General features: G+C 38.9%; 1 protein-coding gene across 1 annotated transcript; it reads left to right on the top strand.

The window, feature by feature from the left end:
* Positions 1-21,226: 21,226 nt before the first annotated feature.
* Positions 21,227-51,085, top strand: C13H2orf73 (chromosome 13 C2orf73 homolog). Its single transcript, XM_025354544.1, has 5 exons — positions 21,227-21,252; positions 25,053-25,260; positions 33,899-34,052; positions 49,339-49,454; positions 50,558-51,085. Exons 1-5 carry the CDS (start codon positions 21,227-21,229, stop codon positions 50,876-50,878), a joined length of 825 nt encoding a protein of 274 aa, XP_025210329.1. The 3' UTR covers positions 50,879-51,085.
* The last annotated feature ends 21,004 nt before the right edge of the window (positions 51,086-72,089 follow it).

Consider the following 72,089-nt stretch of genomic DNA (forward strand, 5'->3'; position numbering starts at 1 on the left):
TGTTTTATAAGCATGTCTTGGAGATCTTAACCTAACATTTAGAATCATACGTAAGAACTACTTTTCCTTTTCTTAACTAGTTCAAATGGTTTTGAATAAAACTGACATCTGAAAAAATTTTTAATTTTAGAATTAAAAATTCTAGTCACTGTGTGATCTCTTTAGCTGGTTTTTCTATAGAAATAGGGTGTTTTTTATTTGCCTTTTAGAGAGCCTGACTTATGCTTTATTCTCTGCTGGAAATATCAGTATACATTTTTGGTTGGATGTTCAAGGTACTTCTTTCATCCTCAAACCACATATTTCTTTTATTAGTTTTATTTTCCATGTTGGCAAAATGGACTTTGCAAGTAGCAGTGAATACAAGCCTGTAGTACAGCTTTTTCTCTCATTCCCATTTTTTACAAAAATTAGAAGACCTATAGAGAAAATGAGAAGAGGCAGGAGATTCATTGTACTGAAAATTTAGTTTTATTTCAAAACCATTATAAAGAGCAAGAGTCATAGTCCTTTCATCATTTGTAAACATCAAGGCAGAATTTCTACCAAATTCAGTGCAGATTAATCTGCATTAAAAATATGCCTGCAATGGTTAACCAGGAAATTGACAAAGTGAGCAGATATTGTGTAATATTACATCAACCAGAAAAAAAAAATGGAGCAGAAATCATTCTACTTATCAGGGATGATTTTCTGAGGCAGCAAAAGAAGAATCAACCATCCTCTCTCTTCCCACATCCCAACTACCCCTGCTTCTCCACTGAGTGGGCTGACATGACTCGTAAGTCACAGCACATAGGAATGAGGTCACAGGTAGTGGGATAGTGTATAGTGCCTTTTCTCAAAGCACGGAACTGGAGGCACAGAAAAGAGCCTCAGTGGCAGAGCATGCTAGAAATTGCATTGAGAGATGCTAACAGCAATAACAGAACTATAAACAAAAGCAAAGGGGTGATTATCACAAAACAAGGATAATGGTTATTCTGGGTTAGAGGAAAGGTATTGTGTTCCAGGACAGGTACATGACGGCTTCTCAACTAGCTGGTGGTCTTACGTTTCTCCACTTGAATGGTAGCTCCATAGGTGTTCACTTTATAATTATTTAAACTCTACAAAATATTTTACACATCCTTTCATATGTACATTTCATAGTTTTTAAAAAAAAATGTTAAGGCTCCTAGAAATCTCATAGCAAAAAACCTCTAAAATACTGGATTACAGTAGATAGACCATTCTAAGGTTTTAGACCTGAGGAATACTCTCTATTGGCAAATGTCAGTATATTATCAGTCTCCTCATTAAAAGATGAAGAAACAGCAAACAAAAACCAGCCTTGTAATTCACAAAAAGCACTATACAGCCCAAGGTAAAGGGTACATTTTCCTTTAAAATCAGAGGAAGTACATACCTCTAAAAATTACTACACAAAAAATATTTCAGGAAACATCTGCTGATGTCCATTGTATATCCTGAAATGCATACAATAAAAGTTGATCTCTGTGAAACAAGAGAAGGAAGACATTAGGAAGAAAACATGCAGATTAAAATATATAGATGAAGGAATATTAGTTGAGATGTGAAGAGCATAGTCTGAAGAACAGGCAACACACACATACACACACACTTAAAGACAAACTGTAGGAAATACTAAAGAGAATAGAATTACAACCCATTCTGGAATTAGCAGCTGATAAATTGAATTAGTGTACATAGAGCTCTGGCTGCCAAACCCAGTTGGTTTCAGAATTACCTGGGGAGCATTTTAAATATGCGTCTTACCAAACCCCACCCTAGACCTAATGAATAAGGATCCTCCATTGTTTTTGTCTCTAAATCCCAATGCTTAAAAAAAAAAAAAAAAAAAAAAAAAAGCCCCAAATAACTGACAATCAGGCAGGCTTAGAAAACAATGGTGTAGAGAATAAATTTTAAAAGTTCATCAGGAGAGTAGAAGGAACAAGAAATAAAAGTGTGAGAGGAAATAATTTGGAAGAGAGAGTACATATCTAAAGCACCAATAAATCAGTGATAGAAGCTCCTGGGGGAAAAGTCAGGATAATTGAAACAGAAGGAGAAACTAGCTGTGATAGAAGAGAAATTTCCTTGAGTTAAAGTATATGGCCTTGACAAGGCTGGGCACAGTGGCTCATGCCTGAATCCCAACACTCTGGGAGACTGAGATGTATGGATCACCTGAGGTCAGGAGTTCAAGACCAGCCTGGCCAACATGGTGAAACCCCGTCTCTACTAAAAATATAAAAATTAGCTGGGCATGGTGGTGGGCACCTTTAGTAGTCCCAGCTACCCAAGAAGCCAAGTCAGGAGAACTGCTTGAACCTGGGAGGCAGAGGTTGCAGTGAGCTGAGATCGTGCCACTGCACTCCAACTCGGGCAACAGAACAATACTTCGTCTCAAAAAACAAAACAAAAGAAAAATAAAGTATATAGCCATAAAGTAAACAGTACAGTATTAAATTACACAGTATAAACAAAAATGCTTTAGGCATTCCCTCAAGAGGAACCTAACTTCTACCCAGGAACTGCTGTTTCTCTAATCCATTCACTCCCCGCCCTTTTAGACTGCCATTTCATGCTTTCTCCTCACTCCTCAAATCTCCACACCCTCTCCTTGACGGGACGTGACCTTACTTCCTACTTCCATCAGAAAGAACTTCCATGAGCACCTTGCATTGCATCTGCCCACCTACCTCCATCTGTGCCTCAGTTCTTGCTCTATCATCCTATTACCATAGATGAATTATTTATGATCCTAATTAAGGCAACGCCTGGATCCCATATCCTCAAAGACTCTGCTCCAGCAGTCTCCCCATCGCTCCTCCATCATCAGTTTTTGTTTCTTACTGAATGCCTCTCTCCCCTCATACATGCTATTATTTCTCCCTGTCTTGGCCCATCTGGCTATGGCCACATATTTCTTCCTTTTACAGATGAAATCCTCAAAAAAGCTGTCTACACTTGCTGAGGTCTAACTCCTCCATTCTCCTTGAACCTGTTCCCATCATGCTTTTGCTCTCCCACACCCACCAGTCTACCAGCCTCCTCTTCCATCATGATTTCATTTCAAGGCTGCTAACTCCACTGACCAATTGTCTTGTCTTCCTCTTACTTAAACTTATCAGCACTTTTTTCACTTGGCTTCTTGGACATCACACTTTCTTGGGGTTCTGCTTTCCTCAGTATTCGCATCTTTTCAGTCTTTTCTGGTGATTTCTCCTCATCTCTCTAACTTCATAATGTTGGAGGGCCACAGAGCTCAGGCTCTGGACACCCTCTCTCCTTCACCTATACTCATGCCTTTGGCAATATTATCCACCTCATAACTTTAAATACTACGTGCATGTTGACAACCCTAAACTTTACATCTACCACTTAAGCTTATTCTCTCAACTCCAGATTCAGATAAACAACAGCCTACTCAACATTTCCAATTGAACATCTAATAGGCATCTCAAATTTCAATGTTCTAAATTGTGCCACACTTACCTCCTTAGCTGATGGCCCCTCCCACAGACCTCACACCTCAGCTGATGGTCCCTCCCACAATCTTCCCACCTCAGCTAACGGCCCCTCCCGCAGACCTCCCACCTCAGCTGACTGCCCCTCCCACAATCTTCCACCCTCAGCTGATGGCCCCTGCCACAGACTTCTCCACTTCAGTTTATTGTAAACACCCCAACTTTTGAGATGTTCAAGGCAAAAATTTTGAAGGTATCTTTACCTTTCTCTTGCTTTCATGCCCCTGTTGTCTCTATCTTCAAATGTCCATAATTTACTTAAAAGTAATCCAGTGGGGTAGAGGGAAGAGGTAGGAGGAGAACGGGACAGAAAATAGACAGAGGTATAGATGAAACAAGATTGAACATGAGTTGAGAACTCATGTTCTAAAATGGGTACATGGGGATTCATTAGACTATTCCCTATTCTTTTATGTTAATATTTTTTATAATACAAAGTTATGCTGACTCTAACCATTTCTGATTACCTCTAAGGCGGCAGCACTGACCCCATCACCATCATCACTGTCATAGCCTTCATTATAATTAAACCCCTTGCCTCTGCCCTTCTTCTGTCTATTCAACACAGCACACATGTGATGCTGTTAAAACAGAAACCAGATCATGCCACACCCCAGCTCAAAACCTCATTGCAATCTATTTTACTCTCAGTAAAAGCCAAAATCATTACAATTGCCTACCAGGCCATGCACGATCTGGCCTCCCCTTATGTCTTTGGCCCCATCTCCTTCTACTCACTCTCTCTTGCTCACTCTGCTCCAGCCACATGGAACTCCTTACGCTTCCTTGACCATACCAGGCAAACTCTGCTCTTAGGCCTTTCCACGTATTATTTTTCTGTCACTTAAATGCTCTTCTCCTAGATACCCACAGTTATCACTCCCCCACTTCCTTCTTGTCTTTGGGTGAATGTCACTTTATCAGCAAGTCCTGCCCTGATCACCCTATTTAAATTGTCAAATATTTACTCCCCAAACTCCCTATCTACTTTTCTCCTTTACTTTCCCCATGGTGCATATCACCATCTAATGAATATGTTTTACTTATTTGTCTTTCATTCCAACGTAAGCTACACTGGGGCAGGAATTTTTATAAGAATGTACCTTGCTACATCCGTAACACTGAGAACAGTGCATGAACATAGGGAATGATCACTAGTGTCTGTTGAATTAAATAACAGAAATACTCCTCCAAGAGCTTAAGCTGACAGAAGTCAGAACCCATATTCATGATAAATTTAAAATGGTTAAAATTATACTATAATAATTCCTCACATAATCCAAGCATATGCTGATTACAAGAGACAGACTTAAAAGTGACAAAAATGACGATCATTCATAATATAGTGACAAACCCTGGACTGAATCTTCTATGGTAAATAACTAAAATGTTGAACAAAATACATGGAACAATTGTTTTCGGACACAGGGCAACAGCTAGCACAAGACTGTGGTCCCTGAGAAAAGGGAAACAAAATAAAGAGCCCTACAAATGCCCTAGTTTTCTGGATAGAGGCAGTTTCCACATGGCAGGAGCAGGACAGGAGAATTAAAACAGTGCCTCCAAACTGCAGGAGGAAGAAAGGAGAATCAAAACAGTGCCTGGAGATGTTGCTGAAGAGATAGAGAATGGTGCTAAAAGAGACTGAAATCCCACAAAGTTGTGCAAAGAATGCCTGGAGAACTGTAAAAAGAAGAAAATCTCACAGCTAACAGGGAGCTAAGAGAAGTTCAAGCCAGAAGTAGATAGTTGTCCGTGACCATTCTAGATCCACCCTAGGGAAGATGAAAAATAGCACTTTAAGGGATCAAACTGATTAACCAGTAACTGCTGGCCAAAACAAAGCACAACATTCCTTACAGAAAGATTTTTTTAAAAATCTGGATTCTAAAGAATATTGAAAGTATCTAGCGTTAAATTTCTGAATGAAAAAACTGAAAACTGGCAATGTAGAATTCTATATCCACTGAGATATGAAAAGGAAGACAAAATTTAAACTTGAGCAGATAAACCAAATCTGGAAAAAATTGTCAGACCTGCACTACAAGAAATGTTATATGAAGTTCTTTCAGTAGATGGAAAATGACACCAGATGGAAACTCAGATTTACATAAAGAAATAAAGAGTACTAGAAAGGGTACATATGGGAATAAATTAAGAAGACATTTTCTTCTCATTAAAGAAAATTGAAGACAGTAGACTACTCACAACAAAAATAACAGCTATTTATTGATGGGCTTATAATACATACAAAAGCAATATGTATGACAATAATAGTGTAAATGATAGGAAGGAGAAATGTAAGTATTCTGTGGTAAGGGTCTTGCACTGTACATAAAGTAGTATAATTTGAAGGTAGACTATAAGTTAAATTTCTACATTGTAAGCCTTAGAGCAATGACTTTATAAAAAGGTACAGCTATATGTTCTATATCTGGATTGAGGTGAAGTTTACACAGGTAGGTGTGTGAGTTTGTGTGGACTAAATACTTGTCAAAATTCATTAACTTATAATCATAAACTAGGTACATTTTATTGTATGTGAATTCTACCTCAATAATGTTTGATTTTTTTTTTTTGAAGTGGTCAGGCAGATTTGAAAACCAAATAAAATTTTTTAAATGTTTCAAAAAACATAAATGCTAAAGTTATAAAATTAGACATCATGTTAAACAGATTAGATACAGCCAAAGAGAATATTAGTGAGCTGAAAACAAATTTATGAAAATTGCCAAAATACTATATAGAGAGACATTGAAAAATTGAAATAAAGTAAAGACACAAAAGATAGAAGAAAAAGTCTTAAAAATGTCTTATCAAATTCTAAGAATAAAAGGGAAGAAACAGGATAAGTAATCAAGGTGATAACAGATAATTCTGCAAAACTGACCCAAAAAAACTAGAATCTGCACAGAAAGCACAACATATTCCAAGATAACACTTTTAAAATTCATAAACATGTTATAATAAAATTGTAGAGCTTAAATAACAAAGGCAAAATATTTAAAAGCAGCCAGAGAGAAAAGATAGATTACCAAACAGCAATTGGTTTTATAGCTGATTGTTCAACAGCAACAATAGAAGCCAGAAAAAAGTGGAATAATATCTTCAAGGTCTTACTATAGAGTAACTATCAACCAAAACTATCTTTTTAAAATGAGAGAGAAAAAAAGAATGAAGACGTTTTTGGCAAACCAAATTGTGTGTATGAGAGTCTTCATGGAAACTATAGTTTTACTCTCTGCAGCTTTTTGCATATAGTTTTGTGCATCTAGTTTTGTGTGTACTTGTAGTGTTACATATATGCATAAAATGTTTATTACATAAGATACAGAATATATAGAAAGAATTGCATATATGTACATAGAATTATGTTTCATATGTATATATAGTCTAGGTATAAGTATACCTCTAAATAGCTCTACCAATAGAACTTTCTGTAATAATAAAAAATGTTTTATATTTGGGCTGACACCATTGCCACTAGCCACGTGTGGCTATTGAGCCCTTGAAATGTGACCTAAATTTTTAGTTTTATTTAATTTTAATTAATTTAAACATAAATAGTTACATGTGGCTAGTGACTACAATACAAGAAAGCACAGCTATAGACTGATGGTGGGAAATGGAAGCAAATCCACTGAAACTGGACAGTGATTGTTTCCAGCTGGTAGAATTTTGCTTTATATCTGTATTTATGCATTCCTTTTATAATATGAAAAAACTTATTTAAAATTATGCATTACATTTCTAATACCTAATTTGAAATAAGTAGTGATTTTACCAGAAAATTTTAGAATTAAACTTTAATAGGGTAGAAACTGAATTAGCACTTAATCCTTATAGTGTTTATCTCTGGATATTTTCATGCCAACAAGGAGTCTTGCAACGGAAACTTCATTTTTTTACATTCTTTTTTCTTTTTTTGGTAGAAAAGAGACATGTTGTCCAGGCTAATCTCAAACTCCTGGCTTCAAGCCATCCTCCTGCCTCAGCCTCCCAAGGCATGAACCACCACACCCAGCCAGAAACCTCATTTTAATTTAAGTAAATCAGCTTTGAGTTTTCACATTACAATAAAATCAGTAGTTTCTTTACAACGATATTTCTTTTGCACTATGATGGATCTAGATAGGATTATTTGTGAATAATGCAAGAAAAGATATTCTATCTCAGAGACATAATGGATTTATACTCTGAAAATATAAGTTAAAATGATGAAACTTTCACTCATTCATCTAATTGTATATCATCATTTTAAAAAAGAAAGATCTTTGGGTTTGTGGTTGCATACAATCTAACAAATATTTTAATAAAGTCAAAAATAAAATTAGTTTAACAGTTAAGATGAAGAAAGGATTTAATATTAGATTTTTAGGAATTGGGAGGACACACTCTAAATTCTTCCAATTTGCCTATGACCTCCTTACCATCCCTCTCCCACACCAATTTGCTTGAATTTAGCAAGAGTAAGAATTATCTTAATGGGTCCCATTAGTGCCTACAATATGCAGTCTGCATAATACATTTGAGACATCAGCATTCTGGTATTTAGGCTGTAGCTTAACTCTGATTTTAAAAAGAATGCCAATGTTCCATTCATTGTTTCACCCATTGTTTGAAAACAGAGTGGGGAAAAAAAATGAGCTATTTTCAAATGTCAGCAAACCCGGGTAACTGTAAATGTTTAGAGCTGTCAATCCACGGCACATCACAGAGGTTTAATTCAGCAGTACGTGTATAAGCAAGATCACTGCCAGCCATGAGTTCAGACTACTAATGCAAGTTTAATTTCTACTTTGCATATCCTTTAGTACTACAAGTTTCACTACATTTAAAAAATTAACCATATGCAAGGAAAAAACTTGGGTATGTTAAAGGCTGTCTTCATTCGATCACATTTGAAAGTATCACTTTGAGATATTACAAAACAGATCATTTTCATGATAATCATGTTTTTCCAAACCATAATGTGCATTATTTTTTAAGTGGAAGACTTAAATGCTAGCTGTCCTTAAGTAGCCCACAATTTGACTGGGACACAAGATAGTCACAAACACACATCTAGAGTAAAATCCTGAGGTAATAAACAAATGATGCTATGATACTATAATCTGTGTGGTGTAAATCCTAAAATTGAGGGTCAATATTGTGTGTTGCCTTGACATCTGGTGTAATTGGGAGGGCCTCAAATGGTTTTCCTGAAGTTCCCTAGCCCCCAACTCTGTTCCCATGAAAAAGGTTCCCTACCCAAACAACCCTCCCTGCTTATCACTAAATTCAGTTCCTTACCAGCCTGCAGAATTATTTAAAGAAGCCAATCACATCCTTGGGCGGAAACTGCAGGTCATCCCATTTTCTTGATACCACACAGCCTGCTTCCCACAGCCTCTGGTTCCTCATTCTGTTTTCAAATGCAATCCCCATGTGGCCCTGCATGGCGTCCTCTTCCCCTTGGCTATTAGTATGTGTGACAAATAAACTGCTGCCAATCACATCTGCTCAGTGTCAGGTGTCGTGAGTTTAACCATTTCCCCTAACACTAGGGCAGGAATCTCTCCCTCATCAGCAGGGTGGATAGGAGGTGATTAAAACAGAATATACCTCATAATTCTGTAAGAGGTGTAGTTTTAGAAAAAGACCCTTATAATGGCTGTCTGAAAAGGTTTTGTGAAAGAGGTTGGTCTGGATGGAGATTAGTATTAGGATCTTACCCCTGGGATTCTCTGCTGAAGGAGCATACAGGCAAGAAATGATGACAAAATAGTCAACAAAACACTGATTTCATTAACTAGACAAAGACCCATTGCAATACTAAAAACTTGAGTAAAAACTAACTACAGAAATTGATTTAGGGTAGGAGGTCAAGACGAACTCTCTTATTTCTTATACTCTCTGCCTTGAAGTCTATACCCTCTCTCCAAATAGTTGTGTGATTATGGATGACTGGTCCATCAGCTCCCCCAAGGTGCAGGTAGGACAGAGAGAGTTCAGATGAGGAGGCCAGCTAAGACAGGCCCTGCCTGCTTCATCCAATCACTGGACACAGGAAGTGAGAAAGGGCAAGATTGTGTACCATCCCTAAGCACAGACCTTTAATACAATGAAAATGGTCCCAGTCAAAATCTGCTTCTTAATATCTGATTAGCAAGTTCGTTCTCCAGTGGAATGAAAGTGGGTAAAGAGAGGGATGCCAGAAATGAAGTGACAGTTTCCTTCTAATCCATGAACTAAGGCAAAAATAAGTCCATTCCCCACAAATAGGATAGAACATACCCCAGAAAAGTTAATTAGATCAATAAACAGAGTAAAGCAGAAATGAGGATTGTTTGTGGAAAACCAAAGTACAGTTTGGAGCAAGGAATCCAAATTGTGGAGGTGTGGAACCAATGGAACCAGTGTTAAGATATTCGTATCTTTTTGACTGTGTGAAATCCAAAGCCAGAAGAGAGCTAAAAAACCACCCAAGAAAAAAACATGAAGTCTCATCATAAAGATGAAATCTTTTTTGCCTATCACCAACGTCTCAGTATACCCTTGGTAAGTCCAGTCTCTGGCACTCACAACTTCAAGTGAACAATTCCAGAAGCAGGGGGATACCAGTGGGCTGGAGAGGAAGAGAGGGGTCTGTATAAAACCTAACGAGATGCTTTTGCCATTCATTCAGGAAATATCTACTGAGAATATGCCAGGTACCAGGTACTCTGCATGGCGCTAGGCACAACAGAGAGGAGTAAAGACAATCTCAACTTTTAAAACACTTATATTCTGTGAAAATACTGATGGATAACAAGTCAATGAGCACTTGCTTTGTGCCAGGCAGTATACTATGGACCACCTTATTTTTATCCTCATGAAAACTCTATGAGGAAGGCAGGGGCTATAATTATTATCATTTTATAGATAAGGAAGTATCAGAAACATACAACTTGCTCAAGGTCATGCAGCCAAGAAGTGGCTCCAACTCCAGAGCCCAGCTTGTAACTATTATGCTATAGTCCTTCAAATACTGAATGAGAAGCAAAGAGAATATTAAAAATAGGAAGTAAAATTCAGTTCTAGCTATATCCAGTTCAGAAAAAAAGACTAAGAATCTAGGTTTAAAAATGTTCATAGAGAAGGTAAAAATAAAAAGTTTCAAGAGTAGTAGCCATAAGAAGTAACATAAGCTCATGTTACTATATATGAATAGAAAGTGATAGACGATAATAAGTTTGGAATATGACCCTATGAAATATGTGCAAGATAAAATTAAGTAACTTAAGTTTCCACTACTTACATAACTGCAAGCATTCATTAGGAAAATAACATACTTACAATCATTATATTTTACTCTTGTGAGGTTTTCTGCTCTCATCCAAATTAACCAAACCACAATCAAGTTAAAACAAAAGTCTAAAATTAGTTCTTTGGTCCTATATTCTATATTATTCAGGCTCATGTTTAAAGAGACAGATATGAGTTTGGAATAGCTGAACTCATGAGGGGGCTCCTCAGCCTGATATTCTTACAGAAATGAAATGTGGTTTAAAACAAGGATTAATAGCAGGCTCAGCAAACAAACAGAATCTAAAATATAAACAAAAGAGCAAGGGCAAGCAACAGTTTTGCAGGGGAGGCTGTTACCAAAGTGCATGCTGATGGCAACATAGTTTACACACCGGAAGTTGTCTCCTCCTGGGAAACTAATCCCAAGAGGGTGAGGTTAGGACATTAGCATAGCCAACTACTGGATTTCATAATGATGACGTCTCCCACTTCTTAAGCAAGGGCAGTTTAACAAAGTTCTTTCGTATGTAACTGTTCCTTCAAGCTTGCTATGTAGGTAGGGTAAATGGTAGCATCCCAGTCTACAGATAAAGACAGAGGCTCAGAGAGTTCAGACTTGCCAACTGTCTCAGGGATGATAAACAAAAAGCCAGCCCCAAATCTGGATTTCCAACAGGAGAATCTCCTGCCTTTGGTCACTGTGGTGGCTTAGACAACAATGGCTTGCAAGGCTTAGACCTGAGGTAACAATAGCCCCCCAGGCTTTCCTGTAGTCCCCATAAGGTTGACTAGCCATGACCTAGGTGAAGCAAGGTCTGTGATGCTTTCCATATCTATTCTCTACATGACAAAAAATTGTAGAGATGCTGCATTTCTTTCTAATGGTCATTTCTTTTATAAATAGAAAAGGTTTTCTAAGATTTCTTTTCCTGAATCTTACAACTCATTATTGAAGTCTTAGAGGTTGGCAGAGAAAGCAAGAAAAAGAGAAGCTCATATCAGCTAAACAGTTTGCTCCCAGGCTTACTATAAGAGGATAAAAAATATGGCTAAGTTTCCAAACTCTTGAAAAGCTTATAAATGCTGCAGTAATTACCTATAACTTAATGCCATTATAATTAAATGCCATCATAATTAAATAAGGGGAAAAGTGTAGGCTAGAATAATAGTTTAAAAGAAATGACTTGCAAAACCTTTATTTGCCACACCATTTTGAAAAGAATGGCATAGGTCTAGGAGATACTTGAGGTAAACTAAACTAACACTTATTAGTGTTATACTTTTCTTTTTAAAAGTTATAATTGACAAATATTCATGGGGTACATAGTGATGTCTCAATACATATAATATATAGTATGCACTTTTCTACTTAAAACCTCAACTGTGATTTCTTTTTAGGCATATTCTTTTAGGTCAAAACCCTCATTGTCCTTTAAATGAAATCTTACCTCCTTACTTCACTTTTTCTACAGAAGGAAAGAATTTTTAAATTTATCATAAAGTCCACCCATCCATATCAATATCACTACCATTGTTTACCAGTTCAGTGGCATAGTCTCAAAATTGTGGCACCATAAAAAGTCATGAGTCAGATTCATGGTGATTTGTGATTATGTGCTTATTCTTGGCTTGTTATTGTCTGTTTTACAAACCATGCAACCTAAGCTGCTGCATGTGTGTCAGAATGCACTGTGTATGACATTTTACAAGCAGATGGAGGACACTCACTCCTCCCAACAACCCCATCATTGAATGACTATCATATTCTCCTCCCCTATTACAACCTTCCTATCTCAAAGCCTTCCACCTATCATCCATGGACTCCTATAACATTGCTGACTTCACTTTATCTACTTATTTTTACCCAATTTCATACCATAGTGTTCCTAACCTTTTCTAGTGTACAGTAAAAAGACTCTATTTAGGATTTTATGTTAATTTTTTTTTTTTTTTTTTTTTGAGACGGAGTCTCGCTCTGTCACCCAGGCTGGAGTGCAGTGGCACAATCTCGCTAACTGCAACCTCCATCTCCTGGGTTCAAGCAATTCTCCTACCTCAGCCTCCTGAGTGGCTAAGACTACAGGCACCTGCCACCACACCCAGCTAATTTTTGTATTTTTAGTAGAGATGGGGTTTCACCATATTGGCCAGGCTGGTCTCAGACTCCTGACCTGCCTCAGCCTCCCAAAGTGCTGGGATTACCTGCGTGAGTCACCACGCCCAGCAAATTTTTATTTTTATGCTTTACAGCAAGAGGTAGAAAAACTAGATATAGAGGCAATGAGGTATAAATATATAGAGAGACTGGTCTAAAAACAAATCTGGCTGTATTGCTTTCTAGCTGCCCTTAGACAAGGGGAAAGGGTGGGGAAAAATAATTACTGGGTACCTATTTTGTACCATGGGACTTACGTATATTATCTTATTTGATATAATAACCCTACAAGATAACTTTTTCTATCCCTACTCTGTTAGGGTCTTCTTTTTTTATGTTTCAAAGATTAACAAGAGAAATATTGAATATCTAAAGCTCAAATAATTTAAGTAACTTGCCTAGAATCACAGAGCTAGGCTTTAAACTCAGGTTTTACCCCTAAGTTCAATAAATATTAGTTATCCTCCCCCAGGAAAAGTACAGAGAATGGCAATTTGTATTAATCAAAGGGATCAAAAATAGATTTTCTGGGCAGAAGTTTAAGAACTTACGTTTTCTTTTAGCTTAAAAGGAAGTTCTAATTGCCATTTTAAAAATGAGATTCTCTAAGTATATTGAACAGTTACTATCCATTTCCACAAAAAAACACTTAGAAATTAAAAGTAGTACATATTTCGTGGGATATAAAGGATTTTCTGTGTCTGTCTTATTCACAGGACCTATTTGGAGGATTTTTTTTTTTTTTTTTGAGACGGACTCTCACTCTGTCACCCAGGCTGGAGTGCAGTAGTGTAATCTCAGCTCACTGCAACCTCCACCTCCCAGGTTCAAGCAATTCTCCTGCCTCAGCCTCCCAAGCAGCTGGGATTACAGGTACCTGGCACTACGCCCAGCTAATTTTTTGCATTTTTAGTAGAGACAGGGTTTCACCATGTTGGCCAGGCTGGTCTTGAACTCCTGACCTCATGATTCACCCCCGCCTCAGCCTCCCAAAGTGCTGGGATTACCGGTGTAAGCTACCATACCTGGCCCATTTGTAAGATAATTTTTTAGGTGCCAGGAATTTCAAAGAACAAACTAAAATTTCATGTTCCAATGAGAATAGGCCAGAATACAGAAGGTACTCCAATACAGAAGGTATATACTGGCTTGGCTATATGTTAGCTAATAAGATACAGTGATGACCTACAAGGAAGATGATCACATCTCTGGACTTCTTCAAATAGAACGAGGAAAATCACTTTTAACAGAAGCTAGGAGACATAGAAAACCTTCAAAACTAAAGAATTTAGGCTAATGATATGGTTTGGCTCTGTGTCCCCACCAAAATCACATCTTGAATTGAAATCCCCATGTTTCAGGGGAGGGTCCTGGTGGGAGGTGACTGGATCATGGGCGCGGTTTCCCAAATGATGTTCTCATGATAGTGAGTTCTCATGAGATCCGATGGCTTTAAAGTGTGGCACTTCCCGTCTGCCTTCTCCTGATGCCATGTAAGACATGCCTTGCTTCCCCTTCGCTTTCCACCATGATTGTAAGTTTCCTGAGGCCCCCCAGCCATGCAGAACTGTGAGTCATATTAAGTTCCTTTTCTTTATAAATTACCCAGTCTCAGGTAGTTCTTTATAGCAGTGTAAACACAAACTAATACAGAAAATTGGTACCAAGAGAAGTGGGGCACTGTTATAAAGATACCTGAAAACATGGAAGCAACTTTGGAACTGGGTAAAAGTCATAGGTTGGAACATTTTGGAGGGCTCAAAGAACACAGGAAAATGTGGGAAAGTTTGGAACTTCCTAGAGACTTGTTGAATGGTTTTAATCAAAATGCTGACAGTAAAATGTACAACGATGTCCAGGCTGAGGTGGTCTCGGATGGAGACAAGGGAGGAATTTATTGGGAACTGGAGCAAAGGTCACTCTTGCTGTGCTTTAGCAAAAAGACTGGCTGCATTTTGCCCCTGCCCTAGAGATCTGTGGAACTTTGAACTTGACATTATTTATGGTATCTGGAAAGAGATTTCTAAGTAGCAAAGCATTCAAGACGTGACCTGGCTTTTTCTGAAGTGTACAGTCATATGAGCTCACAAAGAGATAGTCTGAAATTGGAACTTATGTTTAAAAAGGAAGCAGGGCATAAAATTTTGGAAAATTTGCAGCCTGACCACATGGTAGAAAACAAAAACCCATTTTCTGGGGAGAAATTCAAACCCAAGCCAGCTGCAGACATTTGCATGTAATGCAATGTAGTAATGTAAGTAATGAAGAGCCAAATGTTAAGACAATAGGGAAAATGTCTCCAGAGCATTTCAGAGATCTTCATGGCAGCTCCTTCCATCACAGGCCCAGAGGCTTAGGAGGGAAAAATGGTTTTATGGGCCAGGCCCAGGGCCCAGCTGCTCTGTACAGCCTTAGGACACAGCACCCTGCATCCCAGCTGCTCCAGCTACAGCCGTGGCTAAAAGGGGCCAAGGTACAGCTCGGGTCATTGCTTTGTAGGGCACAAGCCCCAAGCCTTGGCACGTTCTATGTGGTGTTGGGCCTGTAGGTGCACACAAGACAAGAGTTGAGCTTTGAGAGTCTCTGCCTAGATTTCAGAGTATGTATGGAAATGCCTGAATGTCCAGGCAAAAGTCTGCTGCAGGGGTGGAGAACTCATGGAGAACCTCTCCTAGGGCAATGCAGAGTAGAAATGTGGGGTTGGAGCCCCCATAAAAAGTCCCCCACTGGGGGACTGTCTAGTGGAGCTGTGAGAGGAGGACCACCATCCTCCAGACCCAGAATGGTAGATCCACTGACAGCCTGTACCGTGCACTTTCAAAAGCCACAGGCACTCAACACCAGCCCAAGAAAGCAGCCGCAGGGGTTGGACCCTGCAGAGCCACAAGGACATAGATGCCCAAGGCCTTGGGAGGACAGCTGTTATAGCAGCTTGTCCTGGATGTCAGACATGGTGTCAAAGGAGATTATTTTGGACCACTAAGATTTAATGAATGCCCTGTTGGGTTTTGGATGTGCATGGGGCCTGCAGCCCCTTTGTTCTGGTCAATTTCTCCCTTTTGCAATGGGAGCATTTACCCAATGCCCATACCCCCAATGTATCTAGGAAGTACATAACTTGCTTTTGATTTTACAGGCTCATAGGCAGAAGGGCCTTGTCTCAGATGAGACTTTGGACTTGGACTTTTGAGTTAATGCTGGAGTAAGACTTTGAGGAACTGTTGAGAAGGCATAATTGTTTTTGAAATGTGAGAAGGACATGATATTTGGGAGAGGCCAGGGGTGGAATGATATGGTTTGGCTCTGTGTCCCCACCCAAATCTCATCTCGAATTGTAATTCCCACATTATCAGAGAAGGGACCTAATGGGAGGTGATTGGATCATGGGGGCAGTTTCCTTCATGATGTTCTCACGATAGTGAGTTCTCATGAGATCTTGTGGTTTAAAAGTATGGCACATCCCCGCCTTGCTCTCTCTCTCTCGCCACCATGTCAGACATGCCTTGCTTCTCCTTCACCTTCCACCATGATTTTAACTTTTTTGAGACCTCCTCAGTCATGTGAGACTGTGAGTCAATTAAATCTCTTTATAAATTAAATTATCCAGTCTCAAGTAATTCTTTATAGTAGTATGAAAATGGACTAACACAACTAGTGATTCCTAACCTTTTGAGAATGGTATCACCCCAGCCATGTTTCATTTTCCAGTGTTCCTTCTTCAAGAAGCTAAATATCCATAGCCATTCATTCAACCCATCTTCACCCCATGACTACTCTATTTAAAATATCACTGCAGTATGGAAATGGCCCTTCACTATTTTCTCCACCTAAGACAGGCTTTTTCATTCATCCTTTCTTTGGTCACGCAAGATCTATACAGGCAACCATATTTGGGATTATTTAAAAATAAACCTTAAGTCATGAAATCATAGAGGGGCCGGATTAATAAAATATAAGCCCTCCAAATTCATAAAATACAAATTTCTTCATTCAATCAGGTAAACTTGCAAACTAGTGAGTTCTGATAATTTTGTAGTAACTCAGGTTGTTTTAATTCTTTCAAGAGATCTCATGGAATTAAGATTTTAATTTATACATCTATATGAATGTAAACATACCCATGCATATATCCAGGATTTGTTTTGTTTTTTTTTTTGTTTGAGATGGAGTTTCGCTCTTGTTGCCCAGGCTGGAGTGCAGTGGCGCAATCTTGGCTCACCGCAACCTCTCCCTCCCGGGTTCAAGCAATTCTCCTGTCTCAGTCTCCAGAGTAGATGGGATTACAGGGACCTGCCACTAGGCCCAGCTAATTTTTTGTATTTTTAGTAGAGACGGGCTTTCACCATGTTGGTCAGGCTGGTCTCAAACTCCCGACCTCAGGTGATCTGCCTGCCTCAGCCTCCAAAAGTGCTGGGATTACAGGTGTGAACCACCGTGCCCAGAATATTCAGGATTATTTATATCAGAACTGATCTATATGATTTCAACTAGAGATTTTTACCCTTTAGGAACTGTAACAACTTATACTTATTTATTTCGTAATATGTCTCTCTTAAAAGCATGCTACAAATCAATTAGCTTTGAACCTAGACCAGAGGAAAACACAGGGTCCCTTTCATTTCTGTGATTTATTTGAACCCATCCATCCTCAAAGATGGGCAGACCTAACACTACCATTTTTCATTCCCATTATCCTCAAATTCATGTCTATTCTGGTTTGATAAAATTTTTATAGTATAAGATAATGAAACAAAGACAACATAATGCATGCACTTAATGAATCTTCTACTCTACTAGTTATAAAAACAGGAAGACTAACAGCTAACTCTTAATGAGTGCTATGTGCCAGGATAAGTTCTCTGAACATATTTTCTCATTTAATCCTTACAATACATGTATACGAGGCAAATAAATTGTCTTTTAAAAATAGAACTACGACTAGCTTTTGTTTGTCGTATTTTTGAGATTCTCACCTGTATCACACGCACATCACTGAAAAAAGAACTGAGAGGAAGCTGGATCTCCCTAAGCCTCAGCTTTCCTATCAGGTTATACAACTGTGTCATTCTTTATTTCTAGAATTTTCCTATGGTTGCAAAAAAATGTTGAAAATTTTCTACATCTATAACATTTTGGATGTGCAATTTTCATCTTATTGTGTTCCCTCACATATGGTGTTCTTGCTCAAAGAGCATCAGTATTTTTAACTTGCACAATATTAGTAACCACTTTGAATTATTCTTCGTTGACAAGTATCCAAATATCTATCACAAATTAGAAAATTACATGTATTATTTAGGCTAGTGTTTTCATTGATCTTTCAGACAAATTTTCCAATAGAATCACTGTATTTTACATTTGGAAGACATCATGAAGACAATTTAATATGAAGTTATCTTTGTACAAGTGAAAATCTATAGCGCAGAGAGGTTTAAGTGTCTCCCCTAGGTCAATGCTTAGTTAGTAGTAAAAACCACTAATGGCAGCCCCGTGCTTTTTCTGTATAAAAACATTAAAAGTTATTATAAAATTCCTATTTTTATGCAGCACCCTGTAGAGGATGCACCAGGAATAAATAACTGGCACATTATTATACTATCAGTACTGCAATGTAATACTTTATCGGTTGTATAATGCGTTCATATATCATTGATGTTTTGGTCACAGTTTTTTTTTTACTGTATGTCTTATATCCTTAACTAGATTGTGACTTCCTTGTGGTTGGCACTTTTTTTTTTTTTTTTTTTTTTTTTTGAGACTGAGTCTTGCTCTGTCACCCAGGCTACAGTGCAATGGTGCAATCTTGGCTCACTGCAACCTCTGCCTCTTGGGTTCAGTGATTCTCCTGCCTCAACCTCCCGAGTAGCTAGGACTACAGGCACGTGCCACCAAGCCTGGCTAATTTTTGTATTTTTAGTAGTGACGGGGTTTCACCGTGTTAGCCAGGATGGTCTTGATCTCCTGACCTCGTGATCTGCCTGCCTCAGCCTCCCAAAGTGCTGGGATTACAGGCGTGAGCCACGGTGCCCAGCCCACAATTTCTTTTCTAAATGTTTCTCATAGCTTTTTTTTTTTTTTTTTTTGAGACGGAGTCTTGCTCTGTAGCCCGGGCTGGAGTGCAGTGGCCGGATCTCAGCTCACTGCAAGCTCCACCTCCCGGGTTTACGCCATTCTCCTGGCTCAGCCTCCGGAGTAGCTGGGACTACAGGCGCCCGCCACCTCGCCCGGCTAGTTTTTTTTGTATTTTTAGTAGAGACGGGGTTTCACCATGTTAGCCAGGATGGTCTCGATCTCCTGACCTCGTGATCCGCCCGTCTCGGCCTCCCAAAGTGCTGGGATTACAGGCTTGAGCCACCGCGCCCGGCCTCTCATAGCTTTTAATAAGTCCTAGACATATGCAAACTACTTAACAGAGACTGACATAAATGTATTTAAAACTAACACCATAATGCTCATTAAGAGAGGTAAATGACTCTAATCCTGTATGGATGCAGGTGAACTTGTCAGTCTGAAAGGAGCAAGTTGAGAAAATGCCCTCATTTCTTATCAAGCCTGAGACATTTCCTGGGTAAGTGGTTTTAGGATTTGAAGCGATTGGTGAAGGTTGAAACAGAAATTAGAAGGAATGATAAGGGAGTTGTCTAACCCTCAAGGACATGTGGCAGCATAGCAGATCAAATTGATCAATAAAAATAATGACAAAGCACTTACTAAGCATCGGGCCCTGCTCTCAGTACTCTGCCTGTATTAAATCATCACCTCACAACAACCCTAGGTATTTTCCCCATTTTGTGGATGAAAAAAATTGAGGCTCAGAGAGGTTAGGTGATTTGCCCAAGTGAACTAGCTAGTAAGTGGTAGAGCCAGGTTTTAAACACTGACTGCTCCCAGGCCCTAAGCTCCTAATCACAGTGTGATGGTTAGGATAAGACCAGGTAAGCAGGTGGTGGTTAATACAATGCCTAACAAATGCATGGTCCCCTAGTAGAAGCTCAACTGATATTAGTTTCCTCTGCTTTCTGGTTTTCAACCCTCTCACCCCATATTTATTTACTCATCCACTCCTTACTCACCAAACACACACACACAATGACACATTCACACACAGTCCAGTCTTTAACAACAAAGTCCACACTCAGGTATCTAGGTCACTAGGTGTCAAATTTATACATATATCCTTCTTCCTGATAGGATTTCAGGTCACATACATAAAATGAGTCCTAGGACCAACCTCCGCTCTCCCCATCACTCTCCAAGATGAACGTAAATACACACACGAACACTGACTCTGGATTCCAAACATATGCATATGCATAGCCTAGTATAAGGCAGAATTCAACTCCGCACTTTTCGTTTTCCGTTATCCAGGGAAATGCATGAGTTACCATGACAGATGCCAAAGACTTTTGGCTCTGGTAGTGGAAACTGGGAGGCAATGGTGAAATGAAGTAAGAAATTCCAGGGCCAGAAGGTGGATGCAAGTCAGCAACGGCTTTTCCCAGGAGCTTGCTCTTTTGGGGTAAGTGCTACACGTACAAGCCCCAACCCGCTGCATAAGCCACCCTATTCCGAACCCCGCTCAGGCTGCAACAGATGCACACACTGCAGGAAGCCTCATTTGCTGGAGATGAGTGTTCCCTTGCTCTATTTTAATCCTGGCAGCCCAGCCGGGGAAGGTTTTGTCAGAAATGGTGGAAAACAGTGACAACCAAGCTTTCTGGAGTAAAGGCTAGGCAACTCAGGAGGAACGAATCACGACTCGCACAGTATTTAATAATTCAAGGGAAAACAAGTATCCTTCCCGCAGGCCCGCACTTTTGCAACCAGCTTGGGCAGCCGTGGTAGCGCCTGGGCCACGACCTTCCGGGCGCGGCGGAGACGCGAGCAGCGCTGCCCCGCGGCTCCGGAAACACCCCTTCCCCTATCCTCAAGGACCAAATCCGTCCTGATAAACACCCCTCCTGGCCCTACAGTGGGAAGGGCAAGTTCAAACGCAGGGCGTCAAGCCCACACGCCTAGAGACCCGGCCAGGCATCCCCCGCCCTCTTCGCCGCGCAGTCGCGCATGATGAGCAACAGTCCCCACCAACCCCACTTACTGCGCCTGCGCACTCCAGGGGTGCCCCCACGCCCCTTTCTGAGGCCTAGCGCCTGTCACTTAGCAACGCGCGAGTCATAGTCGCCGCGCTTTGCGCGCGCTTTTCCTGGCAGGGCTGCGTCCCTGTTCTTCCCGGGAGGCTTCTCGCTGCCTGGTCCCGTAGAGGCCCATGGAGGGAAAGGAAGATAAGCATCAGTAAGTGCTGGGGTTTCGTGTCTTATTTCCCCTTCCAAAAACTATTTTCCTCCTTCAGGGGGAGGCCGGGGTCCAGCACGGACAGTCCAGGCCAAGCTCAGACAGTCCTCTTGCTTCTCTAATTTCCACTTGGCTGAGCGCTTACAACAATAATTTTTAAAACACACCGTTTTACTGAGCACATACTGTGTGTCAGGGACTTGACTTGCATTACTAGGTCTAAAATTCTTGAAGTCATCCACAATTCTCACAATTATTAGCAGATTTTGTAGGCTTTACCTTTAAAATTATCCAGCATCTACCACTGTTCATCACTTTCAGTACTGTCCCCACCCAGTCCCAAATACCAGCTTCTCTTGCCTGGATGCTGCAACAGCCCTCCAGTTGGTGGCTTTGGTTTTCCCTTTCCCCTCTGCAGCCTCCTCAACACAGCAGTCAGAGCGGTCCTTTTACAGCCCAGGTTAGATCGCTGTTCTCCATCCGACATCGTAGAGTAAAAGCCAAGGCTCCTCCAATGGCCTATGGAGTCTACACAACGCGCCCTTTCCCGTTTCTTGCCTCCCTCTGACAGGACTCTGCTACAGCAAACAGCCCTTTCAGCTATCATCTGCAGTGATAAAGACCAACATCAGCAGCACCTGGTTGTTAGGAATGCAAATTTTGGGGACTTCCCACCCCCGAGACACACTGAATCAGAAACTCTATGGCTAGGGCTCAATAATCTGGCTTCCACCAAGGCATCCAGGTGATTCTGATGTACCTTAAATTGAGACTATTAATCAAGGTAGTACATGCAGCTAGTCAGGAATGATGTGGAGCCAGTGATAACTTCTTCCAAAGCCTGTATTTTTGACCCTAGAACAATGGTTCTCACACTCGAACGTGCATAAGAATCAGCTAAACAGCTGGTTAAAACACGTTCCTGGGAACCAGCCCCAGAGATTCTGAGTTTGTAGTACTCACTAAAAACAAGTAAACAAAAAACTAGGTACGTAAAAGAAATGGGGCTCATAAATTTGTATTTCTAACAAGGTCACAGTTGATGCCAGTGCTGCTACTCCAGTGCCCATACTTTTAGAAGCAGTGCGCTAAGGATGGTTACACTTCTGCTAGGAAGCTTTGGCAGTTACAGTTCACTCTGCTGGAATGCTTTTCCCACAAATATCCACTTAGCTCTCTCCTCCCCCCTTTTTTCAATTGCCACCTTCACAGTGCAGCCTCCACCCTACCTAAAAATGCAAACCTACCTCCCACATACATGCACTCCCTTTTCCCACTCCCTATTTTATTATTGTCCTTAGCACTTAACAGACTATGTAATTTACTTTTTCATCTGCCTTTCCCCCATTAGAATGTAAGCTCTATGAGGGCAGGAATTTTTTGTTTTGTCACTGCTTTATCGTCAGTGCCTCCAACAGCACCTGGCATGCAACTCAATAAATATCTGTTGAAACAATGAATTATTCAATGTTATTCTCCTATCTCTTACAATAGGTATTGTTCCTATCATGCAAATGAGACAAAGGCTCAGATATGGCAGAACTGGGCTTCCAGTCCCTGTCTGACTCACTTCAGAGCCCATCAGTGTTTTTATCTGTGCTTTTCTTCTGGCAAGAGATTGCTAGAATCATGTATTTCACGCTTACTTATCAACCCATAGGCATTCACACCACAAGTGCTTAATCAAATGAATTTAACTATATAAGCAAATAGCCCCAGTCCTTTTCTTCAAGGACTTGATCACTACAAGTGTATATTGTTGGGTGATAACTATGAGAAACAGGTGGAAAAAACTGATGCCAGAAGCCTACAATAAATTGACCCCAAAGACTCTACCTTTAAATAAATAATTATATCTCTGGAAAGGTAATAGAAAAAGGTTTAGAAGTTTTTTACACTTTACCAGTAATCAGTTTTTCCAAATCCTTTGCAGAAAGTAATTTTTGGGAAGAAGGAACTAGAATCCAAGGATTCTGAATATTGTTTTTATGTGTACTGGAGGGGTGGTTGAGGGTATTCAAACAAAGCCAGAGTAAACAACTCCAGCAGATTCACCAGAAATATGTAAATATTATAATGGCGGTCCATTTACCTTGGATGAACAGGACGCTTTCCCTGATGTTGGGCACGTGAATTCAACAATCTACACCTTCATGGAACTTATTGACTAGTAAAGGATATTTGTAGTGCTTACTAAAAACAAGTAAACAAAAAACTAGGTACATAAAAAATTGTGGTGTTAATAAAAGAAATGAACAAAGTATTAAAATAGAGAATACATGTGGTAGGGGAAGGAAATCTAGGAAAAGCTGCTGAGGAGATGGTTTTAAGCTGAGACCTAAATATCCTGAGCCAGCTGTGCTGGGAGCTGGGAAAGAGCTGTCCAGGCAGAGGGAAGAGCATGTGCAGGTGCTGTGAGGGAAAGAGATTGATGTATCCCTGTAACTGACAGAAGGCAGTCTGGTTGGAGGGTCTTGAGTGAGGTTGAAGAGATTCACTGGGGCAACTCACACAGGACCTTAGAAATATAATTAGGAGGCAGTATTTTATTGCAAATGAATGGAAAACTACTTGAGGATTTTAATTGAAAAGTGACGTGGGCCAGGCACGGTGGCTCATGCCTGTAATCCCACCACTTAGGGAGGCCGAGGCTGGCAGATCACCTGAGGTCAGAAGTTCAAGACCACCCTGGCCAACGTGGCGAAACCCTGTCTCTACTAAAAATAAAAAATACAAAAGTTAGTCGGGTGAGGTGGTACGCACCTGTAGCCCCAGCTACTCAGGAGGCTGAGGCAGGAGAATCACTTGAACCTGGGAGGCAGAAGTTGCAGTGAGCGGAGATAGTGCCACTCCTGCCTGAGACAGAGTAAGACTCCGTCTCAAAAAGGGAAAAAAAGGAAAACGATGCGATAGAAGAGATGGACCTGGCATTCATTTGAAGGAAGGCAGGTGTTATACTTTAACGGCTGTGTGTAAGGTTAAACAGTGCTACCTGCTTTCTCTGTGAATTTAGGATTTCATTGACTCACCTGCTGTGGGATCACGGCTTTGATTTTAAAAGCTATGTAAAAAGTATTCAAATTCATATATTTCATTCTTTATTTTTCAAGTAGGTGAATTTTAAAAATACTGCCTTTTATAATTTCAGTTTCTCCTTATTTGAAAGGAGAAAAATCTGATAAGCTGTTTCTTCTTGTACATTTTAAAAATATTTTAGTAATTTTCATATTTGTACCAGTGTCCTTATTAGTGGCAAAAAATGAAGAGATTTATTTTGACTGCCATGTAGTGTTCTTTTCTTGAAAAGATAATAATGGTGCTCCTTTGGTAGCTTTAAGTTTGCCAGACAAGCTTTTGAAAATTAACTGGTGTATCCTTGTCCAGATAGCTGTTTACTAGGTCAAGGGGGGAATAAAGCCATTCTCTTGGTAATAAAACTTTTAAAGAAGATGAGTTAAGTATAGGATGTAACTTGTCCACACACGTAAGTACTGCAAACATGATTTGGAAGCATAATCCAATCACTACTCTTTCTTTACTCCAAGCAAATGAGAGGTGGTGCACTGCACTGGTATATTATAATGAGTAATCATTATTAACACAAATCCCTTTATCGCTTATATGATTTAGAATTAGAAAATGGCCGCCTACATTTTAATAGCACAAACCCTTTTAACTATTAATACAGCCTAAATTGTCTTGACTGATGTTTGTAATATATTTAAATCTTATTTTATGTAATTTTGACTCAATATTTTAATGGTTACTTGGGTAAATGATTTACTATTTGTGTTTTTCAGACAGCATAAAATAGAGGATGCTGCTATAGCATATGTAACTGAAAATGAAGAAATTAAATATGAAAAAAAACCTGGAAAAAGCATGCAACATTCAAAACCACATGTCGGAAGAGGACGTATATATTATGCTAAATTCATTAACACAAATGCAAGAACATACAATGAACCAGTTCCCTACATAGATCCCAAAAAAGGGCCAGAAATACAGGTTGGACAGATGTTCATTGTATACAAATAGAGATTTAGATTCAGACGCTGTTTTGCAGAATAATTTGGTCACACTATAAAGGATCAGACATATCTCAGAGTAGTACCTATCATAATGCAATAGTTAAAAGCAGTAACCTGGAACTATTTTGGCACATGACTTTTACATATAAACAATACAGATACAGGGAGGGAATCTAAGTAATTGTTTCCCTAGATTGGCTCAGATTATTGCCACGAAGTAGTGCTTTGGGGTTACTAAAGAAATTTCATGTATATATTGTATTTACAATATATATTCTAATATAAAAATGTCCCATGATACTCAGTAATTCACATACCTTCTGTAAAATAATAATCATTTATTGAAAGCATATGAAGTTCTAAGAATGAGCTAAGTGTTTTATATAAATTATATTCTTTAATCTCTACAACAATTTTTACGAAGTCTTATTGGAAATAGTTTACAGATAACACATATTCCGATGAGGTTAATTAACATATCTGAGATTAAGTAATAAGCAAATGTCACAGTCATATTTCTGACCCAGGGCTATTGGTTTAGCCAAACCACACTTCATTGACTGTACCATGCTAAAAATATTCCCTTATCTTTTTTATAAAGTCAGGTTTGTTGCAGTACAATTTATTGTATTAGTTTCCTATTGCTCATCTTACACATTTTCACAAACTTAAAAGATGGTTGAAAGCAGCACATATTTATTCTCTAGCTTAGAACTCCAAAATCCATCTCACTGGCTGTTGCCAGGCCTAGTTCTTTCTGTAGGCTCTAAGGGTGTATCAGTTTCCTTGCCTTTCCCAGCTTCTAGTGGCTGCCCACGTTCCTTAGTTTATGGCACCTTTCTGTTCGAAGTCAGCAACACAGCATCTTCAAATCTTTCTCTGACCCACTCTCCTGACTCTGTCTTATAAGGACCCTTGTGATTAGATTGCATCCACCCAGATAATTCAGGATAATCTCCCCATCTCAAGATCCTTAATCACATCTGCAAAGTCCCTTTGCCATGCAAGGTAGCATTCACAGATTTGGGGATTAAAACATGAACAATCTTTAGGGACAGAGGGAGGGAACATTATTATACCTACCCTTTCACAGTAAATTAGTTACCCTTGTAGTGTATAATTCTCTGAATTTTGGTAAAAGTGTAGTCGTGTTACTCCATCACAGTCAAGCCATGAATCATTTCCATCACCCTCAAAGGATCCCCTATGCCCTTTTGTGGTCATCCCCTTCCTCTACTCAAACAGCCACTGATCTGTTTTCCATAGTTTTGCCCTTTCCAGAAAGTCACGTTAATGGAATTATACAGTATGTAGCTTATTGAACCAGTCTTTCAGAATAAAGCACTTGGGATTTGTCCATGTTGCTGCAGCATGTCACTAGTTCATTCCATTTTGTTGCTGCAACACACTTGCCATGTGACTTTGGGCAAGTCATGCTAAGCTTCAGTTTCCTAATTTATATAATAAGGATAGTAGTTGTCCCTCATGGGATTTTTGTGAGAATTGAAATATTTTTGTCAGTTATTGTTCTAGACACTAGAGATACAGCAGTGAACAAAGTAAATGGGGAAAAACTCCTGTCCTTACATAGCTTACATTTTAGTGAGGGAATAGATAAAACAAGTAAGCTGTATTCGAATGTTATATGGTAGTAAGGGCAGCATGCAAGGCAGGATAAGGAAGGCTGCAGGCAGAGATGCAATTTTAAATTGGTGGTCAGAGAAGGCTTCACTGAGCGACATTTGAGTGAAGACCTGAGGGAGAGTGAGGGAGTAAGCATGTAGGAACCTGGCAGAAGAGCATTCATAATGCACAAAGGAAGCACTCACTAGACATTAGCTCTTAGTAGCAGCAGAATCCTAGTCTACTGCTCTTTGCAGTGATGGGGACTCATTTGCAGCTGAGAGCAGGATTCTATGAGAGAAGACCTAGTACAGTGCTGGGCCAGGCAAGTGTTCAACAGATGGGATTCAAAATATGTCACAGCAAAGGTAATAATTTCTCATGTAGGTTTTTTCCAACATATTTGGAAAAGGAAATGTGTACCATCTAAATGGTCTCAGATCACTGTGCCAATGTCCGCCTCCTCCTACTCCACTTCTTTCCTCATCTCTCTGTGTGTTAGGTATAGTGATTTAACATTTAGATGGAGATTGCTTTTTGTGAGCTCTCTTCATACTGATAACATCTGTTCTTGTCATAGACAGCACACCATGGTGTGAATGTGAGATCTTCTTGGGGCAGGAATTCCTGTGGTTAAATGTACTTTAATGTCATGAACTAAACCCTTTTAAGGGCCATATTGAGAGTACTTCATTTTGTACACTTGCTTATGCTCTCGTACCAATTATTTCAGATTTTAAAGAAATCAATTGTTATTGTTAGACCAGACCTACACCGGGGAAATTAATTTGGTACCAAAATCCAACCTGAACCAAAATCTAGTTCAGGGTTGAATTTAAAACTGTTCACTGAACTCATCCTTACATTGGCAGTACTAAGAAAAAGAAGCTGGTTTGAGAATAGAAATATGAAACATAAAAGTTTAAAGACTTTATCCCAACTAATTTTCTCTTACTTCTTACTCTATCGGTATGTTGGAAAAAAAATGAACAAAGGTGTTAAAAGCTACTATCCGCAAGACTAGGTGACAGAGCAGTAGTAGAATCATTATTAGTGCTGGACCTTTAAGAGATGGTGAAAGTGAGTTTGAGATGAAGAGCTCAAAGGGAAGCTCTTTGAGGAGAGTTACAGAGAAAGACTGAAGATATCACTGAGTTACAAGCATGTCTGATTTGGGTGTGGCAGGAAGGGAAAGTTTATATTTTAAAAACATAGCCTGGGCAACATGGTGACTGCATTTATACAAAAAAAATTTTTTTTAAATAGCTGGGTGTAATGGTGTATGCCTGTGGTCCCAGCTACTTGAGAGGCTGAGGCAGGAAGATTGCTTCCACCTGGGAGGTCAAGGCTGCAGTGAGCTGTGTTCACGCCATTGCACTCCAGCCTGAGTGACCAAGTGAGACCCTGTCTCAAAAAGAAAGAAAATAGGCTGGGCACGGTGGCTCACACCTGTGATCCCAACACTTTGGAAAGCCAACGCAGGAGGATAACTTGTGCCCAGGGGTTTGAAATCTGCCTGGGCAACATAGTGAGACCCATCTCTACAAAAATAAATAAATAAATAGCCAGGTGTGGTAGCAAGCCTCCGTAGTCCCCGCTACTTAGGAGGCTGAGGCAGGAGGATGGCTTGAGCTCAGGAGTTCAAGGCTGCAGTGAGCAATGATCGTGCCACTGCACTCCAGCCTGAGCAACAAAGCAAGACCCTGTCTCTAAAAACAAATTTTAAAATAATAAAATAAAAAACAAAAACAACAATGAACCTTAAATCTATTCATTTCTAAGTATCCAAGGATTAATAAAGAACATATATTTCACATATTTGTAAACTGTTCCTTTAGGATGACAGGTTTCTTTTTGAAGGTCAGCTTGGTTAAGAAAAAAACTGGTTGACGGTAATGCTGTCTTTATAAGAGTAAAGAATATAAACTTGCCTAAATATTTTAAATGACACCTGTTGTTTTATGTGTTTTGCTAAGAGACTATCTTTAGGATGCAACACGAGATTTGTTGGTTTTATTTATTTACAAGATTTTTAAGATTTTGTACATTTCTACCTAGGAACATAAAGTTGGGGATGCTAGAAAAAGAAAGAAGTTGTTTTAGCTCAGTCACTTCCAAAGAAAACTGGTTTGATTGTCTTGTATTTTTGGCTGGGTGCGGTGGCTCATGCCTGCTATCCCAGCACTTTGGGAGGCCGAGGTGGGTGGATCACGAGGTCAGGAGTTCGAGAGCAGCCTGGCAGGCATGGTGAAACCCCATCTCTACTAAAAATACAAAAAATCAGCTGGGCACGGTGGTGCATGCCTGTAGTCCCAGCTATTTGTGAGGCTGAGGCAGGAGAATTGCTTGAACCTGGCAGGCAGAGGTTGCAGTGAGCCAAGATCATGCCACTGGACTCCAGCCGGGGCAACAGAACGAGACTCCGTCTCAAGAAAAAAATAAAATAAAATAAAATAAAAATGTTTTTAAATATTGGTACTTTAAAAGAGATTATACTAGGTTGGTATTTTCAAAAGTTTATTTTTCAGAGCACTGATCCTTGTCTACGTGCTTGACAAAATAAATTTGCAAAGTCATATACGTTTTGGAAAAGCTGTATTTTTATAAATCTTTCTCAGAGCTTCACAGTTCACACTGGTGTATAAAGGTTCTGAGAAATCTTGTGATAAACTTATTTAACTTTGTTTTTCTCACTATTTCCCAAAGTTACTTAACTGTGGACACCTCTTTTGTATAACACCTATTAATATGCTGGAGAACTAGTGTTCCACAGAACACAATTTTTGAATTTTTTTATGGGGGGGTACATCATGAACTGCTTAGAAACATTTTTTTTAAGCACTCATAACATCTATAGCAAAATAGAAGTGAATTTAGGTACAGTGTAACCAATGTGACCTTAGCTGCCCTAGTGTCTGTGATGGTACTTCAATTTTTTAAAGCCACTGAGCTCTACCAACAAAATGTGATTGTTTATGTGTAGGTTTTGTCAAAAGCCCACATTTCCTTGGGAATCCACGAAGTATGATTTTATGTTCCACAGATGACCACCACCAGCCAGCTTGGCTAGGCCACTGTGGCTGTGGAGCTTGGCTTATGACCTCTTACATTCGCTTAACTGGTTTCTCTAGGATACTTCACTTGCTTTTACTACTTCTCCTCTGAGGATTCTCCCTTAATTTCCCAAAGAATGGAAAATAGGTAATCTTTACTAGAACGTCTCTGAAAGCTTAGGGGTACTAGGAGTATAACATAGAGACTGCCTTGCACTGGCTTCCAAATGTGACTAAGGGACCCACAGTGCAACAGCTACTGGCCTTCCCAGAGCTGCAGGTTAGAAGAAGCCCCGTCATCAGGAATCTCCAGGCACCTCCTGACCATGGAGCCCAGTGACTATCATCCTGGGGAAGAAAGAAGACAGGCCTTAGACTGGGAGGGATAACTCCTCTCTGGGTCCAAAGTTTGAGTTAGGCAAAACGCCCTCAACCATCAGCAAGATACGGTCTGTTGCTCAGCGCCTAGACAGAGCCATCACGCTAGGTATCTTCCCAGCTTCTTTTGTCATAAGTAACTGTGTTAACCCCCCACAATCCAATATAAGTGATGGTACACAGAGCAGTAAATTTTGTGTTAGTCTTTCCTTTCAGTATGAGATAAAGATAAAAACGAGCCTCCATCTATCTCTTTCCTTAATCTCATAATCTTTTATGAGTAAATGCTTGGACCAAAAAGGCACGCACATGTTACATGGGCACATACGCACTCTTACTCTTCCAGGAATAAACCCAACTTTTTAGGCATAAGGAAGACTATCCAGAAACATGAAAGATAACCTTTTTTTTGGACTGTAAGATTTCACTCAGCTAAAGTGAAGATGCATCCAATTTATAACACCCATCAGAACACTTTCACAAACTGCAGAGTCTTAAAGTCACCAGTCACATTTTAGGAAAAACTGTTCTCTATTTCCTTTATATTTGTGAAACAAAGACCATTTTGGCAAAATTCTCAGTTTAAAAGAAGTTTGCTCAAAAGATGAAATTATCTCTCTGCCTTAAGGGTAACTTTGCATTACACTTTTAAGAAAAAATTATAGCCAGGCATGGTGGCTTATGTCTATAGTCCCTGCTACTCAGGAGGCTAAGGTGGGAGGATCACCGGAGTCTGGGAGTTTGAGGCTGCAGTGAGTTGTAATTGCACCACTACACTCCAGCTTGGGTGATGGAGGGAGACCCTGTCTCAAAAAAAAACAACAACAAATAATAATAATTAAAGCCCATCAGCCATTTCCTAGTGGTTTGCTCCTCCCAGAGTCATTTTTCCAGTAACTTGAATATTAGCAAAATAAGTTTTTGATCAACAAAAGTAGATGATATAAAGTGTTTGTGCATGCTTTACAATCTTATCATAGAAGAACTTTCTCAGGATACTTGCTGCTATGGTTTGAATGTTTGTCCCCTCCAAACTCATGTTGAAATGTAATTTCCATTGTAACTGTATTAAGAGGTGGGACTCTTTAAGAGGCGATTAGGTCATGAAAGCTCCACCCTCACAAGTGAAATGAATGCCATGATAAAAGGGCAAGTTTGGTCCCCTCTTGCCCTCTTTTTGCCCTTCTGCCTTCCACCATGTGAGGATGCAGTGTTCAAGGTGCCATCCTAGAATCATAATAACCAAACCTGCCAGTGGCTTGATGTTAGACTTCCTAGCCTCCAGAACTGTGAGCCAGTAAATTTCTGATCCTTGTAAATTACCCAGTCTAAGGTATTCTGTTATAGCAGCACAAAACAGACTAAGACATGCACTTTGAGCCTCTATTTTCACTTCTTCAATAATTTAATGTGGTTTGTGCTTACCTGGTTTTGCATTCCACAGCCGGTTTGATACAGCAGTGCAGCACAGAAATTAGAGGTGTGCACAAAGAGTTGGGGGTTTGAATTGTGGCAGTGCAGCAGTCTGCTAGTGATATACCTTGGGGAAGTTACTTAATCTCCTGGCAGTTTTCTCATCTGTAAAGTGGGTGTGCCTGCCTCATAGAATTGTTATGAGCATTAGACAAGACCTATAAATCCTAGACCTTGGGGCATAATAAGCACTATTATAACTGTGAAGTGGAGTAGAGAAGAGCTGCCAGAAGCAGGCGCTCTGACAACAGTAGGATGTGACTATTTTCAGCCAGATAGTGAGAAGACACCATCTGTTTAGTAATCTGTTCTAGAATTTTCCTAGGATCTACATCAAGTAGTCTTAATTTTTAAAATTCACCTTTTAGCCCATTCTGAAAAATGAAGCATTAGCCAATCTATTCTCCAAAATGCACTAGTTCCTAAATTTCTGTGATCTCTGCAGAAATTCCCCTAGTTACAATTACCAGTTATTCCATTACTCCTGCTTACAATTTGTCATTGGCCTAAAAACTGGCACTCCTATAAACTGACAAAGTGAAGTCCAACTCTCTCATCAGCTCTTCAGGGCTTAGTTCTTTGGTACATGTTCATCCCATCTTTTACAAGTTAACCATAATTTTCCTTAACAACCTCAAGTTGAGTAGTTCTGACTTTCCTGAACAAGATTCTTCTCTCCAAATGGTTAGCTGGAACACAAAAGATAACCTTTTTGGGGGCTGTAGGATTTCACTCAGCTATGAACAATTTTTCTAGAAAACCTTATTTTTGCTGCCTTTGACAATTGTATAAATTATAAATTTATACAACTGTACAAATTTATAAATTTCTTCCAAGTTTCTTGACAATCTTCTGACAAGCTGACTCCATTAATTATTTTTTAAATCGAATGCTGTATGTGTCTTTTATACGTGCCTGTCTTTTTAGAAACTAAGCTCATTTGAGAGCTGACTCCCTATGCAGCCACACAGGCTTTTTTTTTTTTTTTTTTAAGAAACATCTCCCTTTTTGCATCATGTAGCCCCAATTGTATTGTCAGAATTTTACCTATTAGAATTGCATATTCATCCCCCTTGAATCATAGTTTAGAAGTCTTTGGCTATGGAATCATAGTTGATTTTTTAAAAGGCAGACTTGCTTCCTTATAGCCCATGGTAGGTGTTTGATTATGCCGAAAGTTACTTTCATACCCTAATTGTATTCCGGGAACTCCTAAGTGTCATGGGTTTCTCAAGGGTTTTCTTACTACCACCTAACAACCAGTTTTAAAATTTTGGTCAGAATTAAGTTGACTAATAGTTCCCCTCTGTACTCTCTGAACTTCCAAGAAATCAAATTGTCATACAGGCTAATGAAGAATCTTTCAGTTTTCCCTTTCTTGTATACTTAGGTTTTAGTACTAAAATTCAGTAACATTGGAGAGATTTCCCCTTAAAACAAAGTTTATCAAACTGAGTCATTAGTGAACCATAAATCATTGAGTTGCAGTCAGCAATGTGAAATGAAATAGGAAAGCAATAAAATAGAAGAGAAAAACAGCTGAGCACACTGCATATATTAAGAATAAGTATTTTGTGAAACTTTTGTTTCAGTTTTATGTATGTGTAGCATTGTGTGCTCTTGTATGACATAAAATGTATTTCATGGTACAGGTTAGGGACTAAAAACTCTAAAAACCACCATTTTTAGATGATAATACATTATTTGTATTGTCATAATGAAAAGTTTAGAACATAATTTTTTAGAATATTTAAATATATACATACATGTGTACATATATAACAAAATTGTAGTACAAAACAAATACAGCTATTTTGTTGACTTTTACCATTTTATTTGTTGATGGAAGGTAGCTTAAGAATTTAGCAGCTGTATTTTAGCTAAAAATACATGACAACTCATTTTTCAGTGCCTTCAAAGAAATACATTTTTTTGTGAAAAGATACTTCTAGATTTCAGAATTCCACATTAGTACCAGGATATCCACTAACTTGTTAAAGTGAATTACTGAATATCCATAGACATCAAGCAATAAATGAAAATGCCCTACAGTATCCAATATTGTGTTTCCAATTATTTTCTATGAAGGGTGACTGGTGGTCACATGGTAAAGCACTGGAACCTGTCTTCCTACCACCTTATGACTCTAAGAGTACCCAGAGGAGTGACTTCCAAAAACCAGCATGTCCACTGGTTTTGCCAGTCAAACACAGCAAGATGCAAAAGCCTTCTTGTGGAATAGGTAAGGTTTTGCAGTGGCAAAAACCTTTTTTGTTATCTCAAATTATTGCTGTCAAAACTAAGATGTATTAGATGTCCTGACACCTCCTGAAAAAGTTACTTCTTTACAGAAGTTGAAAATATACACACAGCAAGTGCAGCCCTTGGGAAGTTTGTTATTTCTTCCTAGTGGACAGTTCCGTCTCCAAACAGTTAATATGACAGAATGAAAATTGTACTGATCATTAATAACATCAGCCTCAAAGTCAGAAACTTAGTAGCATTCTGCTGGTTGTTGCCACCACATTTTAATAGTTATAACTATTGTCACTTCAAAGAAGGTAGTTGATGAAGGGGGCTATTAGATAATCTGTAACAGTGACCTGTCATTTAGAAATATAATAAAGTTTCCACTTCTGGTTCAGGATAGTAGACTGAGCACACATACCTAAGTTCCCTGCCTTCCAAGACCCTATTACTATAAATAGTAGCAAAGCAATAAACTCCTAAGGGTGAAGATAATAGAAGGAAGAACTTCCTGGAATGTAGAAAAGACTGGAAGCCTACTGACAGATAAAAGAGAATAAAGAAGCAATAGCTAGAAGGAGATGCGCAAAGAAGAGACAATCTGCCTGGCCAAAGCCCTGACTGAGCTACATGCCGAGCCAGCAGGCATAGTGGAAAGCAAAAATGAAAAGCGAGTAGGAGACAGAGAGTTACTTCAAAGCCTGTCCCTTAAATAAAGGTTCCAGTCATGAGCACTCCATCCTATCCCAATATTAAGACTACTAGAGCGCAGTGTCTTAGCCAGATGTCAACTACCACACCAGTTATTTCAGTAAATCAAGCTGATCCCCCATCCCCTTCTTATGAGTGGACAACCAAAGATTAGAATTATGCCAATTAAAAAAAAAAGATTTGGAGGATAAAGGCAGGGAAATATCACAGAGCATGAAACAACAAAACAGAGGCTTCGAAAATGAGAAGGAAAGCAAAACAGAGGATCTGTTTGGGAAATCCAACTTTTCTGGAGCTCCAGAAGATAGAGGAGTAAAAATGAAGGTAGATAATTAGCAAAACATAACATTTCTTGAGCACATACTATTTGCCAGGCACTTTATGGAGCTTTCTGAATAGTAACTCATTTAATTCCCACATGAACTCTATGCAACATAATAGTGTAGTAATACTGTTAATATTCTTATTTTTCAGATAAGAAAGTGTAGGGAGGCAAAATTTTACCTCTACCCTCTTAGTGATTTTGGCTGGGCTTGAGAATTAAATTGACACAAAGATCAACAGGAGAAAAGCATACAAATTTATTTAATACAAGTTTTACATAGCAGGGGAGCCTTCATAAGGAAATGAAGACCCAAAGACACAGAAACAACACATATACTAAATTGGACAAAGAGTAGAAAATTATAAAAATGGGACAAGGCAAAGGACTTTGGGCTAGGGTAATTGGGTAGAGAAGTGACTAGGAAGATAAGCGTGAGTTGAACAGGTTTATTTGTCTAGATTTCCCCTCACCTCAAATTCCTGTGCTTGATGATGAGAATGACGCTTTCCTTCTGGTGTAGGAGGATATCTTTTACACAGGAATTTCATCTCCTGCTTTTGAGAAAGAGAAGGAAGGTCAGACTGTTTTTCTTGCATCTGCTGTTTTTCAAGTGCCTTTAACTCAATACAGTCAATATGCCAGAGTGGCATTTTAGAGTGGCATGTTCTGAACTCCTTTGGAAGCAAGCATGGAGTTGAAATAACGTGCCCAAGGCTACACAGTGAGTAATTGGCACTTGCACCCAGCTAACCTGACTCCAGTACATATACTCTTAACCAGTGCTGTACAGTACTCTACACAACCTCTAAAATAGTAAGAAAGTTTCCCTACATAAAATGCATTAAAAGGGTCTACCGAGTGCTTCTAAGTATGAAGGGGTAAAAGATGCATATCATTTCAAAATTGCAACAGAAGATTCTAAAAGTTTCCATAAAGGGACAGAAAAATAAGCCACCATCTAAGAAGTAAGTATCAACATGGAATCAGGCAGCACTGATGCAAGAGTACAATGGAGTTAATATCTTCAAAGTTCTCAGGGGAAATACTTTTTGACCTAGAAAAGGGAATTTATTTGGCATGGATACTAAACCATTTTTTTTTCAAGTGGCACTGGGCATTACACCCACTGAGAAGGAAATGAAGTTCTGGCACAACATTTGACCCTTAAATGAACAAGATGTATGTAATTATGTAATACTATGCATGCTGTTTAGTAGTTTTCAACTTTTAGGCTCAATCTATAGACACAAGTTTAAATATGGTTACAGAACAGAATGTATCTTAGCATCTTTAATAAGAAAAGTAAGTGCACAATGATAGAAGATGAGAAGTAGAAGAGAAGAAGGGTGCTAACATCATTATTTGTGATATAGGTAATCAAGAGATACTATCCAGTGAGGGTGAAACAAGGAATAGATGTTTAAGGTGAAAGGTCAAAGGAACCAGTCTAAAAACCAGATTTCTCTAACCCTGGCTTCTTTACTGAGCTTCAAGTTCAGATATCCAAACACCTACTTAACATCTCCTCTTGGACAGCTAGTCACCTTCTCAAACTTGATATGGCTGGAATAGAATGCTTCATGTCTCCCATCCAAACTTACCCCCACGAGTCTTCTCCATCTCAGTGAATGCCACCTCCACTCTCCCACCAGGTGCTCACGTTTTGATAAGCTATAAGGCATTCTAAAACTCTCTCCTTTTGCTCCCTGCCCCTACATTCAATCCATCAGCAAATCGTGACACCTCTATCTCCAAAACAGACCCCAAATCTACTCCTTTCCATCTTCACTGTAAGCAATGCAGTATAGCCGCTATTACCCTGCTTGCTTGCTTCCTCCTCTTTGTTTTCTGCAGCATTGTCAAAGGATCTTTTTAAAAAAAACAAATGATATTCTCCTCCTTTAGATTCTCCAGTTACTTCTGTTCACAGAATAAATTTCAAATTCCTCGGTATGGCCTACACGGCCCTTTTTGATCTGTCAAATTTACCTGCATTATCTTCTATTGCTCATGTGAGGATTTAGAGGCACAGAATATAACTCAGACCAAGGAGGTAGAGACACTCTCTGAAAGTCAAGCTTGTTTCCAAACCAGATTTATGTCTATGTACTTGTTACTATATTTCCATATTCTAATTACATATTCTTGTGAATTAAAATCTGAGTAAGAAAACAGTTGTTTCTATAAAACATTCAAAGTTGAATGTGCAGACTTGATAAAAGGTCAATTGCTAACTTTTAAAAATGCTAATTAGGTATAGGCAAAAAAACAAAGAGGAGTTGGACTGAATTTTTAAAATCTTGAAGGATTCTTCACTCATTTTGCTTGAAATGTGTCTTTACGTTTCATACTATGTCAAAGAAATAGAAACTGGAAGTGATGCATTAGAAGCATGGTTTGCACAAGAAACACAAAGTGGAATTCCAATCAGTGGACACCTCCTCAAAGACAATGGCTTGGCATGCCAATAAAAATTTGATGAACTGGTTAAAATATGTATCTACATATGGCATATGATTTTTTTTTTTTTTTTTTTTTTTTTTTAGTAGAGACGGGGTTTCACCGTGTTAGCCAGGATGGTCTCGATCTCCTGACCTCGTGATCCACCCATCTCGGCCTCCCAAAGTGCTGGGATTACAGGCTTGAGCCACCGCGCCCGGCCGGCATATGATTTTTTGCTTTAACTTTCTTTGGTAGCCAACCATTCCTTTGCATATAAGGAGCAGTTATGGTACTTTCCTACTCAAGTTGAAGGGATGTAGAAGAGTGGTGAAAGATGATACTGGAGAGATGGGCTTTGTTCTGGGTTCATAAGGCAGGGCTCAGTCATTTCATAAGGGATCCCCCAAAATCAGGGTCTGTAGATCTACTTAATTTGCCCAGAGAGAAATCCTCCAAATCTCTGCGTAGGATGGAGGACAGAAGATCCAGGAGTCCCTTAAAAGCAGTCCTCTGCAACATCACCTTGTCCCCCTGTCCCACGCTCCCTGCCTCAGAGGCATCTGAGGCCTCCCGATTCCGGGGCACTCCTAGAATGCTGTGGCATGAATTGGCTTAATTTTTACCCCACCCTCTTCCCCATAGCACCTAACTTCCAGTTTTCTGTAGTTTACTTGAGTCTATTGCTAATTATCCATCTGTTTTCCAGCTTCCAAGTTTGTTAACATCTTCACTCCCATTTAGTTTTTTCCTTACGGATGTAAGCCCTCTTAAATTTCTGTAGTGTGATTGTACTGGGGCTTGGGGAAGGAATGGGGGAAATGCTTGTTGAATTTGCCATGTTTAACTGGAAATCACGGCAACTTGATTTCTATCAACACTCCTTTTAGAATATTGGTTCAGTATTAAACTTAGTACTGTGTGAACCTGAACCCATTAAATTTAATCATCCTGTTTTGCTCAATTTATGAAGTGAGAATAATTCCTACTTTGCAGGATTGTTGTGAGAAACAATGTAAAGTGCCTAACACAGTGTTTGCTACATAGTAGACAATAAATGGTAACTGCTTCTATTATCAATAATTGCATTGTACTATGTTGTGTGTTGAGTTGAAATTTAGCTTGAGAATCTGGCATGGTTCTCTCTCTGTTCTTTTATTGGTATTTCTTTTTCTCTCTCTGTTCTTTTGTTGGCATTTCTCATTGCCAAGTTAATTATTGTATCCTAGGGTCTAGAACAATGCCCAGATTCAATAAATATTAGCTAAATGATAATTATACATTCTTCAATAAAGTCATAATGTAAAGTAACGTATACTACATAATATAGGCCTGCAATTTATTCATATTTTAGGTCTTTGGATATTAGATGAAAATGATTTTTAAAAAAGAAAATGTTTTAATGTGACATTTAAAAATATGTATATAAACTAATCTATATGTGCCAGATTTTTAACTATAAGCATATGAACATAGAAAAATGTGCATATAAACATGCACTAATACCAATTAAAAGTCATCTCATAGTCACTCTGTTCCATCAGCCCACTTAATTACGCCTGGACTTTGGCATTTCAGCAATGTTATCTTGTGCCGATAATTCAAAGCGCCCTTTATGTCTTCTACCACACACAATTTCCTGGCTGCCATCCACAGTCAGTTAACAAATGGCTATGCTCCATCATATTTGAGCGCCTGTAAGAGTAAGTGTTCACATTTGGTTTTATATAATAAAACTTTATAAATTGGAAAGCCTAATCTAATTTGTGACTGGGGTATTTCGTACCTAAATAAAACCTTGCTGATTATCAACAACTTGATATTTCAATGTTCTTTTGAATTGCAAATTCAGATATGGTGGTAAAATTCATTTTCTAAAATAGGTTTTAGTTTGTGTTGCTTCTTTTGCACCGAAATGTAACATAACGATTTTTTTGCTACAGTTATGCTTGTTTTTTCTTTTTACTATATTTTGAAAATCTATACTATTATTTTTATATTAATAGTCTTTTTATATAAGATCAGAATACTGAGAAGAGTGGGATTTAAGAGGAAAATATTACTGATGAACGATCTTTAAGCAGACACAAAGAGTTAAGAAAAAAACATTTCTCAAAGTAAAACTGTTAAGTTCTCACCAATATAAGAAGCAAATTGTATGTTTGAATAAATCCTGGCTTTGTTGATAAAATATAAATGGTTAGATAGCAACTTGTTTAGAAAATTCTAATTTTAATTAGATCAAGTTTCCAAGAAACAGAGAGTGGATTTCAAATATTCTTCATGGACTTTGCCTTATTTTTTGCAGTTCTCATCTAACAAGGCTTCTTTCAAGTAATTACTTTGGCTACAATTTGAATTCTTAAGTAGAGTAACCACTAAGCATCTGAATATCTTCTCTGATGTTTTCATGTTTAGATATTCCTCACTATTGTGGGCTTCTGTAAAAGTCTCATATGCTTTTATAAATGAACATAGTTGTTATGTCTAATTTTAATAGGTGTAATGTCTGAATAAGGAATTTCCCTCTATAACTCGGATTACTTTCTCCCCCATTTATTTCCATGAAGAAAAAAATTTTTTTTTGAGACAGAGTCTCTCTCTGTAGCCCAGGCTGGAGTGCAAGTGGCGTGATGTCGGCTCACTGCAACCTCTGCCTCCCAGGTTCAAGTGATTCTCCTGCCTTAGCCCCCCAAGTAGCTGGGATTACAGGCACCCACCACCATGCCCAGCTAATTTTTTAAAAATATTTTTTAGTAGAGACGGGATTTCACCAAGTTGGCCAGGCTGCTCTTAAACTCCTGACCTCAGGTGATCCACCTATCTCGGCCTCCCAAAGTGCTGGGATTACAGGCGTGAGCCACTGTGCCCAGCCAAAGAATTACTTTTAAAATTATTATTTGTGAGATTGTGAGAGGTTTTAGATTACTATTTAAAAGATTCATTTTAATTGATTTAACTGACTTCTTTCTGAAATATTGGTTTTAGTTATTTGCGTAACAAGCTACCTCAAATTTAATTGCTTAAAACAACAATCATGTTATTAGCTTAATGTTCTGCAATCTTGGCTGAGTTCAGCTGGGTAGTTCTTGGTCTGGTCTTGGTAATGGTCACTTGTGTGGCTGCATTCACTTGGCAGATGGACTGAGGACTGGACTCAGCTGGGATGCAGGAATGACTGGGCCTCTCCTTCTCCATGTGGTCACTCCACGTGGTTTCTCCAGCAGGGTAGCTGGACTTCTTACTCCCAAGAATGCAAAAGCAGAAGCTGTAAGGCTTTCTTAAAGTTTATGGCTAGTATTGGCATAGTGTTACCTCTGTCATATCCTGTTCGTTAAAGCTAATCATAAGACCAGCCCACATTTATGGGGAGGGGACTATACAAGGATTTGAATACTGGAAGGCCTGATTCACTGGGGCCAGCAACTTAACAGACTACCACAATACCCTTAAACAGTTATTTAAATGAGAGTTTAGGAGTAGCCAACTCTTCACCTTTCATTGTCTGAAAATGTCTTTAAGTTACCCACACTCTTTAATGAATGAAAGCATAGCTAAATGTAGAATTCTGGGTTCACAATTAATTACCCTTTACACTTTGAAGATATTATTCCATTGTCTCCTGGATTTTATTGTTATGTCAAGTCTGCAGGCAGTTCAAATTCTTTGAGGGTCATCTGTTTCAGTGTAAGATTTTTAATTTCAAAGAGAGCCTTTCTATATAAAAAGGTATTCATAGTTACTTATGATTTAAATATTCCAGTTTGAACATTATAAATTTTAAAAATGTTTCCTTAAGTCTTTAATTTTTAAGTATGGTATAAAATAAGAATAGCATCTTTCACTTGTTTGACATTTAACTCAAGTTGAACAAATGAAATATATCTTAACAATGACTCATTTACGAAACATAGTCAATTAATTTCTGTTAGCATTTTAAATTGCAAGTTTGTTGATTTAATTATGTTCTGTTTTCCAGAAATACCATTCAAGCAGCAATCCATTATTGGGTATATACCCAAAGGAATATAAAGACACATGCATGCATATGTGTTCATTGCAGCACTGCTCAGAATAGCAAAGACATGGAATCAACCTAAATGCCCATCAACTGTAGACTGCATAAATAAAATGTGGCACATATACACCATGGAATACTATGCAGCCATATAAAGGAATGAGATCTAGTCCTTTGCAGGAACATGGATGGAGCTGAAGGCCATTATTCTTAGCAAACTAATGCAGGAACAAAAAACCAAATACCACTTGTTCTTATAAGTGGGAGCTAAATGATGAAAACACATGGACACATAGAATGGAATGACAGACACTAGGGCCTATTGGATGGTGAGGGTGGGAGGAGGGAGAGAATCAGAAAAAATAACTAATGGGTACTAGGTTTAACACCTGGGTGACAGAATAATCTGTACAACAAACCCCCATGAGACAAGCTTACCTATATATAACAAATTTGCACATGTACCCCTGAACTTAAAACATTAAAAAATAATAGTTATTATATTCTGTTTTCTTCTCAAATACCTTAAACATCTTCACAAGGAAAACTTAAAGCTATGACAATCAAAACATTTCCAAATACTTAAATAATTTCTATAAATTCAATAAAATCTAATAAATCTTATAAAACCTAATAAACCTTGTGGCTACTGTGGGCTTACTACCTATGGGGTAGCCCTGTTTTACCAGGAGAAGAAAAAACGTAATAAATCTTGCAAAATCTTTAACAAATTATAGATTTAATTTTCTTTGCTTTCTCTTCTGTATATTTGATCCCACACCTTCCCAGAATTAAAAAGGTTTACCAACCATTTACCTTAGTAGTGTATAAATCCCAGAATATTGGTTTTGAGTATTAATAAAGCATTAAATTTGTTTTATATTTGTTTTGAAAAGAAGCTACTCTATAACCAGTCTTTACTTGTTACCCTATAAGAAAAAATGTCTGATATGCTATTTGTATTTAATCTGATCCATGGCTAGGTATTACTGTGATTATGACAGACAGTGTTAACTGACAAACAAAAATTGTATGTATCTATACAAAACGTCATTACAACATGATGTTTTGAAATATGTATACATTGTGAAATGGCTAATTAAGATGTTTATTTCCTCACATACATTATTTTTGTGGTGAGAACACTTAAAATCTATTAGTTTAGCAGTTTTCAAGAGTACAATACATTAACTATAGTTAACATGTTGTACAGTCATCCCTCAGTATCCAGGGGATTGGTTTCAGGACCCCTATGGATACCAAAATCCACAGATGCTCAAGTTCCTTATGTAAAGTAGTGTAGTATTTGCATATAACCTATGCACATCTTCCCATATACTTTGAATCATCTCTAGATTACTTAGAATACTTAATACAATGTAAATGCCATGCAAATATTTGTTATTGTGTTTTTTTATTTGTATTATTTTTGTTGTTTATTTTTCCTATAAAGTTTCAATCCATAGTTGGTTGAGTATGTGGATACAGAACCTATGGATAGAGAGTACCACCTGTACATCATATCTTTTAAACTTATTGTTCTTCTCTAACCGAAATTTTTAATCCTTTGACCAAAAAAATCTCCCCAGTCCTGCTCCCTCCAGAGGGCTTTTATTGATGACAGATTTTGCTTTATGCAGTTCACTTACTAAAACATCAGTGTAACTTAAATTCATCATACGTAGATCTCCTTGCAGTAGGTAGATGTAAACTCTGTTGTCTGAGGATTTTTCAGGTGTGAAAATTGCTGTCATATGATTTTAACCCAGTAGAAAGCATAGCATATACATCTCCAGTCTGGGACAGCTTATTTGCCCCAACTGTCACTGTCACTGTCACCTTAGGCAGCTGTAATGTTAAACAATTGTCCCTGATTGTTTTGGATGAACACCTGGTCATGGGGTGAGGCAGGGGCAGGGTGGCGGGGGTGCATAATTCACTTTGAGGGCTCTGAGTCATGTCTATAAAGATGAACCCTGCCAGCCAGGTTAAATAATGACAGTTCTCTGAGTTGGTATTTGTGAGACACTACAAACCCCTCCTGCTTCTTCCAGTAACTGATAGACTTCTGGTTTTCATCATAATTGCAGGGCTCTTGGTTTTCAAGGCTTCTGCAGAGGGGAGATAGGGGGATGGAAACTGCATGAGTTAGAATATCATCAAACTTGCTTTTGTTATAAAGATTAAGCCATTTTTCTTGAATAAATGCTCCTTAGATTATTGCATGCCTTTGGTTAATTTCCAGAGTTCTAAAAAAGTTGATTTTGATGACTTTTGCCAGTGTATTCATTGCTTTTGTGGAGGAGCAGCTTTTTCAAAGGTCCTTACTCTGAAATTAGCACTGATGTTCTGTCCCATTAGTTTCCATGTTACAAATATCTCCTTCCAATCTGCCATCTCTATTAGCTTTGCCCATGGTGTCTTTCGTCGAGCAGTTATCCTATGTTTTTTAATATAATCAAGTTTTTACCTTATGGGTTGTGTACTGGCTATTTTAAGAAGGATTTTCCTACCCTTGGGTAACAAACGTTTTCTCCTACATTTTCTTCCCTTGATTTTATACTTTTACCTTCCATAATTAGGTCTTTAATCTTAGAGTCCACCATGTGTGCACTATTAAATAGAGAATCAATTCCATTTTCCAGCATGGAGTCAACCACTTTTCTGAATACCATTTATAAAATAATCTGCACTTTTCCCATTTACTTATAGGACCTCCTTAATTTTATGTTAAGTTTCCATATATAAATGAGTTTATGTGCAAGCTCTCTGTTATGTTACTTAATTTTCAGTTCTTGGATCAGTACCAAAATATTTTAATTATATGGATTTTTATCTGGTATTAATATCTGATATGGAAAGTCTCAATTATTTACCCTTTCAGAGCTGATCTATTTATGGGATTTATTTTTCTATTTAAACATTGAAATGTATGACATTCCTTAAAATATCTAGCTAGAATTTTGATTGGGTTGTGGTGACATTATATATTAATTTAGGAAAAAGTCACCACTAAAAATACTATCATCCTATTCAAGAGCATAGAATATCTATTCAGTTCTACTTTTAGGTCTTTAACAGAATTAAAAATTTTTCTCTACAGAGATCTTGTGAATGCTTTTTTAATTTCTAGAAACTTCAACTATATAGTTTGTTTCTACTAAGAATGTATGTTATTATTATATCTTCTATTACTATATACAATAGTTACACTATTGTAGAGAAATGCTCTTGAGTTTTGATTTTTATACATTTATCCAATGTCTATTTACTTTGCTATACTCTTATTCTCATAATTGATGGACTCTTGTGGGTTTTCTACTCAGGTAATTATATCACCTACAATTACTTTTTTCCCCCTTTGTAATCATTACACTACTTTTTCTTTTTTATAGTATTCACCAGGATCTCCATTAATATGTTAATGGATAATACAATAGTTATCACTATTGTAAAGAAGTGCTCTTGATTTTTTATTTTTATACATTTATCCAATGTCTGTTTACTTTGCCATACTCTTATTCTCATAATTGATGGACTCTTGTGGTTTTTCTATTCAGGTAATTATATCACCTACAATTACTTTTTTTCCCCCCTTTGTAATCATTATACTACTTTTTTCATTTTTATAGTATTCACTGGGGTCTCCATTAATATGTTAAACAATAGAATTTTAGTTCTGAGTTTTTCTGGGTATAATACTTAGAATTTTCTGTTCTTTAATCCTTATCTTTTTCAAGAAACAAAAATTTTTGTTATTTTCTTCCTTATATCTCAGACATCCTCTTTGATTTATTTCTAGTCTTACTTGAGTTCTTCCTCTAGTTTTTCAAAGTAGGTCTGTTTTTTGGGGAAATCATCTGAGGCCTTCTTTTCCTCCCTGTATTTTTTAAATTTTGGCTTCACAGTTAAATGAAAATTTGGTTGGATATAAAAACTCTAGGCTTAAAGTGCTTTTCCTTTTAATATTAAAAAAAATTAATTATCTCATGTCCAATGTTGCTATTGAGAAATTTGATATTAACCTGTTGTTACTCCTTCATAATTTACCCTTTGAAAGCATTTATAATTTTTCTTTATCCCAGATGATCTTAAATTTCTCTATTAAATGTCTTAGATGCGAGTTTTTCCTTTATCTGTACACTGCAGGATTGAGAGGAGAGTGAGAAGCCCAGCTAGGGTGTAAAATTCAAGGAGGCACTCGCTCCCAGGGTCATGCAAGCGCCTCCTTAAAGTTTTGCATCCTTTGTGCCTCATTGCCTCATCTTTCTCCGGCCCCTGCTACCTGTTTGATATTTTGTGAGCTCTTTCACTCTGAGGTGTTTGATCTTTCTTTAATTCTTCGATATATATCATCATCATTTTCTCAAATATTTCCTTCCCTTCCCTCTATTTCTTCTTAGTTCTGGTGTTGATACTTACACCTTCCATGCCTCTGAACTTTTCTTTAATGTATTTCTTTATCCTTTCCTGCTGCCTTCTGGGACAGCTTCTCCGTCTGATTTTCTAGTTCATGATTCTTGTTGTTTAGACCATCTATTTTCTTGTTTCAACTGTTATATTTTTTATTTCTAACATTTTATATTATTCCTTTTTATGACCTGTTCTTGTTCATATTAACAATACCTTCTTCTGTATCTTTGAGGATATTTGTTATGCTTATTTTAAATTCTTGGTATATTGGTTCTGATAATTCTGCTTCACACAGTATATGTTTTAAAATTTTCTGTCTTTTATAGTCAAATTTATGGTAGATCATGTTCCCCTAGGGGAATCAGTAGCCCTCTGCAGGCAAAGGCTGAAGACCAGGGTCTGGTTTGTGTGCCTGCCACGAAATTTAAGGAAAGAAAATGAGGCTCAGGCTGGAGAGCTTCCGGTACCAGAAACCCTATTTTGACCATTGTTAATTACTGTCACTCTACTAGGCTGTTCCTCTAGTCAGGAATCCACCCTACCAGCCTTAAACTGTTTTTTAAAAAAGGCATCACTGAGAGAGGGCAGTATCTTGATGTTTTTAATTCACCAGCATTGATGGTTGCTGGGGGAATGTTGGAGGAAGAAATGCCCAAGGGGGCAACATGTACCCGTTTTCATCAGCTCCTTATCCTGGAGGGACTTCTGTGCTCTTCTGATATGACTGTGTTGACAACAAATGACTAGGCAGTTGCTGCCAGTTTCTGTGGCCCTGGGCAAGCATGATCTTCCCAAGGCAATGTGAGGGAGTCAAGAGCAGATTTTAAAAGCTCTCCCCCAACCTGTTCTCTCTTGGCTACATCTGACCTTCCTACCCTCCAGCCCAAACTGCAACTAACCCTTCATACCAGCTCACTAAAGCGTTTGGGTTTCTCACAGTTTTTTTTGATAGCTCCGGTTCCTGCTTCCTTCTCCCTTCCATGGTTTCTCCTTTTGTCAGGATACAAAAGAGCTGGCCCTTTGCCAACTTTGAAGACTCCATAATTTGACCATAGCATCCTAGAGACTTCACAAACGCTGCCCTTAATTTTCACAATGCCAAAAGCAAATTATTATTTTCTTCATTTTAGAGAGGAGGAAATAGAAAATTTCAATGAAGTTCAGTGATTTTTTTCAAAGTCACAACTAAGAAATGTGGTAAAGCCAGAATTCGAAAACATGTCTTATTCCCAAATGCATGCTTTGGATATTTCATTACCACCACTTAATTAATACCTAAATTTAGAGCTGCTTCATTCTGTCTATCCACGAAGTTATGAAACTGTGTCCGAACATACTAATGTTCTGTGAGTTGGACCATGTATATTCATCAAAAAAAAAAAAATGGTCATATCTTTTCCCACTTGGTGGAAAATAAGTTATGCATAGAATTTTCTCTGTGTCATGCTTATTAAATCTTTGTACTGCCTTTTTCTGTGTTCTAGCAAGTCCTAAAAGAAAGGTAATGATTTAGTAGAAAATGAGTTTTGAGCAGTTGATTGCAATTAGAAATCAAGAAAATGTTAACAGTTAACTTTTTTTATACTGCTAACTGGGAAAAGATTGCCATTTTGTATCATGTATAAGTATTTGAATATTCATCATTCTTGCTAATAAAGTTAGCTTATAACAATGTCTGAATATCAAAGTGAATTCGTGAATGCTTAATAAATGTAAATTTACTAACATTTTTCTTATGTATTCCTCTAATTTTAAAGGTGTGATTTTTAAAAATTAAATTTTTTTAATAGTTAATATATGCATATAGCACAAAATTCAAATGGTACAAAAAGATATACAGTGAAAATTGAATCCACTTCTCCCCACTTCTGTCCTCCAGTCACCCAGTTCTCTTTCCCTACAGTCACCACTGTTACCAGTTTGTTACATAGCATTTTGTAGATATATTAGGTGTACATAAACTCTTACATACTTTTTTTTTTTTTTTTTTTTTTGAGATAGAGTCTCGCTCTGTCACCCAGGCTGGAGTGCAGTGGCACGATCTTGGCTCACTGCAACCTCCGCCTCCCAGGCTCAAGCGATTCTCCAGCCTCAGCCTCCTGCGTAGCTGGGACTACAGGTGTTCACTACCACGCCCGGCTAATTTTTTTTTTTTTTTGTATTTTTAGTAGAGACGGGTTTTCACCATGTTGGCCAGGATGGTCTCAATCTCTTGACTTTGTGATCTGCGCACCTCGGCCTGCCAAAGTGCTGGGATTACAGGCGTGGGCCACTGCGCCCGGCCAAATACATATTTTTTAAGGGAGAAATTTCTGTCCTTCATAGAATTTTACTTCACTAAACTCTTTTTATTGCCAGCAACAGTACTGAAAGTTGCTCTGATTCTTTAAATAACCTTCTCTGCTGAAAGTAAAACTGAGTTTTAAAAATTATTTAACATGTTAAACATACATGGAGCAGAGACCAATATAATGAACTCATATACTCATCAACCAGATTGAAAGATTATTTAAAAGCGATTTTTAAAGGATTTCATACTCTTGCAAATTTTTCAGAACCCCTGTTATTGGGCGAAACGAAAAGAATTATGTGTTCAACTACAACTGCAGCAGCCCTAGAGTCTTCCAATGGATTCCATTAGTGCTAGCTTCAGCATACAATTTCTAGTCCATGGCCATAGCCACTGGCCAAACTATAGATTCAACAGAGAATTTTTCATACTCTTTCTAGTAGTGAAAAGTTAACAAAATATAGTTGTGCTTTCCCTAAAACGTATTGGTATCTGTGTAAAAAGCATATCTAACAGTTTTTTTTTTTTTTTTTCTTAATGAGACAAGATCTCTCTTTCACCCAGGCTGAAGAACAGTGGTGCAGTCATGGCTCACTGCAGCCTTGAACTTTTGGGCTCAAGTGATCCTCCCACCTTGGCCTTCCGAATAGCTGGGATTATAGGCACATGCCACCATGCCTGGCTAATTTTTTGTAGAGATGGGGTTTTACCATGTTCCCCAGGCTAATCCTCAAACTCCTTGGCTCAAGCAATCCTCCTGTCTTGGCCTCCCAAGGCATACTGGGATTACAGGAATGAGCCACCATGCCTGACCATATTATTATATTAATATTAATTTTAGTTTTAAAAATTACTAATAATTCCACATGTGGGGCTAATTTGATTATTTTGATTTGGTTACTTTCATGAAGAAAGAATGGTGAATCCATTCTATTTATTATTTAGATGTGTATAAATAATCTTGCATACTTAAAGAATTTAGTTTTGTTACCATATTTTATGAAGCATGAATATTATTAATACTGATTATATTTCCATAAACAAATCTAATTTTTTGTCCTGACTTCACAAAATCTTTTTTTCAGTTCCACTTGCCTGTCCTGGTGCATCAGCAGAACTTCAAAACAATTTTATAGAATATATCTCTTTTATACATCAATATGACGCCAGGAAAACTCCGAATGAGCCTCTCCGGGGAAAGGTGAGACAGTATTTAGATTTATTTAATACTTTAAGACAGAGTAGATTTATAGAACTTTAAGCCTTTTCAAGTCATAATTATCTTTCTAAATGTCTATTTAAACAAACTACTATAGTTATTAATAGGCTAGAATCTTAGCCACATATCATAGGAAAATGTGAGGAATAATACTATCCTGGTATGGTGGTGCCACCTGTAGTCCCAGCTACTCAGGTGGGTGAGGTGGGAGGATTGCTTTAGTCCAGGAGTTCAAGGCTGCAATGAGCCATAATTGTACCACTGCATTCCAGCCTGGGTGACACAATGAAACCTCATCTCAATCAATCAATCCAAACATTTGAATCAGTCTTTGGAATTTGGTCTACTTAAACTATTGAAATAATTTGTATAAAAAAAAAATCAAGGCATGCTGGGTACAGTGACTTGATGCCTGTAGTCCCAGCTACTCTGGAAGCTGAGGTAGGAGGATCACTTGAGTTTGAGGCCAGCCTGGGCAACATAGCAAGGCCCATTTCTAATAATAATAATAATAATATCAAAGCAGTTTGACAAATGTTTTGATATGCTTAATACATGTGTGTGGCAGGGAGATGCATATAAGGTTTATAAAGCCAAATAGAAATGTCATTGTCAATTATTGGATTGTTTTCCAACTATAGATGTTTGCTTTCATATTTCATTATTACTTATCTGTTCATTAGCATTAATAGGCATTTGGGATGCAATCATAAATTCTTAGGTCTGTGAACTGTAGTTTTTGTTGTATCCATAGCAATCTTTAGAGCAAGAAATGAAATTTGATGTAAATAGTCTTATACCGTCCAAATGATAAAAAAGTTGAGAATGGGAGATGAGCTGCTGCTTCTTTGATTTTCTGCTTTTTTCCTTCCTGTTCATTTTCTGATGTACCCTATTTTATAATTTAAAAGGTTCACCCATATATGGTGGTGTCTCGTTTGGGGCTAAGGTGACACCAGTGAAGAGGCAGAGAAGTGCCTGCGTCACTGACTAGGACTTGAGCTAACCCACAAACTCAGTTCACAGCTGCATCTTCCAGCAATCTGTGTTCTCCTGGTTAATGTCTACTTTGTTTTCTTTTCCAGAGACATGGAGCTTTTGTACACAGAGAGATAAAACCAGGGAGTAGGCCAACAGTTCCTAAAGGAACAGAGGTAGTACTGAATGCTCCAGGGTCACGTTCATCAGAACAGTCCGAAAAAACAGAGAAAGGAAGCTCAGCGGAAAGCAGAATGATCTCACCAGGTCTCTGCCAACAAAATTCCCAAGAGCTGTTAGAGACTAAAACTCACTTATCAGAAACAGACGTCAGACAGGCAGCCAAGGCATGCCCCAGCAGTCCTGAGAGCAGAGAAAAGATCACAGGCGCCACTCAAACAACTGTAGGAGATGCTCTTTTTCACTAGGCACAAGCCTTTAAATCCACCCATTAAAAAATCAGAATAAATTACCTTCTTCAGATAAAACTATAATCCCTAGAATATGGGGAAATTTCACAATCATCATCTTGGCCCTCACATTTACTTTTCTGTTATCAGTAACTTCAGAACATACAATTTATGTAAATGGAAAAAGAGAAAAAAGACAATTAAAATACAACCAAATGTTATTAATAAGTGTGGTCTCCAATAAGTGGAGACATTATTTCTCTGTCACATTCTTCATAAACACAACTTTGTTTTGCACAACAAATGAACATAATTAACAAATATAAGACTTTTAGAAGAGAGGCCCTGTTAGACGTAAGTGACAGCTTTGGAATCAGAGTTGTAATGTTGGCTTCACTTCATTCCTTGAGCTGTGTGACCTTGGGTAAGTAACTTAACCTCTCTAGACTTCAGTTTTTTCAACTGTAAAATGAGCAAAATAGAAACTTCATAAGATTATTGAGGATGTGATTATGCACATTGATCAATAAGTGGTCAATGTAATCATATCATCACTGCTACTATAATTCAATTTTCAATTTAAGGATAATGTTCTCTTATATATTTAAATTTTCCTCCTTATTCTAAAACTTAGAACTCCTCCATATATAATTAAGAATGTGAAAATCTAAAAATACTCCTGCCAGTACAAGATGCACACGCAGAAACATACACACTTAATTCAAAGACGCGTGGGTACTTAGAATATTGAAGTATTTTCTAAATTGTTTTCTTTTTACTCAGATCATGTCTAACACCAACTCAGCCTTAGCTTTTTGGATGAGTTTGGTAAGGATTAATTCCACCTTGCTTTTTGGATGAGTTTGGTACGGATTAATTCTTCTTTCAATTTGGTGTGTTTTGTGTGCCGCGATGTATTATAAGATATGTTATATCGCATACAAGTGGAAGCAAGTGGAGTATTCCTCTGCTATAAAGAGTGTTTACAAATTTCCATGGGGGAATATCAGCTGCTCACTATTATCTGCAGTATTGATAAGACTACAGCTATGTCTTTATCCCTTTATTCTCCATTAAAGAAATTGTAATATATTGCAAAATAATGAATATCATTGGTATATATTTTTTTGTGTTGGGGACTTCTAGTTCTTGCCACATATATATCTCCGATATATATTTTGGAGATCTTTCCTTGTCAACACATGTAGGCTACCTTGTTATTTTTATAGCTCCATAGTCTTCAATAGCATAGGTGTACTACTATAAAATTAGAAAAATAAGAATGCAAGTTTTGGCATGAGGGCAGGGAAGGGAGAGGTTGTTAGCATGTTTGGAAAAATGTCTTAAAACCTAGGGACTTGAATTTTTATCCTCATTGGAACAGGGATGGAACCTTATGTCTTCCAAAGTAGAAAGATAGAATTGAAATCTGCATAAAGCTAGAACTCTCGAATGACTGGCCTGTCAGTACAAGGCAGACTCCACTCTACTCATATAACCAGGAAGATAGCAAGAAATTTTGCCTCTGCCTGGAGCTATGGATAGTGAATAAACTCTTTGTGAAAAAGTGAAACCCCAAGCTTGTAGCACGCTCCAGTTAGGAATATAAATTTACATGTAAGACTTCTCTTAGGACACAAAACCAAAAAAATCCTGCTGGTGATACCACTGAAGTACCTGACAAAAGCAAATGCAAAACCCCCCTGGAGAGACAGGTTCACGATCAGCACAAAAAAAGGAATCCCTGCTAAAGATAGCCCCAAACAAAAATTACAAATCACACCAAGAAGAAAACCAAACTGAGCAAGAGTCTGCAGTGCAAAAGAATAACTGTAATTTCAAAACTGGAGATAAAAGAATTAAAACATATAATTTCAAAACTGGAGATAAAAGCATTAAAACACTTTCAGTTTGAAAATCCTTGGTTTTTTTTTTACCTTAGAAAATTTTATTATGTTGCCTTTTCTGTTATTTCCATCCCTTCCATTCTTTCTCTTCCCTCTTTCTGGAACAGCTGTTAGCTGAATGTTAGAACACTTGGATCTGTCATCTGTGTCTCTCTATCTGTCTGTGTGTGTATGTGTGGTGTTTGGTTTTGAGACAGTCTCTCCAGAGCCAGGCTGGAGTGCAGTGGCTTGATCTTGGCTCACTGCAGTCTCCACCTCCCAGGTTCAAGCAATCCTCCAGCCTCAGCCTCCAGAGTGCTGGGATTACAGGTGTACACCACCACACCTGGCTGATTTTTGTATTTTTAGTATAGGCAGGGTTTTGCCATGTTGGCCAGGCTGTTCTCAAACCCCTGAGCTCAATTGATCCGCCTACCTCAGCCTCCCACAGTGCTGGGATTACAGGCATGAGCCACCGTGCCTGGCTGTCATTATCTTTCTCATGGTACTTCACCACTAAGTAATGCAAGAATTCCCTGACACTTTCTACTAATTTGCTTTTCAGCCTTGTCCATTGGTATGCCAGACCATTTGATGAAACTTAGTATTTGACCATCTATTAAACTTGGTATATATTTAATGTCCAATCTATACATGTTTCCTCAATACCTGACTCTTCCTCTATTATGGATATGATCATCTCTCTTAGGATATTGTAGTTATGCCTAAAATGTTTTGTTTGCTCTCTCAATTCTATTAACTTTTGTCTGTTGAGTGTAAACCTCACACTCTGGGTATTGTACTTTTTCCCAAATGCTTTGGGTCTCTTAATTGTCTACTCTCCTTTAATTGTAAGGTTTCCAGGTTATTATCAGTATAAAATGTTTCTGTTGACTATAGCCTGACTTTGGGACAAGTTTGGGATGTAAACAGGATCTGAAGATGATTTGTCTGATGAGCTCTTTGGTCTTCCTGGGGGTCAGTAACTACTTGGGCATTACCCTCCTTCTCCAGCCCCAGTCTATGATTTGATTTCATGCCACAGTTACCCTGGCTTAACACAGCAGGAGAAGAGAAAGGGGATGACTGGTTTGCTGCTCCACATGCAGTTCCCTAATTTTTCAAGTTGATAAATGGCCCAGGGCCTCTTCTACCTCTTCATATTCATTGACTCTAGGCTTGTAGTTCTATCAGACCTACCATCAGGTCATCTCTACATGTTAGGCTTTTGTTTCCTTTAGTTTTGTTCTTCCAAACATGAGTTCTTTGGTAATATCTTTCAAAATTTATTTTAAAATATATTTTTTTCTGATAAGTTTTCCTGTTTTCTAATTCTATTAAAATGGATTTCTTTATCTATATTGATCTACATTCATTTTATGGACTTTAGAGGGCAACAGGGAGCAGCTGTGTATGAGCAGTCCACCAGCTTGAGTCAATCTCTAATTTTCTTTCTAAATCATTTGCAAACTCAGTACTTTAACCATTAGGAAATAACACATTCTCTGCAACCGACTTCATAGTTGACTGACAAATGTCACTGAAGACTGACACAGTCCTTGTGTCCCCCACATAATTTAGTTAGAGGAGAATGGTCTGGGGTCATACAGCCCAGTTAGTGGTTCCTACCACAGGCTAGGTTGGTTCTCAATCTTTTCAAATATAAAGGCGTCTTTTCTTTATTAAAGTAAAAAGTTTATCGTTCCTCACAATGACTGAAAGTCATTGAACTTTCAGTATCCATTGTGTGGGAAATGTATAATAAAATGCAATGATGATTTCCAGGTTTAATTCTCTATGTTTTTTTAACTGCAAAGGGTGTCTCTCTCCAAAATGAATTCCATAGTCTATTAAAGTCATAACTGCCTGTCAGTACAAATAGTGCTCTTAAATTTCACAAGAATATTTGAATGTTTCCAACTAGTTCCCTCATTAAGTACTTCCAAATAATGATAGCCTTTCCCAGGATACAAAATCATTTTTCAAATTACAAAAAATAAAAAAGAAAAGAAAAGAAAAAATAAAAACAAACAAAAACAAAAACCATCATTTATTATTAAAGTCAAAAATACTTTAATGAAGGTGCTAATGGTTTCTAACATCACTATTAATAGCATAAATTTATATATGTTAAGTATTGGAGCATTTTAAAATCTATTATCTTATGTGACTCTTATAATAATCCTATGAAGCAGGGCAAATAATAATTGCATTTCACAGCTACTTACAGAGAATGTAAATGATTTCCCCAAGTCTGCAGTTAGCAAGCAACTAGGACCAAGATCCAAAGTTTCTCAGTAACCGGTCCATTAATTCCCAGATGTTAACCATCAGGGCAATGCTGGCCCATAACAAATGAAAAAACAAGGATAGTATAAGGAAGCACCAAGACAAATAACTTCAATTCTTTTATTGAAGAGACTGCAACTTTACTGCTTTTTGGGATTTAAAATACTCTTTGTTAGATTCCTTACCACTGTAATGGACTACGTTGATGTTGGAAGCACCCATCATTCCGAACACAGATAAATGTTGGATAAAATATAACAGAAACGTTTGAAATATACAACTAAGCACTAAAACAAGAAATTAAAATCCTCAGGTGCCAGAAATGGAGAGAACACAAAAAAAGCAATGAGCTAGAGGTGACGCTAAATAAGCAACTGCAGAATTGGAATCAGAGGATGAACTTGGGGGCTGAGATTTCAATGCCTGAGCTGGAATGGGAGTGGAAGCCCCAGGTGCAGTGGAGTTGGGAGCTGTGCAAAGAGCCAGGATCCTAGAAGAGCTTTGCTGCTGTGAAAATAATTCTGGGCTATCTCCTCCCATTAGCCTGGGAATTAGGGGAAGTAGTAGATTCATTACCACCTAGATGACACACCTACCAAACCAAGCTATGCACAGGAGTGGGGTCCAATGTGCATTCATGAAGAGGAAATCCAAACCAAGAAAAGCAACAGAAATACTGGTTTGAACCAGGGGAACTTGAAGAACCCTGTTAAAAACAAATAAGAAATTGCCCCATAGTGACAATTAATAAGCTTCCACACATGAGACAATGTGGAAAATCCCAAGATGAGATGGTTAAAAACAAAAACACAAGAGACAAGAACAAAAACTTCCCAGGAAAGGAGTTAGCAGAATTCATATGCCAAGAATTACAGCCAATAGAACAAACAGACTATATAAAGTAAGTATACTTAAAATGACTCAAGCCATAAGGGAATAAAAAGTATACAGAAACCTCTTGCTTCTGCTCTTACCATGTGATACACTGGCTCTGCCTTTGCCTTCTGCCATAATTGTAAACTTCCTGAGGCCTCACCAAAGCCAAGCAGATGCCAGTGCTATGCTTCCTGAACAGCCTGCAGAACCATGAGCCAATTAAACCTCATTTCTTTTTAAAGTAAATAAAAAGTATACAGAAAGATCAGAACACCATAAAAATAGGCACATTTGGAAGTGAAGCTATAGAGATTATATAGTTTAAAATGTCTAATTTTTTTTAATTTATTTATTATTATTATACTTTAAGTTGTAGGGTACATGTGCATAACATGCAGGTTTGTTACATATGTATACTTGTGCCATGTTGGTGTGCTGCACCCATCAACTCGTCATTTACATCAGGTATAACTCCCAATGCAATCCCTCCCCCGTCCCCCCTCCCCATGATAGGCCCCGGTGTGTGATGTTCCCCTTCCTAATTTTTAAAAAACTTAATTCAGTAGATTAAACATAGCTTAAGAGAAAATCAGTAAATTCGAAGATAGGACTTAAGAAATCTCACAAAATGCAATACAAAAAGATGTTTAAAATATTAAAAGGAAGACAGAGAATAGAATTTTATTAAGCATTCCAGAAGGATATAATACAAGGAATATGAGAAAAAATTTGAAACGAAAATGGCTATGATAGAGACTACTACTTGTTTCCCAATAGCCAGTCATCCCCTCTTTCTTACTAATAAAATCACCCATTTTTAGCTGGAAATTTGGCTGACCAGAATAAAGACAGTATTTCCCAGCTTCCCTTGTAGCTGGGTTGACTATATGACTATGTTCTGGGATATAACCTGAGCAGCATGTGCAACTTCTAAAAATGTCCTTGAAGGGAGGATGTAGGCACTATTTTCTTCCTAGCAGCTGGAATGCAGCTGTGATAGTTTAAGGTTTTAGCCATCTTGCTGAAAATGGAGGAGCAATAAAATACAAGGATCCTTCAGCCCCTGACATCATCAAACACTCCTGGATGGCCTAATCTGTCCGAGAAAGAAATAAACTTCTATCTTGTATAAACTACTCGGATTTAGGATTGTTGTTTTCTTTAATCACTTGTAGCAAATTCTACTCCTAACTTATACAATGACTGAGCATTTTCTAGGATTAAAGAAAGATGTGAGTTTTCAATCTGAAGGAGAAAAATAAATTTTGAACTAAAAAAATGAAATCCACACATAGATACATAATAGTGAAATCACAGAATATCAAATGTAAATAGAAAAACCTTAAAAACAAATCAGAGATAAAAGAGCTCTTACCCATAAAGGAAAGACAACCATAATGTCAGCAGACTTTTCATTCACAACAATGGATGCAAGGCAGCAATGGAGTAATATCGCAAAAATACTGAAAGCAATAATGGTCAACACAAAACTCCATGCTAAAATAAACTAAGTCAAGAATGAGGGTAAAATATGGACATTGTCTGACATACACAGAATAATTATTGCAAGCACTTATATAATACTTATATAACTGTACAAGGTACTATTCTTAGTGCTATATAAATATTTTAACTCAGTAATCTCCACAACCCTCTGAGGTAGATACTGTTAATATAACCATCTTAGAGATGATAAAACTAAGATACAGGGAGGTTAAGGTAACTTGCCAAAGGTCACACAGCTAGTAAATAGCCAAATCGGGATTTAAGCCCAGGCATTCTAATCTAGACTCCATGGTTTGATTAATCACTGTACTTCACCATCTCCATGACTAAGAGAGTTAGCTGCTCACAGATCTTCACTGAAACATTAAAAGATGTCATTTAAAAGATTTATATTAAATCTAGAAAGAAAAAGTTAGGATGTAAGCAGAAAAGCAAGGCAAATAAATCAGTAAATCATACTGATTAACCTATATATTAACTATAAGGATGTTCTTTCATGAAATCATTCTGATAATAGATTCTAAGGGACATTTTCCCTTATAGTTTCTTCATTTGGCAAAACATATATATTTGACAACCCTATGTCAGTTTCCCCCAACCCCCCCCCCAAAATTGGTAATTTTCCCAGTCTGTGAAATTCCAAAATCTGGAAATTATTGGTTTGATCTATTGTGAAACAGGATTTTTTTGAAAAAGCAAATTTGCAAGGTTTATTACTATATCATACAAAAATATATATACATATTTATTGGTAATTGGGTATTTGTACTCATGATGTAGGGAGGGCAGACTGCATGATACCATTAGTTAGAATTGCTGTTCTCTAAGGAACATGGCCCTAGGAAAGGGTATGCTATAAATCAAATGTAAAAAAGGAGAAGAAAAACCCTTTCCACCACAGAAATTCATTGCCAACTTAGTAAGATTTATGGAGAAAATGCTTTTGGTCAGTAAAATATATCAAGATGCTCTATAATATTTCAGCCAAGAAGGCAGAGTCCAGTGCTATCTGTGGCCATAAAAGCCAAAGATGGATTTCAAGAGATAGAGAAAACATGTTACGTTTTACTTACTTGCAATATTTTAATATAAAAATTTCTTCAAATTACTCTGTAAACTCTTTTTAAAGACTGTAGATTGAGAAAGTATTAGTTTTATTCTTAAGTAACCTTATAGGTCACATAATTTCCTCATTATCTAGTCAACTTTACACTAGGAGACATCTCCAAAAAAGGTTCCCAGAGTTCTAGCTCTGTTTCACAATCATAAGCAAAAAGAGTTGAAGAAACTTATGACCTAACACAATTGTCATGGCTAGAATAGTAATTGTAGCACTCACACATATTGAATTTCCACATTTGGTTCTTCTGTAAAAACAATTTCATTTGTTTGCTTGCTTTTGTTTTTGTTTCTTTACAGTAGTTTCATCAGCAGCTTATGTGTATTTTGTTGTGGTGGGAGCTGGGGATAGTGGGAAGGTACTTTTAAACATCAGGCAATAAAGTTGAAATTTCTTTGAAAGCCCTTACATAGTTTCTAATGTCTGGTATACATGGCTTTGTGTACAGTAATTCTTATATGTACTAGAAAATAACACTGAGCTAGAAGGACAAAAGGAAAAGCCCTGTCAGATATCTGTCTGCTTGTAGTCTCCTCCACTGGGTTTCGATATGAGATTTCCATAACCCTAGCGCATGCCTATGCAATAAAGGATTAATCTGTCCCAAAGAGAGTTCTGGCCTTTGCCCTTGGATCCTGTGAGGTAACTTCTAAGACCTTGGAATGTCCTGTGTAGGAGTATCTTATGTTTACTTGGGGGCATTGAGTCATGTCAGATAGTCTATAACAACAATGTGATTTATGGTGAGGGGTCTTGGGGCACATGGCATCAGCTTGACCTCTGGAGGGACTGGAGACTGAGGTCAGCCACACAGCTGTCAACCATGTCTTATATGACAAAGTCCAAAAAAAACTCTGGACACCAAGGCTCAGGTAATTTCCCTCACTGGCATTACTCCATGCCAAATATCATCACACATCGTTGCTGACTCCACAACTCCACTGGGAGAGTACAACTGGAAGCTCATGCTTGGAATTCTCTCGGACCCTGCCCTATATGCCTCTTTTATTCGCTGATTTTAATCTGATTCTTTTACTGTGATAAACCATAATAATGTATACAAGAGCTCTGGTGTGAGTGAGTTCTGGGGTCATTCTAGCAAATTATCTAACATGAGGGTGGTCTTGGGGACCTCATCCTTGAATTGGTACTGCATACATTATATACACGAAGCATACCAGGCCACAGGAGCCTGCAACCATCACACTGGGTCACAGAACAATTTTCCTCTCATAACAAGTACTTAAATCCTCAGTTACCAAAACACTGGGATAAGCAAAATGTGTCAGGAATTTGTGTGTGGGGTGTGTGTGTGTGTTTGGTGTGTCCGTCTGATGTGAAATGAACCTGGACTTACAGACATTTTGACTCATACTATCTAACAATAATCTTAGGAGGCTAAAAAAAAATCCTTTAAATCACTGGGGAAGACAGCTTAGACCAAATGCTGAAAAATCTGGTTTCTAACCCTAAGGCAGGTCTTGGAGCAGTTTTTCTCATCTACATGAACATCAGTTTTCTAGTCCATGAAGCAAGAACAATTAGAGCAACTCTACTTAGGTTGTGGGTCATCTTAAGGATCAAATTAAGAAAGAAAATTGATTTGAAAGTGCTTTAGAATTTGTAAAGCAACCAGACAGATGTACAGTTTCATTATCTCTTCACAAGCCTATGAAAATTTGCACTGGCAAATTGAAATGGTTGCTTAAATAACCAGGACAATTCCTTGGTTACAGCAAAGCACTGTTTTGAAAGGAGGAAAACGAATACTACTGAATGCATTTGTTTTATAATATACAATTTCACAGGTCACAAGGTAGTTTGTCAATCAATGCTATGCTGACATTTCTCACCACGCCAATCACACCAAAGTTGCTGGAGTTATTAAAATAATTCAGTGAGGGGAATGAAGGGCATCCCCACTGCAGAATAGCCAAGTGACATGTTCCTTCCTTCACCTTGCTTCTAACGTTATTGCTGGTGAATTCATACCGTACAAAAATATGGAGTAATTCTATACTACTTTAGTCCTATATTTTGGTCTGGCCAACTATTAAGAAAAAGAAGTCAGCCAGGTGTGGTGGCTCACACCTGTAATTCCAGCACTTTGGGAGGGTGAGGCAGGTGGATCACCTGAGGTCAGGAGTTCAAGACCAGCCTGACCAACATGGTGAAACCCCATTCTCTACTAAAAATATAAAATTAGCCACTTGTGGTGGCTTGTGCTTGTAATCTCAGCTACTCGGGAGGCTATGGCAGGAGAATCACTTGAACTCAGGAGGTGGAGGTTGCAGTGAGTCAAGATTGTGCCATGACTGCACTCCAGCCTGGGCAACAGAGTAAGACTCTGTCTCAAAAAAGAGAAAAGAGAAAGAAAGTCAAAATCACATTTTCAGAGAAGGAAGCAGGGAAGAAGTTAAGCTCCCTACCACCTTTACGAGAGTGTTGTGGAAATTATAAAATGTTACTCATAAAAAGTACCTTGCAAATCCATTCAAAGGTGTATCACAATTATTTTAGTACTAAAAAAAAAAACATGTAAAGACAACTAGTAAACTTAGAAATACAGAACTGTTGCTGTACAGTTGACATGTTTTTTGGTTTTGCCATCCAGAGTTCTCTCAGAATCTGAATTGGGCAAGAACAGAAATAACTTGAAACACACAAATCTGAATAGTTCTGCCTAGTGACTCCTAAGCTGGCCCTGGTCAGTTTGAACTGTGGGAAAAGGTGAAGCAGTCCATTGGTCTTTAGGAGAAAGTTCTGTTGCGGGGGCCTGCTTCCCTTGTGACATGCGTGGAGAGGAAGCCTGAATGGAGGGGTGGGCTGTGACCCACCAAGGCCAGGATAGCAGAGTTTCTGACGTTCTCCTGAACTTCCTGGAAGTCTTGAGAGGTGAGACAGTCCCTGGAGGGGTAGTCTGCCCCGGTCAACTTTGACGTACCCAGGGTCGCCTGCCAAGTGAACTGCTTTTATTGTTAGCAAATGTCACTCCACCCAGGGCAGGATTTTCAAAGATTCCTTAGATGAATGGGAACTTCTGGTTGCTCCTTGTTTTCTGAAGTGTGTTATGACAGGCATTTGCTCTGTTCCTTCTTTGTAATTCAGGAAAATTCCTCAGGGCCTAGAGGGTGACCTTTAACAGAGAGCAGCAGACACTGTTACTCCTTTCCAGGCACTGCAGGGCCCGATGGGTTGACAGGTTCATTTTCTCACAGATGTGTCCATGTTTTTAGGCTGTTTCAGAAGAAAGAGGAAACATGTCACTGCTCTCACTATTTCCTTGCTTGATTTTTGAAGATGGGGAGGATTGAGAGAGGGAGGTGAGGTGCCGAGCTCAGCCACAGAGGAGAGCCCAGGAAGCAAGATGGTGTACCCTGCAGGTGCCACCACCAGGGCTGACGCTCTTCACCAGGGTGCTGGCTCCTATTGGGTCTTTACAGGGAAGGCAGGCCTGTCCTTATTCCACATTTGCCCAAAGTCATCTTGGGCAGGCACATCTGGGCAGGCACATCTGGGCCTGGCTTCTATTCTGGTGTGGTCCCAAGGGAATGCATTGATGAGCTTGGTCCTCGGTTCCGAGTGGCCCTGGGGAAGGGGCTATACCCCACCCCCACTCCACACCAAAGGCAGCTGTCTGGAGATTTCCAGCAGGGAGGCTGGGTGCCTGCAGGCATCACACCTGCTGTCACAGTTGTCCACGTCTTGCTTCTAGTAAATTTCAGACATGCCAGTGGTGGGCGAGGGCAGGGGCAGCCCAGGCGGCGTCTCCTGGGAGGACAGCTTCAGTGCCAGAAACACAGCGGGTTGGCCAGGAAGTTAATCCCACAATGTGGGTGGGCATAGGAGTGGTCCCAGGCATGCTCCTGTTTGGGGAGCAGCTGCGCAGCCGTGGGAAGAACTGAGTCTATGGAAGCAGGGAAGCAGGTTTCTGAAGTCATGGCTGTGTCACTTGCCGGCTGTGTGACCTTGAGAATGCTACCTAACCTCTCAGGGTCCGGGTCCTTTATCTGTTAAATGATAATGCTAACAGCTACATCAGACGTCCTAGGAAGGAATACATGAAGTAGTGCATGTGGTGGTGCTCTGTCAACAATACCTACTAACGTTTGTGGAACTACTCTATGAACTGTGTATGTTTTAGCTAGCATTCTCAGCAACCTTTTAAAGTAGGTCACTATTATTATACCCATTAAAATAGGATAGCAGATAAAGAATGTGGAGAGGGGGAGAACAGAGAGACTAAGAAAGTTGCCTGTGGTCAAACTGTGACTATGCAGTGGAGCCCATCTTCAAACCGGGTGGTCAGATTCCACGCCCACCCTCTTCATCACTAACAATGATGTTATGATGCGGGAAATGTCAGTGTTCACATTTATCATAAGGCTTCCTTCCTCCTTAGCCTCATCTTCAGTCGGTTGTTGGCATCTGCAGAGTGTACCTGTAGCTGTATTTGTACACTTGTTTTTATTATGTCACTCATTGTGGTGGTTGTAAAACATGGCCTCAGGCTTTTTGAGGCTCCTATTGAGAGGTGGAGTCTGTGTCCCCTCTCTGCGAATCTGGGCAAGCTTGTGACTGCTTAGACCAACAGAGCAAGGCAGGAGTGATGACAGGAGACTTCTAAGGAGACGTCATAAAAGGCCACTGTTGGCTGGTACACAAGGCCACCATGTAAGAAGGTCGACTACTCTGGGGCTGCTGTGCTGTGGTCATGCCAACCAGCAGTCCTGGCAGAGCCCAGCCTGCACTCTTCCCCAGGGTGCCAAGCACACAAGTGGAAAAGTCATCTTGGAAGTGGCTCCTGCAGCTCCAACTCTTCAGCCCCAGTCACTTGAGCCCAGTCTTTTTAGCTAAGGCCCGAGATTGAGGAGGAGGGACAAGTCATACCTACTGTATGACAAAGTGATGTTGTTTGCTGCTCTGTTTGGGGTCCTTTATTGTACTGTGATAACCAGGGTCATCTCTGCCTCCTATGTTTCCCCTCCTATAGTTCTGCTTTCCAGTTAATGGTGTCTTAGGTTACCAATGAGTCCCTCTGAGTCCTCTTTTCCATTCCCACTGCCCCTGCCTTCCATAGTTCAGGACCTTACCACTCCCCTCATCCACAGGTAGTGGTCCCCTACTGACCTGACTTCACCTTCTCACACCCTGTCCCTTCTCTGTACTGCAGCTGGAACTGGACTTTCCAGATGCACCTGAGTCATATCCATCTCAGCCTTCCTTAAAATTGTCTAAGGGCTCCCCATGGCTGCCTGAAGGAGTGACACAACCTTCACAGTGGGGCGGCCCCCCTCCAGCCAGTCACACTCCCAGCCCAGCGCTGGCTACTCAGTCTTCCCGGAACCTGCCGTGCATGCTTATGCTTCTGTCCTTCCTCCATGCTGCTGCCTGGGCTGCCCAGGCCTTCACACCTCCCATGGCTATAACTTTTTATTCTTTCTCCAAGGCCTAATGCCGATATCACCCTCTCAGAAGCTCCCCCTCCACCAACTCCACAGCACAAATAAATGCTCCTTCACGGCCATCCTATCCTTCCCTAGTTTGTGTGTCGCTTTTGCAGCACTTCTTGTCTCTACACTTGGTATGTCCAGGGCTTGCCATGTAGCCTTCCTGGGATATAATACGTGCTCTATAAATGTTTCTAGGAGTTCCTCTGCTGCTGCCCTCAGAGAGTAATCTTCACCCTAGTATCATTAGTCTTCTTAGACCCAACACTTTGTCTCCTCCTCAAAAACTGTGGGTGACTGCCGATTCAAAAAAGACGCAACTGGCCGGGCGCGGTGGCTCAAGCCTGTAATCCCAGCACTTTGGGAGGCCGAGACGGGCGGATCACGAGGTCAGGAGTTCGAGACCATCCTGGCTAACACGGTGAAACCCCGTCTCTACTAAAAAATACAAAAAACTAGCCGGGCGAGGTGGCGGGCGCCTGTAGTCCCGGCTACTCGGGAGGCTGAGGCAGGAGAATGGCGTAAAAACCCGGGAGGCGGAGCTTGCAGTGAGCTGAGATCCGGCCACTGCACTCCACCCTGGGCGACACAGCGGGACTCCGTCTCAAAAAAAAAAAAAAAAAAAGACGCAACTCCTTGGCATGGCATCAGTGACCTCCACCTATGTCCTTGGGCTGCAGGAGCCTTCAGTAATGGTCAAACAGTGGAAGTCTCCCAAAAAGTCAGGTGAGTTAGTGCCTTGACTGCTTCTGTGCTGCTTCGAGCCCTCCCTCCTCTTCTCTGCACGTGTTTATTCTCCAGCATGTCACCATCCTTGGTTTATGAATTTCTGCTGACATATTTACCTTCCTAATAGTCTGTTTCTACTAGACAGAGTCTATTCTTCCATTCTTCTATTCTGCCATTGAATTCAGGATAGAACATACTATCCCGTGAATGCCCATGAGGTCATATTTATTCCTGGCTATTAAAATGTCAAGTTCACTTTCGTTATTACGTACTTCCTAGCCAATGGCACCCAGAACCCTGAGGTCAGCAGTGCTGTTTCTTACCTCCTCAGCCTGTACCGTACTGTGCAGCATGCCTGCCTGCAATGTTCCTTTCTCTCTTCTACTCCATACTGTCTATAGTAACTGATTTTCCCATTTTATCTGAGCATTTCTTGCCCTACTCTGTAATTCTTACAGATGGAATCCGAACATGCTGAAAATGGAAGTCTTTTTTTCTTTTGTTCTTTTATGAGGCATTTTAAGTACTGGAAAAGTGCTGGAAGTCCTTTTCAAAACAAGGTATTTTGAGTAATTAAATTTGAGTGGTCTGATTGAGAGATGAAATTACAAAACTTGTTTGGACTTTCCTTTAGTCATGGATGGCATTTTAAAGTATAAAGTAAAAACTGTCTCAGGGCAAAGGAGAATTAGGATTTAAAAATTTTAAGTAAAGGTGAAATAATGCTTAGAGAACCAAGAATGAGTCTTTCCAAATTAACAGGACAGTTTGACTCCATTTAAAGAACTTAAATATCAACCAGTTGTTCACATTTTGTTCCTTTCAGAGGAATGTTATGCACATTATCCAAAATGGGTGTTGGAAAGAAAAGGCTGGGATAAGCCTGAACTTGGATGTAGTGGTCACGTTTCCAACACAGAGGACTTAACAGATTTCTAATTCTCTTTCGCGTGTTTTTTCTTGGAAAAATAAAGGCAGAATCAGCCAGTGCTAAATTTTGCCTTTAGAGCAAATTATGAAATGCACATGTCAAATCCCCTTTCAGTTTCCCGCTGGCCCGTCGCCCCACTCCCCTACGTGTTTGCAGTGCACAGAAGGCTCCGCGCAGCCTTCCCCACTACATTTTCTTCCCTGATCTGCAAAAAGCACTTATTAATCTTATTGGAGAAATATTTTTTTGTTTTGCTTCACACATAATAGAATATCTAGTGAAGTATTAATATATGCTGGGTACCTTTTTATGACATTAATTCTTCAAACTTTTAAGGCTGCTTTTTCTCAAGGGTTTCCAGCTACTTTACCAGCATTTAAAAGTATCCCAAACAACACCCCAAACCCAAAAGCTGTGAAGGAACAGAACAGCAGACTTATCTACAAAAGAATGTGAAGTGTTGACATGGCAAAAAATATAACTTTAATAAAGTTAAAAGATAAAGGGAAGGGTGGGAGAAAATATTTGTAAGATAACAAAGTATTAATATTCTTAGTAAATATATTAAAAGTTTTATATAAAGAGCTCATAAAAATCAGTAACAAAGTCATCAAATTAATAAGGAAAATAGCAAAGGGGCTAAACAGGCAATTCACAGAATTCAGAGTAAATACTGTCAAATTACTGCAAAGGAGGAACAAAATACAAGTTTTCCCCTTTAGTTGGGCAAAAGTTAAAAAAAATGTTTATATACAATATTGGTAAGGGTGAGGGGGGAAGCAGGCACTTTAATGTTAGAGTATAAATAGGTATAACCTTTCAGAAGGGCAATTTGACAAAAGTTATCAAAATCGTACACGTGTATACGTTTTTTACTTTACGATTTTACTCCTTGGTGTCTATGCTACAGAAATAACTATACAAGAAAACAACAGCATATTTACAAGGACATTTATTTGCTATATTTAGTGCAAACAATTGAAGAAAACTTCAGTGTTCACCAGGGAACTTTTAAAATACATTATGATACATCTGCCCAATGGAATTCTCTATTGTACATTTGAAGCATGGGCTAGATATTCTCCAAGATATATGTGAACTAACAGCAAGTCACAAAGCTATTGATATAGTTATGTTCCAATTTTTTGTTTTAAAATTTTCAAATCATATAGGGTGTGTGCGTGTGTATGTGAAGTTATGGAAGGTTACTCACCATAATGTGACTATCCCTGGAAAGTAGAGATAAAGAAGCAACTCCCTTTTTTAGCTTTATACTCTTCAATATTGTTTAAAATTTTTATAGTGACAAAACTTGTTTAAATTTTTTAGTTTTGTTCTTGAGACAGCGTCTCACTCTGTTGCCAAGGCTGGAATGCATTAGCATGAACACAGCTTACTATAACCTCAACCTCCCCGACTCAAGCAATCCTCCTGCCTCAGCCTCCCGAGTAGCTGGGACCACATGTGCATGCCACCACACCTGGCTGATTTCTACCTTTTTTTTTTTTTTTTTTGGTAGAGACAGGCTCTCACCATGTTGCCCAAGCTGGTCTGCAACTCCTGGGCTCAAGTGATCCTCCTGCCTCACCCTCCCAAAATGCTGAGATTATAGGCATGAGCCACAGTGCTCAGCCTGTTTTTCAATGTTTTCATGAAAACAGTTGAAGAAAAATAAAATCCAAAGACACCCTTAACTATATTCCTGTCGTGAGTACCAACTCACTAAGTCTTAAGGATCCCTAAAATATCATAGTTACCTTAAAAATCTCAAGTTTGCTTTATGGCCCCTCTCTTGGGATAGAAATTCCTTCACTGGAATAGACATGATTTTACATTTGAGGCTATTAATTTCATTTCTGACCCTCATCCCAATTACTCCATCTTACTCATTTCCAGGCAATTATTCCCATGGACATAAATCTGACCTTTGGTGACAGTCACCGAGAACAATGCACTATACACTCATTGATGCAATGGGCTGGCTGTGCCCAGGATTGGGAGTAACATGGAGTGAGTTAAAGAAAGCCTGCCAGACACCACATGCCACCAACCACTGTGAATGGTGTGCACACGCCTCAGCAGCCAGGGCCACCACTGCTTGGCCATTTGCACTGAGGCCCAGGAAGCTGAAGGATTTGGAAAAAGTATTAGCTACACACCAGGGCTTCACCCAGCTGGGCACTGTTAGCACAAGAACTTAGTCTTGGTTTTCCTCGAGGGCAGAGGCACTACCTTCCAGGATCACTGTGAAGTTCACACAAGAGTCTGCGTGCCAGGATTTTGTGAATGAGCTAGTGTGCTTCTGAAGAACAGAGTCTTTACTTCTCACCTTAGCAGTCCGTTTTCCTGACTTTGGTTCTCTCGGCCAAGTCTCAAAGGAGAGGATAGCACTCTTGGGCTTACAGAAGCTATTCATCAGCCCTTGTGGACTGTTTATTTCCTTACAAAGGGAATGTATGACAACACCTGTCTGCATAATGTCCATGGTTTGCTGGTAAATGTTTAACAACTGGCTCCCTGGGAAACAACAGCCTGATTCATAATATTGACCAATTTCCATCGTGTAGCTACAACTCCCATGGCTGATTTCAAGCTACCAACAAAACTTTACTGATTATCAATTGGGAAGAGATATATACAGTATATAGCACCATTATATAGTATTTCTACCTCAAGAGCGGAGGCAATAATCAAGGACAGTAAAATGATTAGGAAATGATAACTTGTGAATATTTATGACATTTATTTTTAACATAATTTTATTTATATAATTTGTATAGTTTATATAATTTACATAAATTTATATAATTTAACTTCTAATAATAGATTTTCAGGAATTCTCAGCTGGTTGTGAAACCTAACAATTGGCTCTTGCAAGCCAATACAAACTAGCTCCAGCACACCTCTGAGATTGCTACACTGCAAGATACTACAGATACTATTTTTCCCGGGAAAATCAGTCATTATTTCCTTAATGAAAACCCAGTTCTCCCTGTGTTTTCAGCAGTCCATAGGTATGTTTGTGTGGCAACAGTAGGTGTCTGTATTCACAACTCCTTGGACTTGGTGTTGGGGCTGGAAAGTGTGTAGTAGATAAGAAGAGGCACAGATGTTGGAGTCAAATAGACCAGTGACTGTTCTGTGTCAACGTGTAATTTCATTAACCTTTAAGCCTTCATTTAATATTTATTACCTGTGGGATTGTTCGAAAAAGAAAAAAATAAAGCAGGTAGCGAATACACTTAAAAAGTAGAGCACGTGTGAAGTATAAGGACTGACACACGTGAAACACCCAGCCCAGAATAGGAGCTTAGTACATGTTAGTGCTTCTCTTTAACATGTGCCCATAGATTCCCCCCTTAATTGGTGGGAGCTATTTAGAGAGCCCTGCAGAGCAGGGAGCATCAGGACACAGCAGGCTGAACCCGCTTCTCCTTTCCTTTTTACCAGATTTGGGAATCCAGCTGGGAAAAACATTGACTTTATCATACTGTTACCTGGGAACAGTCAGTAGTTTGACGTTCTTAATTAGTGTTGCCACTGTGGGGGAGAAGGTGAACAAAACTGACCTGGGTTTGTGGTGATAATATTCCCCTGGGTTACCAAGGCAGGATAACCAGTGCTAGTCTTTCTTGGGAAAAATCCCAGCCTCACGCGGCTTTACGGCTCCAGAGCTTATCCAGGTGCAGGCCTGCACCTAAGCTCAACCAAAAGGAGTTTAAAACAACATTTTTAAACAGGAAATCTATTGTAGCAACTTAAATTCTTCCCTAATTAATTGACCAAATTATATGTTTTATACATGTTAATAGATTTTTTTTTAGAACATCAAAATTTTGTTTTGAAATGCATTTGGGAAAATATGCATGTGAAACTACCAAAAAATTTTCTAGAAAAGAAGAAGCACAAATGCCCCGCTTTCTCAGGAAACAGAACATATTATCATTAACAATAAAATGCACAGGTACCGGTTCTAACAAAAATAACTAAAGCATGTATAACCATTCACAAAATATAGAAAAAGAAGTATTCAACCAAAGGAGAAAACTGGAATGTTGTCCCCTCTACTCCGTTTAAATCAAACTCCCTTTTCAAGTCCCAGCTCAGTTCCCAAAAGGTCAAATAAACTTTTTTGGACCCACATGTCCTGAATTCTTATAGCCGTAGAACTTGTTATCTCTACTCCTAAGTTTGTGCTTTCGTGATAAAAGTACTGTACTACTGTCCTTTGCAGAGATTTAAAATGTCATATTTTCACATCTTTGGTTTTTGAGGGCAGAGAGCATGTACTTATGTAAGCCTCATGAGACAGGCACGCAAGCCTTTACTTAATCTTCACATGCAGCAGGCACCCAAACCTGTGAATGAATAATAAACCAACGAAGAAACAAATGAACGAAGCAATAAATGAATGATATAGATATCAGCAAAACATAGCTTCTAGGGCTCCCAGTTTCCTAGCCTGGCTTCACACAAGGAAATTACATTGATTCAACTTAAAAACAAGGCTTTTACTATAAATGTAGTTTATTGGCCTGATTGGCTGTGACTGACATCTCTGGAAAGTGACCTGGCTGCCCCTAACAATGCCTCCTCGTCTGGGATGCATTTCAGGTTTTATCCTTTGGCTTTTTTTTTCCTCCAGTTCCTCACTCTTCTAGTGTTTCATAATGTGTGGTTATTAGAGCCCCTCATCAGATCACCTGTGTCCCTAGATCATATGCAGATTCCTAGGCCACACTTGCAGACTTCTGAATCAGACTCTTGCGGATGAGGTGACATCTGCATCTCCTAGGTGATTCTTATATAGTCTAAGGTTCGAGAATCCCTTATTTAGGAGGGCAAGGAAAGGCCAGGCCTGGTGGCTCATGCCTGTAATCCCAGCACTTTGGAAGGCCAAGGCGGGATTCCTTGAGCCCAGGAGTTTGAGACCAGCCTGGGCAACATAGGGAGACCCTGTCTCTACAAAAATTCAAAAAATTAAGTTGGCCAGGCACGGTGATTCACGCCTATAATCCCAGCACTTTGGAGGCCAAGGTGGGTGGGTCACCTGAGGTCAGGAGTCTGAAACCAGCCTGACCAACATGCTGAAACCCCATCTGTACTTAAAAAAGTCAAGCATGGTGGCATGTGCCTGTAATCCCAGCTACTCAGGAGGCTGAGGCAGGAGACGCGCTTCAACCCAGGAGGTGGAGGTTGCAGTGAGCCGAGATTGCGCCATTGCACCCCAGCCTGGGTGACAAGAGCAAAACTCCTTCTCGAAAAAAAAAAAAAATTAACTTGTTGTGGTGGTGTGCACCTCCAGTCCCAGCTACTCAGGAGGCTGAGGTGGGAGGATCGCTTGAGCCTGGGAGGTTGAGGCTGCAGTGGAGCCAAGATCACACCACTGCCCTCCAGCTTGGGCAGCACAGCAAGACCCCATCTCAAAAAATAAAAAATAAAAAAAAAAGGAAGGAAAATAAATGTGTTATATGCCTCCTATATACTCAGTACTTGTATTTATGATAACTCCTTTGATGTTTACAATACCACTAAATGTAGACTTTATTATTCTTTCAGTAATGAGTCTTAGACACTATTGTATTGATGACACAAATTGCCAAAGGCTCTTCAGTGAATTAGCACAAGCCTAGATTCCAAAGCAAATGCATCTGACCACCTCCCCATGCAGAACCCCACCCCCAACCCTCGGGCACTGCCTCAGTTCTTCCCATGACATCACACTGCCCACTCCCACCTGGACTGTCTTCTCATTTGCATGTATTCAAGGTTCCAGGTTCCAGCTGATAACTTTCTATATCGACCCAAAGTGATCTGAGATGCTACTCCACGGTTCATTTGGCACAAGAGTTAAAACACTCAAAAAGCTCCTGGGAATTCCTTATTTACCTGTGGACATTACAGGGAGACCTTGTGCTTATATGTTTTCCTCTAACTGCAGCGCCACATGAGCCAGGGCTATGTGTCCTCCACACCTAGTTCCCACACCTGCCTCTGACATAGACAATGTGTGCACACACCCACATGCACACACAGACATACACATATGCATGATCACACCCATACCTTACCAAGCATTTTGTACAGACACATGCTACCATGGGAACGTGGGCACAAAATACATAGTTGATTCTCCTCTTTCCTTTATAGATATTTTCAAAACAGTGTTTCTGTGGTGATATCTTTTTTAGTCTTGTTTCCTTGACTGCAGGTTAAGAATGCTGAAATGCCTTGGGTGCCTTTTAGTAGGTCCTTCTCCACTGGGTTTTGTGGCTGAATGACTGTATTCCTATTTCTGAGTCAAAGTCTATTGTGTTCATTATATCATTCATCTCTTTGCAGTGAAGTCTCAGAATACGCTTGCAAAAAACATCTCTCTGCCCAGGAATTTGAGATCACATTTCCCTCTTTCCCGCATCAAGCTCAAGCTGCTTTCCTGCTT

This window comes from Theropithecus gelada, chromosome 13 (genome assembly GCF_003255815.1).
Source record: "Theropithecus gelada isolate Dixy chromosome 13, Tgel_1.0, whole genome shotgun sequence".
NCBI classification, from domain to species: Eukaryota; Metazoa; Chordata; class Mammalia; order Primates; family Cercopithecidae; genus Theropithecus; species Theropithecus gelada.

Excerpts from the sequence above, each read along its gene's own strand:
- C13H2orf73 (XM_025354544.1), top strand. The coding sequence starts at position 21,227 with ATGGAGGGAAAGGAAGATAAGCATCA. Across the intron at positions 21,253-25,052 it reads GGAAAGGAAGATAAGCATCA|ACAGCATAAAATAGAGGATG; the intron begins GTAAGTGCTGGG and ends TGTGTTTTTCAG. Across the intron at positions 34,053-49,338 it reads AAAGCCTTCTTGTGGAATAG|TTCCACTTGCCTGTCCTGGT; the intron begins GTAAGGTTTTGC and ends TCTTTTTTTCAG.